The 72,089-nt window shown below is 40.0% G+C and overlaps 1 long non-coding RNA gene across 1 annotated transcript; it reads left to right on the top strand.

Annotated features, from left to right (window-relative positions):
• Positions 1 to 13,736: 13,736 nt before the first annotated feature.
• LOC142827605 (uncharacterized) lies at positions 13,737 to 58,659 on the top strand. The gene is made up of 4 exons (XR_012902294.1): positions 13,737 to 13,813; positions 21,160 to 21,221; positions 57,228 to 57,419; positions 57,543 to 58,659. It is a non-coding gene; the product is annotated as an uncharacterized LOC142827605 (long non-coding RNA).
• Positions 58,660 to 72,089: the final 13,430 nt, after the last annotated feature.

The raw sequence follows: 72,089 nt of genomic DNA on the forward strand, positions 1-72,089 counted from the left end.
CTCACATAATTTTAGAAGAGCAGACTATGGAAGAGCCAGTCACCTCCTATTTGCATTAACAGTGCTTGTTTATTTTAGCCAATGCAGTTTTAGTATATTTTTAAAATATATGCCAATCATATTACAACATTCCCCTGTACAAGTACAATTCTTTATTGTCCTGTCCTGAACTCACATATAAACACCTATTGAAAGCATTTATTTAAATGATAGTAATGATAACCGAGTCTAATGCACAGAAAGATTTTGTTATCATATTTTTGTGTGTATATTTATTAATAATGCATTGATATAAAAGGTAAGGACATTTCACCTCTGGAAATGTGTATCTGCAATGTGTTTTTCCTATTGCACAAACATTTTTAGGACACCACTCAGCAGAACTGATGGGATATTTATTTAAACAAATATCAGTATTACCCAACTAGCTGGAAAATCCATGAGTTTGGTTTTGATAGCAGAGCATTTCTCAACAATTTATGTGTGCATGCAAATTTTGGTGCTTTGGATATAGGCTAAAGTATTTGTTTTATATGTATTATTTTGTTTGAATACAAGAAAGCTGGTTTGATTTGTATGTTTTCCCCTTATAGAATTGTTCCAAGGCTCTGTCAGAGATCACGTAGAGTAATTTTTCCCATCAATCTTTGCTGTGCAGCCATGCACGAATGCAGTAGGAAAAAGGGGGCAGAAATCAAATCACTTAATTGCAGCATTTTTCATCTACATCTTTTGTTTTATGGTGGTAAAGGCCCCGAAGTAGCCTACCATGATTCATGGCTGTCACTGCTGCCGTTAGCAGTTCAATCTTTCATTCTAGGCATTTTGGTACTGAAAGTACCTACACAATTACTTTGATGAATATGACTTGTTTGTTTTTTCCCCATTTTGAGCAGAGAGTGGTTGTGCTTAATACAGACATTTAAATAAGATAGTATTCATGGCTACTGCATCTGCATTGCATTTCAAAAGTTCTGTATTTAGCTTAATAATAATGCCATTTTATCATAAGAATTTAAGTTCACTCAGCTTACTGGGTTTTTTACCCCCAATATTTATGTTTATATAATGGAAAGATCGTCATATAACCTCCACTTCATTAAGAAGGATTAACTCTCCTGAAGAGGTCTGAGGCAGTGGCAATTTCTTCTCAAGTTTTTATTATTTTTATGTTTAAAGTCTTTTTATGAGAATGGCATGACAAAACCAGCAAAGTGGTATGCTGTTAGCTGATGATAAACTAATAATGGTTTTAGACATATGTGCGTGCATCATAGAAAGCAACTAACAATATTTGCACATTAAGAGGAATGTCAGCAATGGCAGCAGGGGTTCTGAGACTAAATTAAAAAAATCAGCTGTGTACTGTCAGCATAAAATGTACCTTCTTTAAGGAAACGACAAAAAATACATGTGACTTAATTTCTTCATTAGCACACTCAGTTCTGAACTATTAATATATCTTGCAATGTACCACTTCACACTGTAACCACATCGAAATCCATTTAACACCCTACATTCTCATCCCAGCCATCTTTCAATGCAGAATGTATTACTGGTTTGGATGGCTTTTGCATGGCTTCAGAATACCCTGGTTTAAATTTGATATTGCTTTTTGTCACCCTGTTTTATACTCAAAGCTTTTGTCTTTATTTTGTTGGTGCTCATCCTCATTCACTTCATTTTTTATTTTGTTTGCTTTGCACTGCAAGCTCTAGATTTTTGTTCCATAAAAAGACATTCTTAGGAATGATTATACATGCAACTAGGAGGTAGGACAAGTCTATCATTATACAGTGATAAAAATATTCAGTGCAGTCAGTGGCATACGGTTGAAATAAAACTCAGTACACTAACAGTGAGGTTGAGTAACTATTGGAAGAATTTACTGAGGGAGATGATATATTTCCAATCACCGGCAATTTTAAAATAAAAATTGGATGCTTTTGTAAAAGTTGTACTCTAGGAATTATATTTGGAAAATGTGATGGCCTGTGTTTATACTGGAGGTCAGACTAGGGTTATGTCTACACTAGAGAGCGTACAGCTGCATAACTGCAACAATGTGGCTACGCAGCTGTAAAATCGCTAGTGTAGCGGCTCTAAGCTGACAGGAGAGACCTCTTCAATTGTCATAAGCAATATACTCCCCTCCCCCCCAAGTGGCAGCTCCGTCAGTGGAAGAAGCTGTCTTACTGACATAGTGCTGTGCACACTACTGTGTATATTTATGTAATTTGTTGCTGAGGGATGTGTTTTTTTCACACCCCTGAGTGACATAAGTTATACTGACATAAGTGGTAGTGTAGACTTAACCAAAATATTCATAACAGCCCCTGCTGGCCTTGGAATCTATGAGTCTGTGAATTTTAAACAGAGTAAGGTTAAATACACAGTCCTCCAACCCCTTAAAACCGCACTAAACCTAATGAACCACCATAACTAAATCCATAAAATTTAAACCTAAATCTAATAATTAAAACTTTTTCAACAAACAAGCAAAGGGGGATAAAGTACATTTACTATCTGATAACCCTTCAGCAAGGCTTGGGTAGTCAAACTGTACATTGCTGTTATTTAAAATACCTAACACCATAAGTCCACACCTCAAAATGTGGGAAACAGAAATGAATCACAAGTTCCTTCTTTTAAAATAAATTTGGACAAGGAGGGAAAGGGAAGAGAGGGGAGTTTTCTAATGCCCTGATACTGCAAACATTTATGGAGAGGCAAATGTTCACCATTGTGAGTCATTCTGAGAGTGAGACTAACCATATCAGGAAAATTAAGCTTGTGTGTAAATCTTTGCAGCAGGGAAGCCTGGAAGGATCAAATCCAAACATATGTGTGGTCCCATGGAAGAGACGATCAAATACAATGGAGAAATACTCTAGATCCATGCTTCTCCAAGTGGGATGCAAGCCTGCTTTGGGGAAGTTGCTAGCAGGCCCATGCAGCTTAGTTTACCTAAAGGGTCTGTAACCATGGAGCCTTTCAGTTTGCTGTGGTGATGGACCTAGGCCCACTTTGGGAAAACCACTAGCACGTTTGCACCATTTTGTTTATCTAAAGTTTAGATTAAAAAAAAAATGGTGCAGACCTGCTTGCAGTTTTCCCAAAGTGCCCACTTTGAGAAACACTGATCTAGATTGATATGCAAAATGGGGCCACTCATGAGTCCTAGTATCAGGCTCTTGAAGCAGACAACACATACAGCATTTAAAAAATTGTCGTGCACTAACCATTTCTTCAAAGAAATGGAAAAATTCTACCACCCTTTCAGACAAAGATTTATTCACCTGACTAGCTTTATGCATACAATTAGTTCAACTAAACTCATTGGAACCATTCACATGTGTAAAATTGTTCACATGCATATGACTCTATGAGACTAGGGCCTAAAATTTTGAAATTAATTTTTGAAATCTTAATGTTGCTAAACCCCTCTCTCCTGGCCTTAACTGTGACCATATGAAGATATCTGAGCATTTCTCAGAATTAAGGGGAACTGTAAGAGGAATACAATATAAAAATAATGATGTACAGGACAGCCAATCATACACACTGGATTTCAGTTTTGAAGCCATCACATGATTGAGATTTACCAATTTTAAGAGATTTAATTTTCCTGGAAACAGCACAAATTTGCCCTTTGTATTTCCCCCAGTACTAATTTACTTTGCATTGAAGTTAAGACCACCATTATTTCCAACAAACCAGCTGTTGGAATTTAAAACCACAAAACCCAAAACACAACTGGATTTAGGGCCCACCTCTAAAAAGAACTTAGAAAAGATATTGAGCTACGGTCCTTAAGACATCCTTAAACTGGATGGGACTAATCATATGCTTAATACTGGGCACCTAATTACTTTTCTAAATCAGGGCGATAGGTGGCTTTAACTTTGCCACAATGACATACTATCATAGGTAAACTAACATCATTAATGAATAGATATAATATACTTCAATATTGTGAAGATTCTTAGGTTAAAATGATACTATGCTGAAACAGACTGATTAATCAATTATAACATGAAAAGAATTGAGCTTAGCTTGCATTAGCTGTCTACTGCACAGACAATTGTTAGACTTTAAAAAAGTGTAGGTTGGATTTTTCAGTGTAAAAGGAGGAAAGTAATTCCATCTGTATTTTAGAATATACTTAAGAATACAAAAAAATTACTCATTACATTTTTTGTCGTAGTATAATATAAACCAACAAAAGAAACAACAAATTGAGACCCTGATCTGGCAAAGACTTGAAGATAAGCCTAACTTTACTTATATAAGTCCAGTGAGCTACTCTTATGGATAGAGTCAGGCAAGTGAATAAGTGGGTTAGGATCTTAGGGCCTAAAGAAACTGAGAGAATTCTAGTTGGATTTTTAAAGGTTTGAAATAGTTAGCTGCATAACTGCTTTTGAAAATCTCACTGGGCAGCTCTCTGTCTTTAGAAACATGACGACCTTTTAAAATCTGTCTCTTAGTGCTTGTGTGGGGGTGTTAAATGTTATAGCCAATCCTTAATGTCATGCATTCCAATCATTCTCATATACATGCATGAATGTGTGTTAGCATGTATATACACACAATTATAATTTTGATTATTTTAATGTTAATTTTCTGTTATAATTATCTTTTTATTAAGTGATTAGACCAATCAAAATTTCAGCTTTTCAGTTTTAGTTTTTTAAATGAGAACATATGCATAGTTGATGAAAGACATCACGAATGCTTATTTTACATGCGAAGCTTGAATAATGTTCCCAAATATTATTTCACAATGCATTTTCCTAGCTGTAGAAACAAGATTATGTCTTTTAAGCTATGTCTTAGTTCACCATGTCTTAGTTCACTACCTGTTGGTTTGGGTAGTCACCAGCCTGCACTGAATAGCCGCTCTAACTTCCTGTTTTCATCCTGCACACTATAAAACTGGTCTCTTTGTGCTTGAGATCTTCTGTGGTCATGAATGGACCAGGTTAATTTCAGCTATAAGTTAGGGCCACAATGTAGAATTATTTGAAATATTTAATTCAGCACTGTGTATTTGGTTATAACTCCAGAAAACTATACTATATGCTGAACCTGAGAGACTATATAGACAATTTGTAAGAGAACCACAGCCCATGAAATGTCATTAAAAGCTTATATCTAAAGTAAACTCGCACTCTACTGACATAGTACACCAAATCAATACATGTGGGCTGCTTTCTGAAGCTGATGGATAAAAATGTATTTAAGACAGAGGATGCTAATTTGGATTTTGATAAGAGGAATGCCTTAAAGGGGAAAGGTAGCAGGCTGCCTAGGGTGGTCCCTGTCAAGAATACTGCAACTCTTGATGGTTTCAGAGTGAGATAGTTTACTACAGTTTACAACCTGCTTAATGCTGGAAAGAAAGCTTGTAACTGTTTTGCCTTCTCATCAGTATGTGATATGAAATAATCACAGTGGTTACTTAACAGTGATGAAAAGCTTCAGTAGCAAGGGGAAAGAGACTGCTAATCTGATTGAATGTGGGCATTTCAGGTTTGGAAATATGCACTACCTACTAAAATGAGCTATCGACTAATTCTGAAAGAAATGTTATATGGGCTTAATGTTCATCTTCATCCACACTATAATGAGAAGGATTAGACTGGCTTCCATATGCGGAATATTTATTTCAGCAATACAGGAAAATGTATTTCCCTAATATTTTTTCTGTATGCACAAAACCTTAAATTTTACAGATGTGATTAATGTTTTAATTTGCTGTTCTAGTTGGATACAAGTTTACCATACAATATAAATTACTTACAAAGAAATTTGCTTATATGGAGTTTAATTCATATGCTGTTTAACCACCATGTGTGGCATAGCTCTGCTGTCTCTATGGGACTGAGCAGTTGTGCAATCGATTTGAAAAATAAAAAATAATCAGGTTACACAAAGTATGTCTTAACAACCTAAACCAAAGCTTTTATGAAGCAAACATGTGGTATAATTAGTGTTTATTTTACCGTGGATTAATAAACAGGAAATTAATTATCAGTTGTGAATTGAAAACCTGACAAATAATTTTGATTGGCCAGTCTTTAATTATTTATTTGTGTTGTCAATTGAGTACTTGTTCATAGATCATGTTTGCAGAGCAAAGGAAGGTTAATCAAACATATTACAGGGCAATATTTATATAAATCTGAGGCCAGATCCTTAGCTAGTAGGAGTGAGGAGTTGAAACTGAAATCAGGAGTTATGTCTCAGGCTGAGAATCAGGCTACTAATTGTAGTCATATATATTTTTAAAAAGCAATAGAATTCTAGCTCAGGATTGCCTTTATTGCCTTCTCAAAGAACAGCTAAATGCAGTAGTACGAAAAATGTATAAACTGATATGAATTCCTCAGTGCCCATAAATGTGTTTTTAGTGAACCATCTTCAGTGTGGACTCTAGCTTCTTACTTTTTTTGGTGCTCTTATAATAATATATAATATATGTAAAATATATAAAATCACCTCTTTACTTACTAGCTAATGTGCAGCAACTAACTTCTCTTAAATGTTACATATCCAGAAGCCGCTGGTGCTAAGGGTTGCAGTAATTTCCTGACTCTGAAACAAACAAGGAAATACAAAATATCACAATATTTAAGTCCAACTCCTGTTTTCATTTTAATGAATGGGAGCTTGATCACTGGCATCATTGAGACAGGACTGGACCTTATGTAATATACATTTCCACACTAAGAACAGCTTCTCCTTAATCCTACTTCACTGCTGGGGAGGTGATTAGAAGACTGGAAGTCCTGTCCAGCCCTATAGTTCTGTGATTCTGTTATCAGAGAAAGAGAGGTTGGCCTGACTGAAATGAAGGCCAAATCAGCCCCAGACAGAGGCAGAACTCTTAAACCAATAAACTCACTGGAGAACTCCACCACCCCATTAGATGTAAAGCACATTTCTACAAGTGTAATAATTGTGATAACATATGTCCCTATTCATGACTAGTCCTAATGCATAAAGTTACATGTCCTTACTATTAATATGAAAGTTTCAGAGGGGTAGCCTTGTTAGTCTGTATGGAAAAAACTTTAAAAAACAACAAATAGTTCTGCATCTTATTAGGGCACATCTACACAGCAGGGCAAAAGTCTAATTAAGATACGTAACTTCAGCTATGTCAATTGGGTAACTAAAGTCGAAATAGCTTAATTCAGCTTTTTGGTGCTGTCTACACAGCAGGAAGTCGAAGGAAGAACATTCTTCCTTCAACTTCCCTTACTCTTTGTTAAATGAGGGTTATAGGAGGTGGAGTAAGAAGTCCTCCAGCTCACAATTATTTTGGGATCTACATAAAATGCAAGGGATTTTTTTAAAACTAAAGGCAAACTGCAGAACTCCTTATTAAAAATTATTTCAGGGTGAGTTTGGCAGGAGACAGTTTTGACAGTGCCAGGTGAATGAGGCAGAATTAATACCAATTCTATTGGAACTTTTCATGAGGGAAGAAACTTATGACTGTCTCTTTTTTTATCAAAATTTGCCATATCAGACCATGTTTTCTCCAAAGTTCATGTTACAAAGTCACTTCCTGAAGTCTGATTTATCCAATTGCCAAAAAAAAAAAAAAAAAAAAAAGGTTGGGGGGACAAACTAATTACAGTTCTTCTCTCTGTTCTGTCTCTCCCACCCACTTCCCTCCTACTATTATAGATTACTGTTCACTGATGCTATTTTTGTCCTATAAAACAAAAATAAAGCAAATTGACAGTACTTGAACCTGGAGTCCTCTCTTTAATCAAAGATGTAAAGTGTGGTCAATGGTAATGCACACTTTCTCTACATTTTATCATCTGTTCACCTCAACCATGTCTGATAATTGCCTTTAATTTCAGTGAAGTTATCCAATAATCCGATGTAATACCTTTTTGGTATCAACTGGCTTTGCCCTGGTTTGAACTAAATTCAAAAGGCCACGTGTGCCATTATCTTTTAAACTTTGAAATACTGTACAGATACATGCCTAACTCATAAATAATCTCTGAAACTTCACTCAGCAAGCAACAATCTGATGTCTTTTGGGTCAAGTGCAAATGCTTTCTAGAAAAGAGAGAAGAGAAAATCAAGTGTTTCTTTTAAATGATTACTTTGTATCTTCACTGAGAATAGGGGAAAAAATCTCTGTTTAATTACTTATATTTTAAATAAACCATTTGTTTCCTTTCTTTGAGACTAAGTTGATTTGATCCAGAGAGCACACATACCCAGGGGATCACTCTGTTTTGATTTATGGGGCCTTTTATGCATCAGACAATCCTTCCAATCAGGAGGCACTGTTGTGCTTTTTATGATTTACAGTATAATGAAGCAAAGCAGCACAGTACATATGCATCACAAAGACTGGAAATAGACTACAGGCCTCAACTATTGCCTTTTCCCAATAAGTACTGAAAAAGTGCACCCTTTTCTTCTGAATAATTATGTTCCTGATGAAGCTACAATATCATCAAGTATTCTTTGTTTTTAAAGAAAGGAGCAACAGGAGAGGATATTACTTACTGCCATTCAGTGATAAATATTTTAGACTTCTGTTTATCATATATGTATGTTTTATTTAAAGTTTTACAGAAGTGAAAGATCTAACTGCCTCACAGAAGTTGTAGAGTTAGTCTGTCTTTATTGGGAAAATACTACCCAGGGTAACATTTAACCCTTTGCAGATAGTGGATTCTTATGCAGACCTTACAGAGTTACCTAACCAATTTTGAATGTATATAGATAAAAATGTGCCACGTGAGGTACCTCTGGTCAGTAACTGTTGCCAAATGCAAATTTGTAATGGTCATTGCTATAATACATTCTCTTATACATTCCTTTCATTAGAAGTCTAATGAATATATCCAGTGTTCAGAGGGTTAAAGTACTTTCATATATTACAGCGAAGGTCACAGTGAAAAGAGAGCTACAGTGAGTGATTGTAAATATTAATATAACTAAGGCCAGTCCTCAAGACATGTTAAAATTAATGCTGAAGTTATGACACAACTGAGCAAAACAAGAATTCAGACTAGGATGTAGCTGTAACATTTATGTGCTCTGTTATGGTGCAGTATTGCAGACATCTGAGAGCAGGACATGCTGCTATATAAAATATACACATCTTTACTCTGATACCAAGGGATTAATTGTTTTTTCTATAACTCCATAGATCAACATGATGTTACACAGAAGAAAGGAAGATTCCATGTCGAAAAAAGAATGTAATCAGTTGAAGGCCCTGGATCCTGCAATAAGCACCAAACACCAGGATCCCCTCTCCCAGCACAGAACCCCTTTTAAGTCAATGGGGCTTCGCACAGGGTGTGCATCATAGAGGCTGTTGCAGGATGAGGATTTCAGATGCACTTCTGTAAAAAGCATCCATGCACGGATTGTTTCATGCCTATATGGATCCCTTTGAAAGACTGTGGAGTAAGGTAGGGCTGGAACTATAGGAAGAAATAATATAAGGAGGAAAGGTTGGACAAAGGAGACTAAAATTATGCAGCTAGATAGGAACAGAGTATGGTCTTCTTGGTGGTTCCCTTTTTGTTTTTGGTAATATTCATGGGTTTGATTTAAATAGAACTGAGCCATCGAGAAGGTGGCAGTAATTAGGGACGGTTTCATGTCTACTTTTGAACTGTTGCTTCTGGGACTGAGTTAAACGAAACATAACTCATGACTTCTTTAATTTTTTTCTTGCCCATAACATCAAATGGATATGATCCTAAGTTTGTATGTTCAGATCCAGCTCCAATTTTCCCCTTGGCTACGTCTACACAGGCCCCTTTTCCGGAAGGGGCATGTAAATTTCATGAGTCGTAGTAGGGAAATGCGCGGGGGATTTAAATATCCCCCGCGGCATTTAAATAAAAATGTCCGCCGCTTTTTTCCGGCTTTTAAAAAAGCCGGAAAAGAGCGTCTACACTGGCCCCGATCTTCCGGAAAAAGTGCCCTTTTCCGGAGGATCTTATTCCTACTTATTCCTCAAAGTAGGAATAAGATCCTCCGGAAAAGGGCACTTTTTCCGGAGGATCGGGGCCAGTGTAGACGCTCTTTTCCGGCTTTTTTAAAAGCCGGAAAAAAGCGGCAGACATTTTTATTTAAATGCCGCGGGGGATATTTAAATCCCCCGCGCATTTCCCTACTACGACTCATGAAATTTACATGCCCCTTCCGGAAAAGGGGCCAGTGTAGACGAGCCCCTTATGTTTAGGGAGTTCATTTTCTTTTTCCAGAGTACTTAGCTGGGGCAGCCAAAGCCAGGGACAATTTTTTTGAACTTCTGGACTACCATGCCAACTTGGAAATACCCTCAGTACCAGAGCTCTTTAATTCTCCCTTGAATGCTACACTAGCCTCCTTTGAAAAGTCTCCATTTTCAGACCTCAGATCCCTGTTGGGTTAGAATGACTCAAAGAATCCCTCAGTGCCAACTGGTACACCATAACACACATCAGGCTTGCCACATTCATTGTCCCAACTCACTGTTGTCAGAATCTACATCTAAGAAGTGTCACATGTAAACTGGTAATACACTGGTCATTAATATTATTGTGCATTGTGTGTATAGGTGGTGCATAAAGGATTATGGATGTATATTGGCAATATGTTGTTAAAAGATGTTCAGCAAGAAGTGTATGAGCTCAGCCTGTCCTAGACAAAAGGAATGCCTTTCCCCCATTTTCTTTTGTGTCCATTGTAAACTGAGCTAGATAATATCTGAGAGGACAACAAAAAGTATATCTGTATATGAGATAAACAAAATCATCAAGCTAAGCCAGCAGGGGCAAAGACAGCTTAAAGCTCACAATGAAGGAAGGAGCTTGCCCTCCCAGGAAACCTTCCTGGTGCTTGAACAGAGACAATAGACTTTGGGAAATGTTGGCAGAAGGAAACATATATTTTGGCCATCACCTAGAGGACAAAGGAGGAGCAGCCCCTTTTGAGCTCATGAGATGTGGACTTTCTTGGTATGAAAACCAAGAGTAGCTGGAATTAACTGTAGGTGAGAAATCTGCTTAGGCAGAGATTCTAACTTGCTGAAGTGAGGTTTTAGTCACTACAAAGGGTGTTTTGTTTTGCTTTATTCATAACTGTCCCTGTCCCTTGTATTTACAATTATCACATAAATACTTGTTCTTTTTGTTTAGTTATTCTTGTTTTATTACATAACTACCTCAGGGTATGTCTACACTACAATGTTAATTCGAACTAACTTAGTTCGAATTAGTTAATTCGAACTAAGCTAATTCAAACTAACGGATCTAGACTAAAAAACTAGTTCGAATTAGCGTTTTGCTAATTTGAACTAGCATGTCCACATTAAGTAGACCCTGAACCGGGCTTAAGGATGGCCGGAAGCAGTGCCGGCAGGGCATCAGAGCAGGACTTAGAGCGTGGAGATGCTGTCTCAGGCTAGCCGAGGGCTGTGCTTAAAGGGTCCCGACCCCCACCCCAGACAGACAGTTCCCAGGGGTGTCCCACTTGCAAAGCAGTCCTGGCTTGTAATGCCCGGAGTACCCACACTGGGCACATCACACCACTCGGCCATCAGACTGGCTGCACTTGCCACAGGCTGCCATCTGGGGAGAGGGAGCAATTGGGGGGCTGCAGGAGAGCTTCCACCCCCAGAAGCCCGCAGAGCCAGCCCAGTCCTCCCCATCGGGGGCACGTACCCCATTCCTCCCTCACCTCCTTCCACTTACCCTTCCCTAGCCCCTCTTCTTGATGTACAAAATAAAGGACAATTGTGTTCAAAAATGGAATCTGTCTTTATTGAACAAAACTGGGGGAGACTGGGAAAAGGAGGTGGGAGAGGGGAAGAGAGAGGGTGGGAGAGGGGAGGGCAACTAAAATGATCAGGGGTTGGGAACAGGTCCCATATGAAGAGAGGCTAAAGAGACTGGGACTTTTCAGCTTAGAAAAGAGGAGACGGAGGGGGGACAGGATAGAGGTCTCTAAACGCAGAAGTTGGGTGGAGAGGGTGCATACAGAAAAGTTCTTCATTAGTTCCCATAAAGAAGGACTAGAGGACACCAAAGGAAAGGAATGGGTAGCAGGCTTCAAACTAGTAACAGAAAGTTTTTCTTCACAAAGCAAAGAGTCAACCTGTGGAACTCCTTGCTGCAGGAGGCTGTGAAGGCTAGAACTAAAACAAAGTTTAAAGGGAAGTGAGATCAAGTCATGGAGGTTGGGTCCATGGAGTGGTATTAGCCGGGGGTAGGAGTGGTGTCCCTGCCCAAGGTTTGTGGAAGGCTGGAGAGGGATGGCACGAGACAAATGGCTTGGTCACTGTCTTCGGTCCATCCCCTCCAGGGTCCCTAGGGTTGGCCGCTGTCGGCAGACAGGCTACTGGGCTAGATGGACCTTTGGTCTGACCCAGGACGGCCATTGTAAGCTCAGGGCTCAGGGTCGGGGGTCTCACTTTCCTGTGCCTAGTGCGGAGATCGTGGACAAGGTCCACGATGGCTGCACTAGCCCAGGCGGGTGCCCGCCTCTTGCGGTCCCGGGCAAGCTCCCGGGAGCCGCCAGCCTGGTCCTGGGAAGAGGGGGAGGGCTGGGGGGCATCGGGTGGGTGGCTCAATCCGTGCCAGGTGCAGGGTCTGCTGCCTGGGTGCTGGCAGGTTTGCACCTGGCATGGGCACTGTAGCCAGCCTGTGCCCCTTTAAGGGGTCCTGGTCCGGGGCCGGGAGGGAGGCAGTAGAGTTTCCCTGGTGTTGGCCAGAGTGGCCACCAGGGAAACCTGGGGAGGGCTAGCCTCCCACTAGTTCGAATTAAGGGGCTACACAGCCCTTAATTTGAACTAGTAAATTCGAACTAGGCTTAATCCTCGTGGAATGAGGATTACCTAGTTCGAACTAAGCGCTCCGTTAGTTCGAATTAAATTCGAACTAAGGGAGCGCTAGTGTAGCGCCTATGAAAGTTAGTTCGAACTAACGTCCATTAGCTCGAACTAACTTTGTAGTGTAGACATACCCTCAGTTCTGTGTATTTTATTGAATGGTGAAATTCTCAGTTGAAATAAAAGGCTGGTGCGTGCTCTTTCTTTGAAAGAGCAAACTTATTAATGTCAGTAAGTATCCGGTGAGATGGTTTCTGGGAGATTTAGAAAAGAAAGATTGTTGGAGTCATCCGCAAAGGAGCAATCAGGCTAGTGGAAGCCAAGGCTAGGCTATTGTGCAATGAACTTGATGCTGACATCATGAGCCAATGCTGTGCAGCACAGAAGCAAACAGGTGGAAACAGAATTCCTGAGTGGAATGGATGAAACCCCCAAAAGCATCTCAGTTAGATGAGTCTCCATTGAAAATATGCCACCACACCAGGAAATTGCATGACCAGGAAGACCAAAAGTGGGAATTTATTTTTCTTGTACTCATAGAAAGGGGAACATCTGTAAAGCCCCCAATATGATCATTTGCTTCACTTGTGCAGAATTCCAGTGACTCAAGAAAAGTCTGCCCAGTTCAACAAGTCTAACTAATAATTGGAGAAGAGGAAAACTATTCCTCTCAAATCTTCCTCCTCATCTCTACCTATGTTTATGAATAACCTGTGAAAACCACTGCCAAAAAGAAGGTAAGTAGCCAGGAGTTCTTTCCTCAGCTCTTTGAAGCTGAAGGAAATCAGGGAGGCTCATTAAGAGCAGGTGAATCTTGTCCCCTAATCAGAAGTTTATAAAAAAAAGTGCTCACTGAGTCAGAAGGGGGTGAGAAAAAAATATTTCATAGAGAAAGATTGCTAGAACAGACTGCCTACAGAAAATAGAGTTGAAAACTATGTGAGTGGTTTATGTTGAGGCTGGATAATTATATATTTATTTTGGTTTTGAGCCTGTCATTTTCCATATGCTATTTCTTGGCCACTCAATGGCTGCAAGTGACCACAGTAGTTTGAAAGACTATTGCAATTGAACTGCAGTGCAGTGATGAGATAAGTAAACCTGAAATTACTTTTGCACATATTTAATTTTAGACCTGTAGATAGTTCTGCTGAATTCCCACAAAGAAGTGTGGGTTAAGATTTTGCCTTTTGCCCTGGTGGTTTCTATGTAGTTTGGTCCAAAGCTAAGCTTCTGTTGTTTTGAGACTCAAATTGTTTTGTTGGTTTTGAATCCTAAAATATATTGGTTCTCTAATTTAGCTAATTTCTAATTTAGCTTAATCCAAATCCAATTCAGGTATATTATTATGAAATATTATTCTTGGTAAATAAAGAAAAAAGGAACTTTTCAAATTGGACTAATTGCACTATATGGATTTGTGGTGTTATACAAGGATAATATGGTAATGTGTCTCCTCTGTTTATATACATCAACTTTTGGGAATATCTTGTGACTATAACATGAACAGATTTAGGGACTGGGTGAAGGTTCAAAAGAAATCCTTGTCATTTATATATATATATATATATATATATATATATATATATATATATATATAAGAACTCCTTGGCACAGACATTTTATGGTGTTTCAGTTGGCTTCTACATCTGTTAGTATATGGAATTTTAATCTGGAAAAGTCCTTCTTTTTCAATTGGGTTTCCAGGCAATGTGGTAATTAAAAAAACATAAGGTCCTTTGCCTCCACCCTTTTATTTGGCTAGCTGCCTACTGTATCTCCATTGATTGAAGGCAGCTGCTGGAGCTCTGGGCTTTTTAAATTGCTGCTGGAACCCCAGGTGCCACTTTCTGGGTAGCGCTAAGGGCTGGCTGGGGACAGTGTGGTACGCTACAGGTGGTGGTAAGGGCTGGCTGGCACCAGCCCCATGCCTTCCATCTGAGGCCCTGCCCCTTCTGCGAGTGAAGCCAGTTCCCTCTTGCCCCTGGGCCCAGCAATTCTGTCAGCCCCCCCACCCCCATGTGCAGGCCTGGGCCAGAATAAGTAGGGGCTGTTACCCACTTCTGCCTGCAGTCTCTTGCCTGCTTGCCCCTGCGCACATGTTGTAGAAACAGGTTGGAGTATAGAGGCTTGTCTGGCTCCTCACTTAGAACTCTTGCCAGGGTATCATAGAATCATAGAATAATAGGACTGGAAGGGACCTCAAGAGGTCATCGAGTCCAGCCCCCCGCCCTCAAGGCAGGACCAAGCTCCACCTACACCATCCCTGACAGATGTCTATCTAACCTGTTCTTAAATATCTCCAGAGAGGGAGATTCCACCACCTCCCTTGGCAATTTATTCCAATATTTGACCACCCTGACAGTTAGGAATTTTTTCCTAATGTCCAATCTAAACCTCCCCTGCTGCACTTTAAGCCCATTACTCCTTGTCCTGTCCTCAGAAACCAAGAGGAACAAATTTTCTCCTTCCTCCTTGTGACACCCTTTTAGATATTTGAAAACCGCTATCATGTCTCCCCTTAATCTTCTTTTTTCCAAACTAAACAAGCCCAGTTCATGAAGCCTGGCTTCATAGGTCATGTTCTCTAGACCTTTAATCATTCTTGTTGCTCTTCTCTGTACCCTTTCCAATTTCTCCACATCTTTCTTGAAATGTGGCGCCCAGAACTGGACACAGTACTCCAGCTGAGGCCTAACTAGTGCAGAGTAGAGCGGCAGAATGACTTCACGAGTTTTGCTTACAACACACCTGTTGATACAACCTAGAATCATATTTGCTTTTTTTGCAACAGCATCACACTGTTGACTCATATTCAACTTGTGGTCCACTATGACCCCTAGATCCCGTATGTGGATGTCCATTTTTCTAGGGCCTCCCAATTGGCTGGAGCCCTTGGGCACAGGTCCTGTTGGCTCAATGACTAATTTGACACTGCTTGCCTGGCTGTGCATTATGGTTTACCCCAAGCTTTAACAGAACTATCAACTGAAATCAGTTGAGCATGCAGACATGCCTTGTATCCCAAGTCATTCTGGAGAAATAAATATTCCAGCATACACATTGTAGTCCAAATTACTCCCTAGGGCAACACTACTGATGTCAGCAGAAACACATTTCTTTACTGTGCTGTGAAATTCATTGCACATCCTTGTGCCCTCTCTTCAGTGGATATTGTACTTTATGAAAACTATAGTGAGGCCACATGCCCAGCCTTGCAGCATGATGTTTTCCAATAGCTGCAAGTTTGTCACTTTAACATACTAGGGAATCTAGGGTGCAGTTCTTGTGTCTCTGCTCTGGAGTCTCCTGAGTTTGGGAGAAAAGAGAATCCTGCTTATTATGAAATATAAAGGCTGTACTGCTAATAAAACAGGTAGAGAGCCATTATTTGGCATTGCATGTGTGAACTAGATTAACAGAATGTTTTCTTAACTTCAAAACTATTAGATTTGTGATGTAGATTATCCATAAAATAATTTTCATATGACTATTTGCACACTCTATTTGCATATGAATAGTAATTCAATAATGTGTTTAATAAGCTATCACTTTTGTTGTAGTTATCCGTATTCATGCTGTATATTACTGCTGAATAATATACCCTCTTAAGTATATAGCTAGCAGTAGCATTTTTTTTAGCCAGGTTTCATTTCAAAGACTTTTCTGACACACGAGACATAAAAGATAAACACAGTTCTGCTGACTAGAGTAAGAGATATGTTCTCCTGAATGCTTTCACTTTTTGAAAATAGCTGCCCTAGGATCCTGTCTTCCACTGAAATTGTTCCCTCATCTTAACTGTTTGCCAATCCTTTGACTTGTTTTTGACTTATGACAGGAAGCTTTAGTTGGGAGAGTTGGATACACTCTTCATTACTGTATCACTTAAAACTCCAGCATTTGGTAAGAGTTGAACTGATAAGGAAGGGCAGAAACCTTAGCTAACAAGGTCTCCCCCTCTCCCCATACACACACACATGCACGCTCACTTCACTCCGAAAGCATGATGTTTATAGAGTACCAGGTATCCTCTTTGAATGAGGTTGTTAAACATGACCTTTGTTTATGTGTAATGACATGCAGTTATCAGCACAATCAAAAACTTATTTAATCCTTTTCTAATTCTAAAGTGATTAGCAGGAGCTGAAAAATCACCTTATCTCACTAAAACACAGGTACAAACACAGAGTAAATATTTTGGTAAACAATTATTCTGCCCTTGCATATTCAGCAGTGTGCTAAATTATGCATAATCTTGCATAAGTAATAAGTGAAGGTAGCTTAAATTCAGGGTTTTTTTTTTTACCTGACCTATTTCTTTCAGTGCTGTTAGCTTCTTAAATCATGTATGAGCTTTCCGTAAGGCTTCAATGAGTAGTTCTAGTGGAGAGACTTCAGTAATAAATTTCAGGAGAAGACAAGTTTTTTGACAGGCATAATGCAACACATACAGAGTTTGGAACTCACACTCTGGGAATTTAGAGCAATCCTTGCAAAGCAGCTTTTCCCTGTTACATTAATAGAGAAAATGAAGTATGAAAGTCCTCAGGAATTACTGCTAGGTGTAATTTAAATAATTTACCAGAAGACAGTTCAGCACATGCATAGAACAGGGGCATACAGAGTTTGCCATAAGCAGTTTATAAATAAACTATATTCTGCTGAAGTAAGTCAGGCATAAATTATAACTATTCCTTTTGTGGCTATACTCTGTTCCTCATTGTAATAGTTATTAAAAAAAAATCTGGGTTATGACCTTCTACTAGAAATCATAGACATAGCCTGCCTTGTAGCTTGCTTATAAGCATGCTTATATTTAATAGTTTGGCTGCTATGAGATCAAAGTAAAATTACTATTGCTGGGGAAAAAAGAAAAAATGCATTACATTTTTATAAACAGAATCTAGGTATAATTTTTTAGCTCAGCGGAAAAAAAATCATGCAGTGCCAAAGACCGTGGACTAGCATCTGACCATTTTATGAAAGCCTTATGCACTTTAATATATTATTCTATTTCTAGTCTCAAAATAACTTGAGTCCCAACAGAAATATGAAATGCAGATTCTAGAAAGTATGCAGCAGATACAAAATTTCTTAAACATACTTGTACAGATGGGACAGCCTCTACGGCTTAGAACACTAGGGTTATTAAAGACTGGACCGCCTGTATTGAGAGGAAACATTTTCATATACCTGTTGTCAGTGCTTAGAAATAGGATTTCAAGGTAAAAGTTCAGATGATCTAGAGTGCTTCATTTACTCTTAAAGACAACATTGAAAAGAATGTGAAATATATTTGATTTTGTCAGATTTTAGTCCTGCATAAAATCACTGAAAATTATTTAATATTTATGTTGTCTTCCTTACATTATCATCTGTTGTGCACTTTGACACCCATAATCTGAGGCACACAACAGTGTTATCTATTCCCCGGCCTTTTATTCCCCAAATCATGGACTTCACCCTGCTGTTTCTGCACCATGAATAATATTCTTTTGGAGTATTACATATTATAAATGCCTTATCTCATCTTAGTCACAAAAGACCATTAGCAAACCAGGTGAATAAAGAACAAGATGGTGAACATTTGCTTCATCCTTCCTTAGGCCCCAATTCAGCAAGTTACTTTATCAGATGTGTTACCAGATTTGCCCATTACTTTGGCATATGCTCATTTATTAGGGTTACTTTTCTGAGGGAAGTAGGGTCGATAATTCTGTCAAAGTGCTTCTTGTGTTCTCAGATGGAGCTCTGCTCTACTTTTCCCTTCTTCCAGTTTCCTTCCAATGGAGCTATTCTGCAAGATGTAGGTTCACCAGGCTGGGTGACAATTGATGCAGTTGAAGTTGTGTAGCTTAATTCAACTTTTGACCTGCTGTGTAGATGTGCCCTTAATAAGCAGGAATTTAGAGTGCTACAGAGATCTTTAGTTACAAGGAGTGTTGCTGCAAAGAGAATGAGGAAGCCCAAAACTACACCCGCCCTCACCCAACGTCTGTGGGAAGAGAGAGGGAGAGAAAAAGAAACAACCAGCTTAACTATGAACATTGTTTATTTCCAGGTAGCATTTTCAGGGAGTAACTATACAAGGGGAGCCAAACAAACAGTTTTACTATACTAAATCTACCTTAAATCTAATTACAAAAGTAATTTAGGAAACTGTAACGTGTCACATAAGGCAGGATCAGGAGGAAATACCTAGGCTGTGTCCAGACTCAGGGTTTTTTTCGGGAAAAGTAGCCTTTTTCCGAAAAAACTTCCCCTGCGTCCAGACTCAAGCCGCGTTCTTTCGAAATTAAATCGAAAGAACGCGGCTTTTCTTTCGATGGCAGTAAACCTCATTTCACAAGGAAGAACGCCTTCTTTCGAAAGTTCCTCTTTCGAAAGAAGGCGTTCTTCAATGTAAATAGGGCTTCTTCGAAAGAGAGCATCCAGACTCACTGGATGCTTTCTTTTGAAAAAGCAAGCCGCTTTTTCGAAAGTTCAACGTGCAGTCTAGACGCTCTCTTTCAAAAGAGGCTCTTTCAAAAGTATCTTTCAAAAGAGGCTTGCAGTCCAGACATAGCCCTAGAGAAAAAATCTCTCACCACTCTGTGAAGCACTTCTGGGTTCCAGATGGTGCCGGACCATCAGGAGTACTGGACCGTTGGATGCCGGACCACTGAAGTTTTACTGTATTGCAATGTGGATATTGTAAGAATGCACTCAGTAAGACCCTGATCCTGCAACTCATTATGGGCAGCATTGCACCTGTCTGAAGCCCCCTGAGTTAATTTTGGGCTCTGTGGGAGCACGGTGAGCTGCAGGATCAGGATATAAGCTTGAAAGGGTAAAAGAAGACCTTTGACTGTCTGGAAGGATATTCAAACACTACCACTGTCGTTGATAGATTAGAATATTCTCCTATTGGTATAGATTTGATCTGAACATGACCACTGTGTTTGCAGGATTTTTGTGCGTACACCTGTCTAAAACAATGCCATCCATGCTTACAGCATGTGCCTTTAAAGGATATGCCTATTCCTTGTTAATTAGTGCTTAATGTTCATTGCCAGTCATTAGTGGGTAAATAGTTAAATTCATGGGGTTAGCAACTACTAAGGTAACTATGATCTTCAGGAAAATCATGCCTAGATAGTGCTTATTCTGCTTTGATCTCATTGTCCCCAGGAAACTAGAGCTCTGGGAGTCTCTTCATTTGGGAATTCATATCTTTGTTTCTTTTACTCAGTGGGCAGGAAGCATTTCCCATGCTTAGAAGTAATATTTACACATTAAAAGTCTGTTCATGTGATTTGTTTGTCCTGATTGACACTTTGAATTCGCTGTAAGCAGCCTTTCTAAAAAAAAAAAAAAAAAAAAAAATCTTCAGTCTGGTTTAAGCAGTGATAGTTTCTAGCAGCGTGGCTTTTTTTTCATTATTAAATTGAGCCTTTAGTAGATTAAGTAATGTTAACAAGAAGTTTCTCCTTAATATGCAATAAATGTATCTTGTTGGAATAATAAAAATGGTTTAGTTCAAACAATTTCATTAACATATTTACCATGATCGCAGAAAATAATGTGCAAAATCAAATCAAATCACTGTCATGATCCTGACCCTGCACTGCAAATTAAAAACACAATAGTGTCATGCATCTCCACAGCTCAACTTGGGTTCACTTAATAGAACTATGACAAAAGCAAATGTTTTGTCACTTTCAGGCTGTTGCCATGAAAATTTGAAGTGCATAATTAATGATGATTCACTCTTTAATGCATGTGTATAAAAACATATGAAGTTGCCACTGGTGCCAAGAAACACTATCTTTTTCCATGTAGAAATGGTAGTGCCATTTCAGTTCAAATAGTGAGTCAGAGGAAGGATAATGGAAGGTGTCAGCAGCACAATAAATAAGATTACAGTGGACAAGGAGAAGTGAAAAGTGTTAACTGCACAGAAATGTTCAATTAGAAAGGCAAAGCAAATTCTTTATGTATCATCTCTCTCTGACTTCTTTTAAATGTTCCTGAATAAATGCAATCTAATTGCTTGAATGCTAGTTGATAAAATAATATAAAGCTTTTTCAAAGGAATGAATGTATTATGTTGCTGAAGGTGGTTATTTTTAATATCCGTTTTTTAACCCACTAAGACCTTGAACATTTTCATTTTTAAATCAATGATGAATATTAGTGTTCCTCTTTCTGAAAGATCATAACTTCTACTAAGCAATGGCAAAAAATAAAGTGTATGCTGGATACTGTGAATTGCATTGCTTTGCTTGTTTTCTTCAATGCAGATGATGTGTAAGTGATACATCCTGCTGGATTGCAAAGGATCCAACCGGAGGTGAATGATTAGGTGAGTACTGTTTTTATCAGATCACTTCTGATGTACTTATAACATGAATTGGCATTAAATTTGTTCTACAACAAAGCAAGTTCATCCACATGATGTTTCTAATTTTGTCCTTCTTGATCTGAAAATTTGAGAATTGCCTGTTTCATCCTAGTGTAAGTTATTCTCCAGTTGTAAGAGAACAGTCTGTATCTCTGTATTAAATTTAATCTTTTCCCGGGTTTTTAACAATACACTTTGGAAATGCTTGTCATCGGATCATAATTTTTTTCCTCACTGTTCTGAACCATGGGGCGGCTCCTTGAAGGCAGTAATTTAAATATTGGGACCATTTCTGAATTAGGATTGGGAGACTTTGTTCTACCTTTTCATTTGAAACTCCTAGTCTACCTCTTATCTAATTCCCTTCTGTCATAGCAATCGGATAACCGGAACTCCTAGAAGATTTCAGTGTGACTTCATGAACAGACACCAAGGTGCTAGAGTGAAGTATTAGGCATATTTCCTTTTTAATACCTTATCCTTGTAGTAACTCCATAGGTGGAAATTTTCAGGATACTTCCGATTCTGGACCTTGCATGTGGTATTCTCTTCTCTTATTCCTTCCTAATTCAAGTCTGCATTTTAAATTGTTTCTAACATTTTGGAGTTCTGAAAATAATTTTCCATTACTGTCTGAACTGAGCTGGAGCTTTGATATGGCAAAATGCCAGGTCCTTTATTGGAGTTACTTAAGGGTGACATCTAATTCGAGTGCATGAGTCACTCTTTCTGAGAAATTGCAAAGTTTTTAAACATTGTTCAGTGTTGGAGAGACTCTGAGCTTCTTTAATACCTGAACTTTTGTCCTCAGACACACCTTCATGCTCTCAGCCAGCTTACTGTGAAAACCATGTACAGTTGATAAAATAGTTAACCAATAAACACTAACTGACATCAACAAAATCTTTGTGGAGTAGTAAGAAAGAAATGGTGTCAAACGGACTCCATCATCTCTTAAAAACTTCAGGACATAGCAGATGACTCTGTGCTGTCACCAGTCCGTCTGTATCCATAATTCTCACTCTTCTAAGCCCTGTTCATATAGTCTATCTTAATGGCTCCCCACCTAACTTGCCTTAAAGCATCTCTGACCAGACCGATCCTATTTAGACATAACTACCGAACTGACTCCACATCCCTCTGAATCCTAACTCTTAAATTTAGTCTGGTACAATCCCCAAGATGCTTTTCACTAAAGAGAATAATGAGGACATTAAGCTAAGGAATGAAGTCAGCCACTGAGTGAAGATGAGACCTAATATGACCTATGATGTTCCTTTTTTGCCATATCCAAGGACAAATGACTTCACTTGAAACTCAGTTGTGACCCATCTGAATGACCTAGCCACAGTAGGGTGTCTACAGATCCAGCCATAGAATCATAAAAGTGCAGCACTGGAAGGGACCTCAAGAGGTCTAGTCCAGTCCCTTATACTCTGCAGGACTTTGTAATAAGCAGAATATCTTTAAGAACAGGTCAGACAATCACTTCTCAAAAACTTCCAGTGAGATTTTACTATCTTCCCTAGGTAATTTGTTCCAGTGCTTAAATACCCTGTTAGAAAACCAACCTAGACCTCCCTTGTCTCAATTTAAGTCCATTGCTTATCTCCTCAGAGGTTGACGAGAATACTTTTTCTCACTCTTCCTTGTAACAAATGTGAATGTATTTGAAAACTGTTGTTATGCATTGGGTGCCGCCTCTTCAGTCTCAATGGAAAAACTGAGTTTAATCTTTCTCATAGCGCATGTTTTTTTAGAACTGTAATAATTTTTGTTGTTCTCCTCTGTACTTTTCTCCAATTCTTGAAATGTAGTATCCAGAACTGGACACAGTATTTCAGCTGAGGCCTAATTAGCATGGAGTAGAGTGGAAATATTACTTCTCAGGTTTGCTCACAACATGCCTGCTAATGCACCTCAGAATATCATTGCTTTGTTTGAAACAGTGTTACATTGCCAGTGCCATTATATTATGATCTCCTGTAATTCCTGGGTCTTTAGGAAGGAATACTTCAAAGTCAGTCATCTCCCATTTTGTATATGTGTAATTGATTCTTACTTCCTAAGTTTGTTGAATTTCATCCTACTATTTCCCTATTTCCCTAGTTTGTCCAGATCATTTTGAATTTTAATCCTATGCTGTAAAAGCACCTGAAACCTCTCCAAGCTTGGTTTTGTCTTCAGTGTTATAAGTGTACTCTCTGTCATCTAAAGTTATGGAGATGTTGAGTAAAATTGGACACAGGAGCAATCCCTGTGGAATCCCACTTGTTATGCCATTCCAGCATGACTAAAACACTTATGACCATTCTCTGGCCCCTTATGGATCTCCTTATCAGCTGCTCTGGCCTAAGCAGCGGCCCCTTTAAAAGTTCACTCAGGGTACATCTACCCTGAGGCGCTATTTCAGGATACTTCCAGTATCCCAAAATAGCTATTCTGCATCTTTTAAGCAAGCCTGTTACTTCAAAATATAAACAGGCTTGCTTCTCTGATGTCCCTGTAAATTTCATTCCACAAGGATTAAGGAATGTTCCAGAATTGCGATTTATTTCAAAATTTGGTGCTGTCTACACAGCGCCAAATCACAAAATACACTTTTTTGAAATTAACTCAAAATAAGCTACACAATGTGCGTAGCTCAAATTGCATAGCTTATTTCAAGCTAAGGGTGCAGTGTAGCTACACCCTCAGAGTTTAAATAGATTAGAAGAGGAGAAATAGAGAGCAACAGCAAATTACCCAGACTCCTAGCTCAGTCAGTATAAACTGAGGGATCGGAGGAGGAGGAGAGATCTGATTCTTTTCTTACTACACATGCCATGTTCTGCCTCCCCGCTCTCTTTTGGGCACTGACTTATGCCTACCAATCTGATGTGACCTAGGGAAGCATTGTATTTGATGTGTATTAAACAGATTGCAGGTACCAATTGATTGCATTGTTTCAAGGGAGCAAAACAACAGGAAGGAAGGAAAAGGATATCGATAAATAATCTGAGTTTTATAACCCCAACCAAGAAATGTAGCCTGTGACTAGTTTACTAACTAAGTTCAGCATTACAGCATCTAGCAGCTGGTCATTTATGTATTCCCCAGTTAACACCAGGAGGACTGTGAATTTATAGGGCAGAATTGGCCAGTAAATAATTAAACAAATCTTAATTTAGGAAGGTTGAGAATTTAAGATGTAGCTTTTTTTATGTGTAACTATATGTGTGTGTTTGTACATGAGATGTGCTTTTCATTTGTATATTCTGTATGGATGAAGAAAAATCTTAGCTTAATTTGCTGTCATACTTATTTTGCAATAGTAATATGCACTTTTAGCAGAATTACATTGAAGTGCTTAAATATGTTTAAATGAGTATATGCATATGAGAATATATGGTGCTTTTACATGCTGTTAAGTCTTCAACTATGGGCTTTTAGAAGCAGAGTCTTTATCTGTGTTTATATTTGTAGCACCTTGCTAAACAAGGGCCAGAGGAATATTTTTCAGGGTCATGCTTGCTGTATGACTTTTAGACTGATATTTTCAAAGATGCTCAAGGGAATAGCAGCATGGAAGTGATGCAGTTTCTTCAGAATTCTTCCTCCAGGGAAACAATTTAGAGACAACTTGGAATATGAGTTATTTCTCACATGTTTTTTTTTCTTTTCTCCCTTACCTCATCCCACCTGACTCGAAAATTGCAGGAGAAATATAGTAAGCTGACTTACTATATTTGTGTTAGAGAGGATTTATTCAGACTACTCATCTTATACTGAAGATTTGGAACATAGAACTGGAATAGCTCACCTGGGCCACTGAGTCCAGACTTCTACTGTTGCAGGAAGTATATCTCAAAACGCCTATTAACAGAAGCTCTCTAAGCCACTTTGAAGTTCCATGCTTTCTACTTTTTATACCCCTACTAATTAGCAATATGGGAGGGGTAGTGTGGCTGTGACCCTCTGACGCCTGTTCATGACCTCTCTGGTAGGTTGTATGTAGCATCAAAGTGTTTCAAACTAAGAGAAAAAGAGTGAAATCTCACTAGAAAAAGAGGCCCTTCTCTGGATCAAGCCAACACTCTAATGATATAGAGGATGTTGTGTCCTTTCAGATTTTCATAGAACCTAGTAATTAGCATTAAAAATCCGAATCCAATAAAGTTGACAAATTCAAAGCTAATAATATGAAATAGTGTTTTCAAATAATACATTATTAGACTATGGAATTCATTGCCACTGGAAGTTATTGAAGATAAGAACTTTTTTTAAAAAAAAAGGATTGTAATACTTAATGCTACCTAATTTTGGAGAGGATATAAAAACCTCATGCTTTGGGGTGAAGCCACCTTCTAAAATCAGGATGAGAACTGAAGTGGGGAGCAAATTATCCCACATCTATGACTGTGACATGCACTACTTCTAAAGAATTCTGGACTACTGACAACTGTTGCAGGACTGTGAACTAGAGCCACTCTGGTTTGATCCAGTGTGGTTATTCTGCCAATATTGCATTTATTGGAATTCTGGCCTTGATTGTTTATTGCGTATTGCTTATATGTCATGATCGATAGATCTGGGGAGAAGCAGGATCTTTTTGACCATTCACATACATATTCAAAAATTAATAATGTATTTAAAGACTGAGGAGCCTGGAGAGTGAAGCATAAGTGGTATGTATGTAAATGGTAAATGATATCTTAAAAGCATATGTGAGATTTTTAAAAGGATCCACAGAGAAAATAATGAACTATTATTTAAAAAGGTAAATTGCAGCAATAGCACTACTCTAATGTCATTCCCACATAGCCATCACAGCTGAATCAGTAATGTAATTTCTTTGAAATGGATGCTGCTGTAGTTGCACTTATCACTTGCAGAAAAAAATACTTCTAATACTTCTACCAAATGATAAAACTATAGTCATTTATTATTGTTTTACTAGAATTTTCCCTAGAATCTGAATAAGTTTTACCACTTGAAGCATACCATTTTTATTTCTATAACTAATATTGGTCTTCATAAAATATCTTTCTTGGGCTTCATTTTTGCTTTTGTGCAAGATTCAAATGTTGGTAGAAAATGGAAAAAAATCAAAGATATTGATTTATTAGAGTATTTTGCTTGTCTTATACATATATTGACATAACACTATTTCAGTCATTTTATATGATAGTGAATTCTTTCCCCTATTCTATGTTTTATTTTAGGAGATGATTAGTTAGCATAGGGCTTGGCTATTCTGCCCCCGCATTTCAGATGATAGCATGCACTAACAGGCTATTTTGCAGTTCCCCTTAACAAACACTGTGGATGCAAAGTAAAAGGTACTTTGTGTTAACACAGTCCTGTTTAAGGATGAACTCGATACCTTTTTAAGTGAGAGCCAGCAACGTCCGTACAGGGTACTGGGAGTTGCATACAATAAGCTGCAAATCACAATTCTGTTGTCTGAACTGAATGGCCATTAAACATAGCCTGAGGGAACTAGAACTTATTCCTAAATGTATATTAAAGTAAGGATGAAGTGTCAGAATAAAGAAGTATTGGACCAGAGTAATGAAGGGAGAAAAGAAATGGAAGCCTGCAAGGCCAGGTTTTTTTTCTATCTCACAGTATTACCATTAATAAAGATGTGTAATGCCAAATTCCACCTTCACTTAAGTCTGTGCTTAACCTCCTTGTCTTTAGATTGTGTCTTCAGTGAGGTATCTCTTTAGCACAGAGGAACATTGGGATGGGAAGAGTCATGTTTCTGATCCATTCTATGTAACATTTAGTCTTTAAATCAAGGTGTGGTGTCTTTCTGAACAATCTGCCATAGCCCAAACAGAAGTTATGGTCTTCATATGGAAAGCACTGGGCAAGGCTCTTTGGCCTGTTATGTAGGTCAGACTAACCATAATGGATCCAGCTGGCTTTAAAAATCTATGAATCTTTAAGAGGCAGGTAAACTGAGAGATGGTCTGTAAGGAGTATGACTAATGGTGATTGTAACCAGTATTCATAATGTACATGAGCCAAAGCAGCTGAATATAAGATACAGAGTTGGGTAGGAAACAGTTTTTTTTCCTACCCCTGGGGAGATATATATATGAGAGAGAGAGATCGAGAGAGAGAGATCTGATTTTTACATTTTATTATAATTAACTTTAATATCTAAAGAAAAAGTCATTTTGGCCCAAATCCAGAATTTTTTATTTTGAAAGATGTGAAAAAAAATTTATTTTGAAATATTTGAAAATTGGACCTTTCAATAATTTAAAAATATTTTCATTCTTTTTTCAAAATGGGAAAGTTGTTCAAACTGTCCTTTTCTGACATTGATTTTCTGGTTTGATGAATTAGCATTTTCCATGGGGAAAAAAATAGAAAATTATCTGACCAGCTCTAATAAAAAAGGTTTTAAGTGTGTGGATAACTCTGAGATATGACATGTAGTTAAGGTTATTTCTGAAAAGTGCACTATTTTAGTTTAAGTTTTTATGCCTCACAAATGACTGCAGTATCGAAGCACTTTCCAGTAGTGCATTAAGCAATGTGACTAATATTTGTCACATATTTGCGTTCTCATCCTCTCTCCAGAGCAAAAGGTATGTATGGTGAAATGTTTTGTTGGGGATGTCTTGTATAATATTCTCATGGTGCTATAGATTTTAGAGAAGGCAAGATCAAAGAAATTCTGAGAGCAGAAAGTGGTAAAGTTCATGAAGGCTTTCAGTTGCTGTGGGAGTTCATTCCACAGTCTTGGGCTGTTCCCAAAGAAGCTGTCTCCTGCACACATTTTTTTATAGTAGAATGATCCAGTGTGCTGCAGGAGCAATGCAGGCAACCATAGTCTTCATCCCAAAGATTATATCCCTGGGATACTTCTTTAAAGAATGTGTGAAATAGGAGGATATGTATCCGTCATCTCTTACCTCTTCGTTCTATATTACCAAATGCTTCCATGTTGGATTTTTTATGTAGGGATTTCAGAGGAAACACTCCTTGTTACTATGTTTCTATGTAAATATTAATTTAAATGTATTTGTCTTTGTTTTATCTTTATCAGCTATTCTCTTATTGTAGTTCACTATGCTTTTTTAAAGTATTCACACACAGATTGTGCATGCTGCATTTTTCAGCTATTTTTATAAACAGATACCAAAATGTATGAGATTTTTGTAGGCTTTTAAAAGAAAGGAAAAAATATAAGATAATTTAATCTCTTTAAAAAAAAACAAACCTGGATCAAATTCTGCTTTTGGATGTATGTGTGTGGGAGAGCCTCATTAAAAGCAGTAAAGCTCAGTAAACAGTCAAGGAAAGAATTAATGCCTTTATAAATAAAATGACTTCTGCCCATAGAATCGTCTGTCTGTCTGTTTTATTGCAAAAATTCTTCCCAAAACATTTCTGTTTTTTCCAAATCCATTTCTTCTTTTGGTACATGTTAATTATGTTGTAATTTTTTTTTCAGAAGAGAAGTATTAACCATCCAACACTTCTTATAGAAGAGCTAAATAGAGAAACCACAAATTAAACAAGATTAATGGGAAAACAAATAGAGATTTTGAAGGGACATTCAATTGTATATTATTGTGCTTGGAACATTTTCACATTAAAGATGAAAAAAATTCAATTTCTTGACTGAATTAAATAGCCACTTTAAGGAATGTAGAACATTCTACTTTAGAGATGATTCTATCTCTCTCTTAAATAGTTTTGTAACCTTCTATGTTTTAAAAGTGTGGTGAAAATACAGTTGCTTATTCCTTGATAAAAGGTACTTTGAGGAGAGGAAGGTGATCAGGAACAGCCAACATGGATTCATCAAGGGTAAGTCATGCTAGACCAACCTAATTGTCTTCTATGAAATAAATGGCTGTGTAGATATGAGGAAAGCAGTAGCCATGATATATCTTGACTTTAGCAAAGTTTTTTATACGGTCTCCTACAGTATTCTTGCCAGCAAGTTATAGTTGTAATTAGATGTATGGATAATAATAAAATGGACAGAAAGCTGGGCTCAATGGAGAGTTATCAATGACTGCAGGTCTAACTAGCAGCCGGTATCAAGCAAAGTGCTCCATGGGTTAATCCTGGGGCTAGTTTTGTTCAACATTTTCATTCATGCTCTGGATAATAGGATGGATAGCATAGCGAACAAGCTTATGGATGACACTAAACTGAGGGGAGCTGTAGATACACAGGAGGGTAAGAATCTAGATAAATTGGAAAATTGGGCCAAAACAAATCTGATGAGGTTCAGCAAGGACAAGTGCATAGTCCTGCACTTCAGACAGAAGAATCCCAGGCGCTGAGACAAGCTGGGGAAGCAGCAATTATGCAGAAAAGGACCTTGGGATCACAATGGATACCAAACTGGAGAGAGTGCAGCAGAGAGAAACAAAAATATATTAGTGGGTTGGGACACATTACTTATGAGGAGAGGCTGGGGGAACTGGGCTTATTTAGTCTGCAGAAGGGAAGAGTGTGTGGCATTGGATTTGTTAGCCTTCCTCTACCTGAAGGGGGTTCCAAAGAGTCAGATCTTGACTGGTCTCAATGCTGGCAGATGACAGAACAAGGTTCAGTGATTGAAAGCTGCAGAGGAGGAGGTCTAGGTTGGATTTTAGGAAAAACTATTTCACTGGGAGGGTAGTGAAGCACTGGATAGGTTGTCTAGGGACATGGTGGAATCTGCATCCTTACGGGTTTTTAAGGCCCATCTTGACAAAGCCTTGTCTAAAATTATTAGGTTTGGACTATCACCTCCTTGATGTCACATTCAACCCCAATCTTCTATGAATCTGATACTTTTTTCTTTTTTTTTTTTTCCCCACATCTTGATTGAGTGGAGACACTGGATGTATGGCTTATTACAACAACTTCATTAACTCCAGTTCCCCCTTTGTTTTCCTACCTTGAATAATCTCTCTCAATTTTTTAATGCTTACACTAAATGAACAGTTCTCAAACATTAGGAACCTGATTTGAAAATGTTGGGGCCCCACTAAAGTCTCTGCTCGGCCCTTGCTCTGCCCCCTTCTCTGAGGCCCCAACCTTCACTTACTCCATTCCCCTTCCCTCTCTTGCACTTTTTCTTCACCGGGTGCAGACTCTGGGAGGGAATTTGGGTGCAGAAGGGTGGATGTGCTGTGGACTTTGAGCTGGGGCAGGGAGTTGGGATACAAGAAGGGTGAAGAGCATAGGCTCTGGCAGGATGGTGCTTACTAAAAGCAACTGGCATATCCCTCTGGCAGTGGCTCCTTAAATTGGGAGTGCCCTGCTGTAGTCTCTGTGTTCCATTCCTACCAGCTGCAGTTCCTGGCCAATAGAAGCTGTAAAATTGGCACTTCAGGCAGGGGAAAACTGAGGAAATCCTACCTCCAGGAGCTGCATGGAAGCAGTATGGAGCCTAGGTAGGTAGGAAGGATATGTTAACTCTTCTGTGCTGCTGGACTTTTACTGTGCAGGAGGTGCTGGGAGAGAGGGTGAGAAGTTAATCAGGGCCCACGGATCTGCTGAGGTACCCGCAGGGACCGCTACGTGTCTGCAGATGCCAGTCTGAGAAACACTGCACTAAACCTGTATCATCTTGCATTCTGTTGCAATTCAGGAAGGTCCTTTCCCAGACCTGAAGAAGTGTGACTCAAAAGCTGTCCAACAGACAATATTAACTCACCCACTTTGTCTTTCTAAATTCCAACTGAGTAGTGATTATTTGCCTTCCCAATATCCCTACTTTTTTTCAATTGAAATTCAATTCATTTTTTTGTTCTGAATTGTAAACTGCATTGGTTTCCACTCAAATTGTAGCTGCATTCAGTGGCAAGAGGTGATTTCTATAACTACAGAATAGTAAAAACTGGAGAATGCTTTGGGATAATTGGTGTTCCTATATTAACATTCACCCAGTTAATTACTTTATTTTTATCTGTACAAGCACTATTTACACCAATGGCAATATAAAAATAACCAACAAAATGAAACTCTTTAATTTTTTTTTCTTTGCTAATTACATTTTGCTTAATGGGTGTGTCAGACATTTGAGTAGCACAATTAAGTTTTGAAAAAGAGACCCTGAGAAATATAGCTGTTTCAAAGTTGTTTATTTTTGACCATTACACACTTCTGTAACATCGGTACTGAACTGAGACAAAGGAAAAGTGCTTTTTTATTTACTTAACGTTAGTGTCACACAATATAACTTTATTGCTACATCACCTGAGTGGCATAAAAATGACATGATGCAAATTAAGATGGAAAATATGGAGTATGCAAATGGATTGGGTAGCTTTGAAAAGTAGGTAGACTATAATTTTAAAATGCTTTAGACCTGTCAGAAGCACTGTTAGTTCCCAGTTAAAAGCTGCTAGTTGTGGTGGTGGGAGTCAAATTGAAACTGGTAAGAAGAATTTAATGAGGAGGAGGAGAAGAAAGAGGTGATATATCCTCAAGAATATTTTTAAAAGGTTGTTTAAAGCGCAATAGTCCAATGACTATGAAATAAAAACTAAAGTTGATATTCAGTTTAAATTCCTCTTTTGTGGTCTAGGTATATTTCCTTCAGCAACGGTGATATAAGGCTGAAAAAGTCTGTTTAATCCTTATTGTCTTTTAGAGTAAGTGGGATTCTATTCATCTGATGGTAAAATGTGGATCTTAGTAACATAGATACCTATAAATTGTACTTCACTTGAGACCTCATTTAGTCCTACATTTACTTTTGTTGCACTCAAATTTGGTGCCCCCGACTTAGTTGCTGGAAATTATTTACATCAGAAATGAAAGAATCGTTAAATTGATATTGCAGATAGGGCTATTTGCACTAATGGAAGAAATCCCCCAGCATTTTAACTTTCCTGCTTGAATAATTTTTTGTGTCCCTGTTGTATTAATTTAGATGGAATAAATGGACTAAAGGTGTTAACCAAGTCACTGTCTAGCATTAAACAGTGTTAAATAAGGTCTAGGGTTTGGCATGCACAGATTTTAGTTTGCTTAGTACTATGGCAAAAACACCATTAAAAAGCCCTTAAACTTTTTTATTAAAGAGACAGAAAAGATAAAGTTAGTGCATCAGAAATGTAAAGTACTAAGTAAGGCTTTTATGTTAACATTTATGTTCCTTTTTCTTTAGTGTTTAACCTTTAGAAAAATTAAACAATCCCCCCACCTTCTAACAGTGTCTTAGATTCTTAAATGGTAAACTGTCCTTTTGGCTGAAAAAGTTTGATGCAATGAACTGGAGCGGTTGTTGTTTCTGCTGCTGCTAACATTCAATACTATCCTTTTAGGTAAAAAACCTATATAGCTAGCTGAAATGGTCCTGGACCTGATGTTAAAGTCCAAAGCCATTTCAGGTTCTGGTTGAAATTCAGCAGGATCTGATCAGTGTGGTAATTTCCTCTGGATTCCTTTTTTTTTTTTTTTTTTTTTTTTTTAAAGGGCTATTGTTTTGTCATATTTAACTCATGTGATTACAATTAATTGGTTTGAGTTAATTAAAATTAATTGCAATTAATCACAGTTTTGTTAACACTGCTAAGCAATGGAATACCAACTAAACTTTATTAAATATTTTGGATGTTTTTCTACATTTTTAATTACAGCTCTGTAAAAATGTAACATTTCCTGTTATAGCAGCTTCAGATGAGATGAAAAGTTTGCTTGAAGAACAACTTTACTATAGGTTTGACAAAACACAAAGATGCATCTACCCAGCATCCTTACCTAAAAATAAGCTGTGCAATTTGCACTACGCTAATTACATAGCTTATTTTGATCTTATTTTGAAATAGTTTATTTCAAAATTTGACTCTCTCTACACAGTGCCAAATTTGAAATAAGACACTATTCTGAAACATCTCTTATCCCTTGTGCAATGAGGTTTACAGGGGCATTGGAATAGTGAACCTGTTATATTTCAATATAATGGGCTTGCTCTGAAGACACGGAATAGAAATAGCTCTGCAGTGTAGATGTAGTCAAAAATGTGAGATTGCTTAAGATAGCTACAGGAATCTGAAATGCTATCCAAAATCTGGAGGAAAAGATGTGGAATATGCTTTCAGAAGTCTTAAAAGAGCAACACCCTGCTGCAGAAAACTATACAACCTTAACACAAAAAAGGACATCAACCTTCTTTCTGCTGGTGGAACCTGGCTCTAGTGATGAAAATGAACATGCATTGGACCACACTACTTTGGATCATGATCAAGCAGAATATGTTAGCAACATGGATTCATGTCCTCTGCAATATGGTTGAAGCATGAAGGGACACATGAATCTTTAGCGCATCTGACATGCACATATTTTACAGTTTTGGCTAGAGCAGTGCCATGCAAATGCCTGCTCTCACATTCTGTTGACACTGAAAACAAGAAGCAGGAAGCAGTATCTCCTGCAAATACAAATAAACTCTTCTGAGTGGACAAAGTAGGAGTGGATTTCCAGGCTTTGAAATTTTACATTGTTTTCTTTTTGAATATAGTTATTTGTTGTAAGTCATTCTACATATAGAAGTTCAACTTTTATGATGAAGAGATTGCACTACAGTAGCTGTAATGGGGGAATTGCAGCATAAAGGAGTTAGAGAAATTTCAGCAGTAAATTTGCTGAACAACTGCCTCATGGGAGAGGTAATTCAGCCAGTTAATCCAGCCTACAGAAGGAAATGGAGGTGCGAGACTCCTGAATTACAATCCCCATTGGATTGTCCAGTCATCTGAAGAAGTGGGGTGTGCCCACGAAAGCTCATGATACCATCTACATGTTTTATTAGTCCGTTTGCTTGCTGTTTTTCTTCTGTAACAGACTAACTCGGCTACCCCCTGAAAATTCCCAGGGGCACATCAAAGCATTTTTAAGCAAAATTTCAATTTTCAGCCAAAATGTTTTGGGTGCAAACAGAAACTTTTTCCATTTTGGGGTGTCCAGATGTGGTTTTTTTTAAACTATGAAAAGTCAAAGTTTCCAACTAGGTAAAAAAAAATCTGAAAAAAAACATTGACAGCTTTACTCCCACAGAAGTAAAGGGGAAGTTGTCTTTATGCTATTTAGAAGTCTGGCTGCCCAGCCTTATGCAGCAAGCTTAAACCTTTAAATCTCAGTACATAGAATGTCCTTTTTTTAAAGGACAGTTTAACGCGGGAGCCCCGTCCTGCTCCCCGTCGTCTCTGGTCTTCCCCCTTTTAAGTGGTCCCCCTCACCACTTGTGTTACCCCACTTCCCCCCTTCCCGTGCTGAGTGCCTCTCCTTCAGTGTTTTGTGCCTCGCCTCCTCCTCCGCTCTCTCCTCCTCCTCTGCTCTTCCCTGCTCCGTTCTCTCTCCGTCCCCCTCCTTCCTCCGCCTTGCTCCCCCCGTCCCCCTCCTTGCTCCGCCTCCTTTTCAAATCCCCTGCCAGCGTCCGGTCCTGGTGACGCCTGACGCCACGTCACCGGGCTCCTCCCCCGCCGTGCGTCGACGTCCGGACGTTGCTCCGCCCCCGCCGCGCCGCCCGTTATCCGGGCCGCGGCGGAGGAGCAGGCCCTGCAGTGCTGCCGTGCTCTCTGGGTGGTGCCAAGGAGAGCCAGAGCGACCGCGGGCTGAGTGCGGGGCGGGCCGCCGTGTGGGGTGCGGGGGCGGTGCATCCCGTCACAGACAGAGTATAGCTAGGTATGTTTATACCTACTTGTAGAATAATTGGCCAATAACTAAATAGTCATGATTAAAAATACTGGGCAAGTTTCTGGGCTGAAACATTTATTTGAAAATTTTCCACAGGAGGAGCATAACTCCGTTCTAGCTGCCTGTAATGGGATGTGCTTTCTAAGGTCATATTTAGGAAATCGGGGCTTGTCACTATGTGCTTTGTCAAGTACCTTCCTTGGCTCTAGCTTCTGCCAAATACAAAAAAGCAGAGAAAACTGAAGATAAGAATGGGCAGGAAACGGATACACTAATATGGCAAAAGCCACATTTTTTTTATCCTGTTTTCTAGCCAAGTCTTGACATATACCAAAATTCTTAGCAATGTCATGGACACATACAGATACAGCCTATGGCAGACATAATTTTGTATTCATTACATTATTATTTGTTAATCAATTGCAGTGATTTCCAATAATATTTTTACAACTGTGTTGGCAAGTAATTAGTATTACCACAATAGTCTCTCTCTGGTAATATAAGGTGTGCTGCAATAATGTTGGTAAAATGCAAAAGATTTAATCACTGAATAAATCACAGTTTAAAATGATTCAAATTAAGGTATATTATTAAGAAGCACTATAACTACATCATAAATGGTCAAAACTTACTGTTTTTTTTTCATCATCTGAAGATCCAGTTGAGATGCTCTGTCCCTTAAAGGTGATAGGAGTTTTGCCAGCAGGATTGCACTAAAAAAGATGTAGTTATCTTAATTTCCCTGTGGTAGAGCGTTGTGATTTGAAAGGCAAACATGCTGTACACACATGTGCCAAGGTCACTCATTCCTGGAAAAGAAGCATAGTGCTAAGTGCTTTTTAAGATACATTGAAATTCATATGACGACATTTCAAATGGTGTACTCTTAACGATACCACAGATAAATGTGACCCATGATGAAATACATTTGAGTGGAACTAGAGGATTGATTTCTGGTATTTAAGTGTATTTTGGCTGGATTTCCAACTTGCACAATTTGTGCACACAGTTATGCACATAGATAATATTCTCCATATGCAGTTAGGAAAACTTGACTGTGAACTGAAGATCTTAGTAAATATTTCCAAGTGTCTCTCATGTATTCTGCATTAATAGTAATAAAACTCAGAAAATAGATTTTAAATGTTTGAAAATCTGAATTTTGAAAAATAAATTGTTTTTATTTATCTGAAAAGCTAGGACACAAGTCATCTTCAAAAGACAGTAATTATTTCTTTCATACCACCACTGTGCAGACATATCAGGAACCAATAGATGTATAAATGAATCATTAATTTAGAGAATGTTGAGGGGGAAATAAAGAGAAAATTAAGCCAGATAGTTACATTTGGCATGATTTACATGGCTGTTTTGAATGTCCTAGAAGTTCAAAAGGGAATAATGAAGCAGAGAGTTAAAGAATGAGTTAATGAGGCCCAAATAAGGCTACTTATCCTCCGACACTTGCAGTTATTTTATGTAAAATATTTTACCCCCCTTCTATTTAAAATATTCGAGGTGCCTTATAAACATTTTTAAAACACAATTCAAATATATAAAAAATTAAAATACAAGACCCCAGAGGGGGACACAACCTGCTAAAAATGTCTTGAGATGAGGAACACACACACAGACTCAAACACCAATAAAAGCACGAATAAAAAGGATGGCTTTAGCCTGATGCATATTGTAAGCATCTTTTTCAGAGTTAGAGATGTAAAGCCATAACCTTTATATTTAGAGAGGTAAAAGGAGAGAGGTATTTACCTGTAGTAAATATTATATTTGCAATTAGGCATGCAACTGCTACTCTAGGGGCACACATGTGGGATTTAGTGTTGATTAATAAAAAAATTCAAGATCATGCTATGCAAGAAAGTCAGAATATAAACAATTCCAATTTTTTTTTAAACCTGTGTCTAAAGTTAGGATTATAAATAAAATTATCCTGATTGCTATGGGTCCAGATCCCATCAGTCAAAGAGAATTAGAGAAGACATGCTCTGATAATCAAGGCCACATTTATTTAAGTGTTTAAATATAGATTCTGTAGTCTAACTTTGGGAACCAAGGTTTAAAATTGCCCAATTGTTTAAAAGTGCTTAGTGAAAATGTGTGCCAGGATTTACTGCTGATGGTCTGTCCCTCAGTATTGTTTTACATAAATATATCATGCATTGTTTTTTCAGAATAGAATATGCCTTCAACTAGGCTCAGAGCATGTGCAAGTCCCACTCAAATCAATGGGAGCTGTGCATTTGGTAATTTTAGTAGAACAATGGAGAAAAACAAGAATGAAAACATTCCCCACGTTTTGCCTAAATTCTTGGAATCTACTCATTAATAGGCACTAGCTAACAAATTTACAGCTGAATCCGAAACATTAATTTTTTTTACCTGAAGAACTTTTTCACCGTTGCATTAAATATGGGGACACTGGCAAAAATCCTCCTAGAGACAGAGATCTCTTTATCTTTAAAAAGCCCTAGAACTTTTAAGGTGGTGTTCTCAGCCTTAGCATTACTAACAATGTAACACAAGAAACAACTCAATTAAAAAGGTTAAGACATTTGAAAATGTTGGGAGAGAAAAGGGAGGAAGGAAATCTGGACTGACTACTTTGGTATCATTCTGGTAGTTAATGTTCAATAAAACTTTCACACCCACAAATCATTCTACATATTTGATCATTTGAAGTCTTTGTATTTCTGGTTTTCTGAGCCCCTGAAGAGTCATTTTAAATCCTCTTCGCGTATGTAACATTTTCCTGTAGAATAGTGATAGAAATGTAACTGAGTTAGTCTGGTATAGTTGAAACAAAAAACAGGACTATGTATCACTTAATAAACCGTCTTGTTAGTCTTTTAGGTGATGAGCTTTCGTGGGCCAGCCCAACTTCCTCAGATCAAATAGTGGAAGAAAATTGGCACAACCATATATACCAAAGGATACAATCAAAAAAATGAACACATATGAGAAGGACAAATCAAATTTCAGAACAGAAGGGGGATGAGGGGTGGGGAGGTAAATGTCTGTGAGCTAATGATATTAGAGGTGATAATTGGGGAAGCTATCTTTGTAATGGGTAAGCTAATTAATGTCTTTGTTTAGGCCTAGGCGTAAAGTGTCAAATTTAAGCATGAATGACAGTTCAGAGGATTCTCTTTCAAGTCTGGTGTGAAAAGGTCTTTGAAGCAGGATGCAGGTAATCAAGTCGTTGAGACAATGCCCTTTCTGGTTAAAATGGCAAGAAACTGTTTTTCTTTGTAATCCTGTCTAATATCTGTTTTGTGGGCATTGATTCTTTGGTGAAGTGTCTGAGACGTTTATCCAATGTACATAGCAGATGGACACTTTCGGCACATTATAGCATAAATTATATTTCTGGATGAGCAGGAATATGTGTTCTTTATCTTATAACTCAATTGGTTAGGTCCAATAATGGTATCAGCAGAGTAAATATGTGGACAAAGCTGGCAATGGGGTTTGTTGCAAGGGAAGGTTCCAGGGTTGGTATTAGTGTGGTATGTTCTGTGGTTGTTGGTAAGAATTATCTTGAGGTTGGGTGGTTGTCTATAGGAGATTATGGGTCTGTCTCCCAGAGCCTCTCGGAGTTTAGTATCCTGTTCCACTATAGGTTGTAGTTTATTGATAATGTGTTGGACAGGTTTAAGTTGGGGGCTGTAGGTGATGACAAGTGGTGTTCTATTGTTGGTTTTCCTGAGTCTGTCTTGAAGTAGATGGTTTCTAGGTATTCGTCTGGCTCTTTCAATTTGTTTTTTTATTTCTCCGGGTGGGTAGTTGAGGTTTATATATGCTTGGTAGAGATCACCTCTAATATCATTTGCTCACAGACATTTACCTCCCCCCCTCATCCTCCTTCTGTTCTGAAATTTGATTTGCCCTTCTCATATGTGTTCATTTTTTGATTGTATCCTTTGGTATATATGGTTGTGCTGATTTTCTTCCACTATTTGATCTGAGGAAGTTGGGCTGGCCCACGAAAGCTCATCACCTAATAAACCATCTTGTTAGTCTTTTAAGTGATACATAGTCCTGTTTTTTGTAACATTTTCCTGTGACACTAGATAGCTAGAGAGTGAACTTGAAACCCTATAATAAAAATGTATATGTTATATTTTTCAGGGAGGGGAAGAGGATAAGAGGAGAAATTATAAACAATTTTATTTGTAATAGCTGTGAGCTCAGAAAAAATGGTTTAACCTGAGATTTAAATTTTTGTTTTCTTTTTTGTGAGAACACTATTGAAAAGTCTAAAAGGACTACTTGTAAAAACCCAGAAGCTATATTTCCATTTGAGATGCCCCCCATTTAATGCCTGAAGTCTAACAGTCAGGGTAATATTGTTTGGAAGGCCTTCAACTCAGAAACTTGCTTTCCTTGTTGATTACATTTACCCTGAAAAAGAGCTAGCTGTGCATTTGCTGCTGACATTGTTTTTCAAGTGAAAGAGAAGTTTCTAAAAAAAATTGCAATATTCTATTAACAAACTTTTATTTTACTGAAAATTTGATTTTTTTTTCCATCACAAAAATTGAAAAGGAAATTTGTTCATGTTTGTTTGATCCAAATTGTAGTATTCCATTTTTGAACAGATCTAAAATGTTCCACATTAATTCATTTCAATAAGGGTACGTCTACACTACAAAGTTAGTTCGAACTAACGGACGTTAGTTCGAACTAACTTTCATAGGCGCTACACTAGCGCTCCGTTAGTTCGAACTTAATTCGAACTAACGGAGTGCTTAGTTCGAACTAGGTAATCCTCATTCCACGAGGATTAAGCCTAGTTCGAATTTACTAGTTCGAATTAAGGGCTGTGTAAACCTTAATTTGAACTAGTGGGAGGCTAGCCCTCCCCAGGTTTCCCTGGTGGCCACTCTGGCCAACACCATGGAAACTCTACTGCCCCCCTCCCGGCCCCAGACCCCTTAAAGGGGCACGGGCTGGCTACGGTGCCCGTGTCAGGTGCAAGCCTGCCAGCACCCAGCCAGCAGACCCTGCACCTGGCACGGATCGAGCCACCCACCCGATGCCCCCCAGCCCTCCCCCTCTTCCCGGGACCAGGCTGGCAGCTCACGGGAGCTTGCCCGGGACCGCAAGAGGCGGGCACGCACCTGGGCTAGTGCGGACATCGTGGACCTCATCCATGACCTCCGCCCTAGGCACAGGAAAGTGGCTGGCTAGGGCAGGAGAGCTGCCAGCCTGGCCACCCAGGAGCAGGTGTGCATGAAAATCAAGGGGATCCACTGAGACCCCCGACCCTGAGCTTACAATGACCGTCCTGGGTCAGACCAAAGGTCCATCTAGCCCAGTAGCCTGTCTGCTGACAGTGCCCAACCCTAGGGACCCTGGAGGGGATGGACCGAAGATAGTGACCAAGCCATTTGTCTCATGCCATCCCTCTCCAGCCTTCCACAAATCTTGGGCAGGGACACCACTCCTACCTCCTGGCTAATACCACTCCATGGACCCAACTCCATGACTTGATCTCATGTCCCTTTAAACTCTGTTCCAGTTCTAGCCTTCACAGCCTCCTGCAGCAAGGAGTTCCACAGGTTGACTCTTTGCTTTGTGAAGAAAAACTTTCTGTTACTAGTTTGAAGCCTGCTACCCATTCCTTTCCTTTGGTGTCCTCTAGTCCTTCTTTATGGGAACTAATGAAGAACTTTTCTGTATGCACCCTCTCCACCCAACTTCTGCGTTTAGAGACCTCGATCCTGTCCCCCCTCCGTCTCCTCTTTTCTAAGCTGAAAAGTCCCAGTCTCTTTAGCCTCTCTTCATATGGGACCTGTTCCCAACCCCTGATCATTTTAGTTGCCCTCCCCTCTCCCACCCTCTCTCTTCCCCTCTCCCACCTCCTTTTCCCAGTCTCCCCCAGTTTTGTTCAATAAAGACAGATTCCATTTTTGAACACAATTGTCCTTTATTTTGTACATCAAGAAGAGGGGCTAGGGAAGGGTAAGTGGAAGGAGGTGAGGGAGGAATGGGGTACGAGCCCCCGATGGGGAGGACTGGGCTGGCTCTGCGGGCTTCTGGGTGTGGAACCTCTCCTGCAGCCCCCCCAATTGCCCCCTCTCCCCAGATGGCAGCCTGCGGCAAGTGCAGCCGGGCTGATGGCCGAGTGGTGTGATGTGCCCAGTGTGGGTACTCCGGGCACTCCAAGCCAGGACTGCTTTGCAAGCGGGGCACCCCTGAGAACTGTCTGTCTGGGATGGGGGTCGGGACCCTTTAAGCGCAGCCTTCGGCTAGCCTGAGACAGCATCTCCATGCTCTAAGTCCTCCTCTGATGCCCTGCTGGCACTGCTTCCGGCCATCCTTAAGCCCGGTTCAGGGTCCACTTAATGTGGACATGCTAGTTCGAATTAGCAAAACGCTAATTCGAACTAGTTTTTAGTTCTAGATGCGTTAGTTCGAATTAGCTTAGTTCAAATTAATTAATTCGAACTAAGTTAGTTCGAATTAGCGCTGTAGTGTAGACGTACCCTAAAATATTTAAATTGTATTTTTTCTGAAATAGCAAATTACCTTAGAGAAGTTGTTGGTTCTCCTATTAGCCAGAAGGATTACATCTTGCACAGTGCAATTCAGACTTGACTGAGTTGCAGGCTGCATCATAAGAGACCTATGACTCTCCATGCATTACGGAAGATTTAGTCCAAATAGGGATTCTGACCCATATGGGCCTGAAGTGCAAACCTTGTAAGTCAGTGCACCATTATGGAAAAATGCAATTAAACATTCTATTGCCTCAAAATGAAGCATTTTTGGACAAGTTCAATAAATCAAAATTAATTTATTCAATTCTGGGTATGTCAAAATGTTTCATTTCTATGAAAATGTTGAAATGAGATTTTGACACGGGTCTAATTTTTTTAGAACTTACATTTCAGAATTTTTTTCAAAATTTCAACTTTTTGCCATTAAAACATTCCCTGTTTTAGCTTTTCTACTGCAAAGAAATTATTAATTAAAATGAAGGAACTGGAACCTGTTTCCTACCTCCTCGGTGAGTTCCCTAAGAAATGGATCATAGCATCACTCCTTCTCTTTTGCACTGTCTCTTTCTGACCTAGGGGTAAAAAGTAATGTATCCACAGTGGAACTGTCACTGAGAAAAAGAAATGCTGGAATCCAGTGGTTAGGGTGCCTCCCTTGGAAGTGGGGGAAGCAGGGTCTAATTCCTCATTGGAACAGAAATTGAAGGAGGCAGAGCACATGACTAAAGAGGTAGGAATTAAAGCAGGATCTCCCTCTTCCATTCCTGGATGGTGTAGGGAATTGAACCTGGGTGTCTCACCTCCCAGTTAACTGCTCTATTGGACTAAAAGTTGTAAGGTAGGAATGATCTTGATCTACTGGGATTTAAAATGGTTCTGATCTGGTAGGCAGCCTCCCAGCACACTAGCAAACTATGTCCTGCACATGACCTAGCAGACAGACATCTATTTTATCCTGGTTTGTTAATTGCTCTGGGGCTTCGATGACAGTTCAAGATCAGGACTCCTAAAGGAAGGTAGAAACTTAGGCTCAAAGAGAACTTTTATCCTGAAAATGTCAAATTTGTGTAGGCACCTACAGGAGAGAATTTTGTCATTTATTCCAGAGCCAAAATGGGACTTGAGCACTTAAACCTCAGAATTCAGCCCTAAATCTCAGGTTTAAGCACCTAAATACTTGGTGACTCTGAACCTGAGAGTTTTGCATGTGGAAGGGCTGCAGAATATGGCCTAGTTTACTGATTAATTTGCACTTATTTCTCAACTTCAGAAAATAATCCTGTTTTGTTGTTCCCCATCCATTACTGCTAATATCAAAGAGTGCAGGCCAAAACTAAGGTATGCAACCAAATTCAGATGTAGATTTTAGGTAGAGGTACTTCCATCTTCTGGCCTCCTCTATCTATAGCTATAGCTATAGCTATTACATGAATTTAGATCTACATGAATCTAGATCTAGATTCTCCATTTTAAATTCTCCTTGGACTAACTGCTTGTGACTCAGTTTCATACGCTTGCCGATATGTAACTGATGCTTCATGTGATTGGAGGTAGCTCTCTGCACAGGGTTTTAGGTGTTAAAGCCATCTATAAAAGCCTCCCTTTTCTCCTAGCTAGGCAGTGAAAGTAGTAGAGTAGATGAAGAAATGTTACTGAATCTATTATAAGACACATGGAGTACTTTGGATGGGCAAATGGACAGAATGATGTACTAGAAAGTATTATTTAGGGTTTTTTTATTTGTTTAAACTATTTTTGGTACCTTTTCCCCCTGTTCAAACAGGACTACATTAATTCAAACTAGGAACGTTTTAGTTCATGCCCACAGTGTCTATACAGAGGTTACAAATGTACAGCATTTTGGTGTACATTGTTTTTCACAAGGCTATCATCCACACTGCAAGGCAGTATAAACATAGCCTGAGGGACTATAAATTGGTGTACATCACATTTAAAAGGCTACAAAAGCACAAATAAGCACTTAATAGGAGAGTGTAAGAATGTGACCGCTACCTTACACCCTTCTATATCTTTTACTTTGTGCCATGTAGTTTCCACTAAAGTAGACTCCCTTTTACACATGTATAAGTGGGTTATAGTAAATCTAGAAAATCTAAGAGTTGGACCATTTTTCATATAACACCTGAACTTTTGTCCTTAATTTAAAAAAGAAGAACACACAACTGTGCTTATTTTCATAAGTAGGGCTATATTTCGGGGGGGGGGGGGGGGAGAGAATATGCATATACTTCAATTTAACTGGACTAGAGAGATGTTCATATATAATTTAATGACGTGTGTATACTTCCAAAAAGCCAGTTGCAGCCAAGCAATTACATTTATCCACTATTTGTGAGCAGACAGAGGTTAACTGCAATGGTTAAATCTAACCCTTCTATATGAAAAAGCAGCTAGAGGCATGTTCTCATTCAACAAAAGTTCTACTCTGTTTACATGGGTAGTATTTTGGCTGTTTTTAAACTTCTTGCATAAGTGTCACCATTATAATCTTTTAATTAATATTGTGCTGGAGAGGGAAGTCATGAATGAATGCTACTGGTGGTTATTGCCATAGTGCCCAGAAGGATGCTACTGTTTTGCCAAAAATGTTCTGTTGCTAATGTGAGGCCTGTTGACAGACTACTGTTTATATATGTCAACATGATGCCAAGTCAATTGTTTCACTACAGGAATTCTGGCTTGGCCCCAGTGGTTGTCTGAAGCTTTGTAAGGGGGGGGACTCAAACCTTCTATAGTAGAAAATGAAAGAGAAAGGCTCTTTAGACTTTTATCTTACTCCTATTATAACTACACTCCAATGAAGATATGAAGTGAATTAATAATCCAACAATTCTGCAAAACAATTTTCTATATTCTATTCTCTGAGCAGAGAGGGGAATTTGAATTTAAGTGGATCTATTAACTGAAAGGCTTCAATCTATTTGTACTGGAAGTTTAATTATATAATACAGAACTGTGTATAAAATGCTGCAGCATGTTTACAAGTGAATTTTTGTGCTTGTGAAAGGCACCAGTTTTGTGGAATTGCTTTCTATTCAGCTACTCATGTGGCTCAGCACAGTGAGTTGATCACAGGTTTCCCAATGCTGACCTGCTCATGTGCCCCTCATGCAGTGAGAGGGTAAGTTCAGACTACATCCTTGTTTGATGCTACTGGAAGTGCCTTTGGAAATGTAGTTCAGACTACATGCTTATTTGATGCTACTGGAAATGATCTCATCAGAAAGTAAGAGGTAGTGGATATTGTTTGGCTTCTAGGAAAAGGTGTGTGGCCCCTTTAAGAGCTAAAAAGCCAAGAATTGACTTAAGAACATAAAAGCGACCATCCTGGGTCAGATAATAGGTCCATCTAGCCCAGTATCCTGTCTGTCAACAGTGACCAATACCAGATACCCCAGAGGAAGATATCACAACAGCTAATCCTCATGTGATCCCTCCCCATCACCCATCTCCAGAGAAATAGTCTAGGGATACCATTCCTACCCATCCTGGCTAATAGCAATTGAGGGACCTAACCTCCATGAATCTATCTAGCTCTTTTTGGAACCCTGTTAAAGTTCTAGCCTTCACTACATCCTCTGGCAAGGAGTTCCACAGGTTTACAGTGTGCCGAGTGAAGAAAAACTTCCTTTTGTTTGTTTTAAACCTGCTGCCTATTAATTTCATTTGGTGACCCCTAGTTTTTTTTATTGTGGAAATAAGTAAATAACTTTTCCTTGTTCATTTTTTCCATACCAGTCATGATTTTATAGACCTCTTATCATATTTCCCCTTAGTCTCCTCTTTTTTTAATATGGAAAGTCCAATTCTTTTAAATCTCCCTTCATATGGGACCCGTTCCAAACCCCTAATCATTTTTGTTGCCCTCATCTGAACCTTTTCCAATGCCAATGTATCTTTTTTGAGATGAGGCGACGACATCTGTACACAGTATTCAGTATGTGGGCATACCATGGTTTTACATCAAGGCAATAAGATATTTTCTGTCTTATTCTCTATCCCTTTTTTGATGACTTCTAATGTTCTATTTGCTTTTTTGACGACTGCTGCACACTGAGTGGATGTTTCAGAGACCTATCCACAATGACTCCAAGATGTATCTCTTGAGTAGTTGTAGCCAAATTAGTCCCCACCATATTGTATACTTGCAGAAATACACAGTATCGCCCAGGGAAAATATAATGAAAGGTGTGATGAATGAATTACGTCAATTACATTAACATAGCATATTTTATTGGAAATACTTTTCTCTGATATATTACTTTAAAAAATTAACATAACTAGTGATGTCCTTACAAAACTACAAATCCCATAGGGCTTCTTTTCTCAATCCCCACAAATCAGGAAGGCCCATCTTCCCTTAAAGACTCTATGCAAACCAATGCCTGCAGCCTCCTTGCTAGAAGTCCTGAGAAATGGAGGTGATGTCTCCTGGGCTCTGCAGCATCATCAAATCACTGCTCCCCAAGTAGCCACACTCTGAGTCCCTTCAATGCATGCTCCATGGGGCAGCCTGATTGGACTTCCTAGTGGCAGCTGGACCGGTTGCATTGATCAGACAAAGTGAAAGACCTTCAGACCAGGTGCAATGAGTGATGTCTAGATGATGAGAACGTGAAGCACCTGAATGTACCTGTTCTAATGAGAACAGGCTGTTCTGAGTGTACCGGGTCCTCCTCAGGCTCCACGGTGCTCAAAACCTTGTTCTCCTACCCACCTCCTCTTTGTATTGTGAGCTAAATCCTGCAAAGTGCATAATGCCCACGGCACTTGCTGATAACGCACACAGCACTGACAGAATAATGCACTCAGTCCAAAGGAGGACAAGTGGTGGGATGGGTGTGCAGGGAGAGAAGCAACTTAAATTTCCCGAAGGGGTTCAGTCGGAGCCTGGCTGCGTGAAGAAGTTGAGAGACTGATAGCTGCAGGCTTCTCCCAACCACAGTTAGACCCCAGAAGGCATCAGCCACATTTGGGTCTGTCCTGGAGACCTGCTGGTGCCCTAGTATAAGGGAGATTGTTGATTTTCTGCCCCACTGCAGCCTCTCCCCCATGGGCTTTCCCTTGATGGTGCTTCCGATACCCACAGCTTTATCCTCTAGGATCTCGTAGTTGCAATTTATGTGACACGCTTAACAGAAGAGTCCAGCAAATGCCTATGATCAGGTGCTACTAAAAGCTAATTATCAGTGGGCCCAATTAGGGCTCTGGGTGTACCGGGGGAAACCAATTTTGAAAAAGAACTAATCCAGTTATTGAAGTTAGGAAATCAGTAGTATCCGTTCAACTACTCCTTGCTGTTTCTAGCTCTTACCGTTTCAGAGATCTTTTGGGACAAACAGACAGACAAACTTTCAGAAATATTTGAGAGATAGTTGGGTGGGCTTTTTACAATGTGCATTACTTTGCATTTATCAACATTACATTTCATTTGCCATTTTGTTGCCCAATCACTTAGTTTGGTGAGATCTTTGTGAACCTCTTCACAGTCTGCTTTGGACTTAACTATCTTGAGCAGTTTGGGATCATCTGTAAATTTTGCCATCTCACTGTACACTCTTTTCTCTAGATCATATGAATAGGTCTCATTGGTCTCAGAACAGACCCTTGGGGGACCCCACTAGTTACCTCTCTCCACCCAAAAAATGTATTTATTCCTACCCTTTGTTTCCTGTCTTTTAATCTGTTATTAATCCCCAAAATGACCTTCCTCTTCTCCTATGACAACTTACTTAAGAGCCTTTGGTGAAGGACCTTGTCAAAGGCTTTCTGGAAATCTAAGTATACTATATCCACTGGATCCCCCTTATCCACATGTTTGTTGACCCCCTCAAAGAACTCTATCAGATTAGTAAGGCATGATTTCCCTTTACAGAAACCATGTTGACTTCCACCAACAAATGTTGTTCATCCATGTGTCTGACAATTTTGTTCTTTACTATAGTTTAAACTAATTTGCCTGGTACTGATGTTAGATTTACCGGTCTGTAATTGCCAGGATCACTTCTAGAGCCCTTTTTAAATATTGGCATCATGTTTGGTATCTTCTAATCATTAGGTACTGTCATGATCATGAGGGTTAGCCAGCAGCCTGGGGAGTAAGGGGTTAACTGTACCTAACTCAGGTAGAGTTGGCCAATAGGAATGTAGGTAGGAATTTCAAACTAGGACAAAGGAATTTTTGGGTTTCCCTTTTTTGGTCTCTGAGAGTTCCTCCAGCTACTGAAGGAGACAGACATGTCTCTCCAAGAAACAATCCTTCACTTTCTGTAAGTAGGGTAAAGTTTTATTGTTTTATGGTTTGGATATGGGATCTGCTGTCTGTGCACTTTTTAAAAAAATGTTTTGGCTTTTCTTTGTAACTAAGTTCTAGGCCCATGGAATTTCTCCATGAGTATATTATTTTCCTACTTTTCTAACTAATCATTATGCTTGAAACAGGAATAGTGTGGTGATAATAAAAGTTTTTTCTTTTCTTTTTATTAACCTGGTATTAGTTAATGGCTGTGTCCTGGTTTGTACTTTAGGAGTGAGATTTCCCAAGTAGTCTGTCCCCTGATTTTCTTTATTAATATTTGGGTGGTGGCAGCAGAGATTTTATTCCCAAAATCTAGGTTGTTAAGATTTTGGGGGGAAGTTTTATACCAAAGCCTGGTAGATAAGGTTTTGGGGTACTTTTTCTGGCCCCCACTTCTGCATTTATTGTGCCAGAGTGGGGAAGGAGCCATGACAGGTATGAAAGCCGATTTAAAGGATAGGTTACAAACCACAGTTAATAGTTCCACAATTTTCCATTTGAGTTCTTTCAGAACTCTTGGGTGAATGCCATCTGATCTGGGTGACTTGTTACTGTTTATCGATTTGTTCCAAAACCTCCTCTAATGACACCTCAATCTGTGACAATTCCTCTGATTTGTCACCTAAAAAGAATGGCTCGGGTTTGAGAATCTCCCCAATATCCTCAGCTGTGAAGACCGAATCAAAGAACTCATTTAGCTTCTCTGCTATGACTTTATCATGTTTGAGTGCTCCTTTAGCATCTTGATCGTCCAAAGGCCCCACTGGGTGTTTAGCCAGCTTCCTGCTTCTGATTAACTTAAAAAACATTTTAATATTACTTTTTGAGTTTTTGTCTAGCTGTTCTTCAAACTCCCCTTTGGCTTTTCTTATTATAGCTTTACACTTAATTTGAGAGAGTTTATGGTCCTTTCTATTTTCCTCCCTAGGATTTGACTTCCACTTTTTAAAAGATACCTTTTCATCTGTCACTGCTTTTTTTTTTAACCTGGTGGTTAAGCCATGGTGGCACTTTTTTGGTTCTCTTACTGTGGTTTTTTTTAAATGTGGGGTATACATTTAAGTTGGGCCTCTATTATGGTGTCTTTGAAAAGTTTCCATACAGCTTGCAGAGATTTTACTTTTGTCACTTTACCTTTTAATTTCTGTTTAACTAACTTCCTTAATTTTGTGTAGTTCCCCTTTCTGAAATGAAATGCCACAGTATTGGGCTGTTCAGGTGTTTTTCACACCAGAAGGATGTTAAATTTTATTATATTATGGTCACTATTTCTAAGCGGTCCAGTTATATTTACCGCTTAAACCAGATCCTGTGCTCCACTTAGAATTAAATCAAGGAGAGCTTCTCCCCTTATGGGTTCCAGAACCAGCTTCTCCAAGAAGCAGTCATTTAAGGTATCAAGAACTTTTATCTCTGCATCCTGTCCTGAGGTGACGTGTACCCAGTCAATATGGGGATAGTTCAAATCCCCCACTATTATCGAGTTTTTTAATTTGATAGTCTCACTAATCTCCCTTAGCATTTCATAGTCACTATCACTGTCCTGATCAGGTGGTTAATAATAAATCCCTACTGCTATATTCTTCTTATTGGAGCATGGAATTAGTATCCATACAGATTCTATGGATACTATGGATATAATAGGCATCATGGAAACTTGGTGGAATGAGGACAATCAATGTGACACAGATTCTATGGAAAATGTGTAGTGCTACTCCCCCACCAGCATGACCTATTCTGCCCTTCCGATATATTTTGTTCCCTGGTATGACTGTGACACATTGATTGTCCTCATTCCACCAAGTTTCCATGATGCCTATTATATCGATATCCTCCTTTAAAGTGAGGCACTCTAGTTCACCCATTTTACTATTTAGACTTCAAGCATTTGTGTATAAGCACTTTAATAGAATCATAGAACTGGAAGAGACCTCAGAAGGTCATCAAGTCCAGCCCCCTGCTCTAGGCAGGACCAATTCCAACTAAATCAACCCGGCCAGGGCTTTGTCAAGCCAAGACTTAAACACCTCTAGGGATGGAGACTCCACTTCTTCCCTAGGTAACCCATTCCAGTGCTTCACCACCCTCCTAGTGAAATAATTTTTCCTAATATCCAACCTGGACCTCTCCCACCACAACTTGAGACCATTGCTCCTTGTTCTGCCATCTGTCACTACTGAGAACAGGCTTTCTCCATCCTCTTTGGAACCTCCCTTCAGGAAGTTGAAGGCTGCTATCAAATCCCGCCTCACTCTTCTCTTCTGCAGACTAAACAGACCCAAGTCCCTCAGCCTCTCCTCATAAGTCATATGCTCCAGCCCCCTAATCGTTTTGGTTGCCCTCTGCTGGACCCTCTCCAATGCGTCCATATCCTTTTTGTAGTGGGGGGCCCAGAACTGGACACAATACTCCAGATGCGGCCTCACCAAAGCCAAATAAAGGGGAATGATGACATCTCTAGATCTGCTGGCAATGCTCCTCTTAATGCAACCTAATATGCCATTAGCCTTCTTGGCTACAAGGGCACACTGTTGACTCATATCTAGCTTCTCATTCACTGTAACCCCCAGGTCCTTTTCTGCAGAACTACTACTTAACGGTTGGTCCCCAGCTCGTAACTATGCTTGGGATTCTTCCGTCCCAAGTGCAGGACTCTACACTTGTCCTTGTTGAACCTCATCAGATTTCTTGTGGCCCAATCCTCCAATTTGTCTAAGTCATTCTGTACCCTATCTCTTCCCTTAAGCGTATCTACCTCTCCCCTCAGCTTAGTGTTAGCCGCAAACTTGCTGAGGGTGCAATCCATCCCCTCATCCAGATCATTAATAAAGATATTGAACAAAACCGGTCCTAGAACTGAACCTTGGGGCACTCCGCTAGAAACCGACTGCCATCCTGACATCGAGCCATTGATCACTACCCGCTGGGCCCGGCCTTCTAGCCATCTTTCTATCCATTTTACTGTCCATTTATCCAATCCACATTCCCTTAATTTGCTGGCAAGAATATTGTGGGAGACTGTATCAAAAGCCTTGCTAAAGTCAAGGTATATAACATCCACTGACTTCCCCATGTCCACCGAGCCAGTTACTTCATCATAGAAGCTAATTAGATTGGTCAGGCACAACTTGCCCTTTGTGAGTCCATGCTGACTATTCTTAATCACTTTCCTCTCATCCAAGTGCCTCAATATGGATTCCTTAAGGATCCCTTCCATGATTTTTTCCAGGAACCGAGGTAAGACTGACCGGCCTATAGTTCCCTGGATCATCCTTCTTCCCTTTTTTGAAGATGGGCACTACATTTGCCTTTTTCCAGTCATCCAGGATTTCTCCTGATCTTCACGACTTTTCAAAGATAATAGCCAAAGGCTCCACAATGACATTTGCCAACTCCCTCAGTACCCTTGGATGCACTAAGTCCGGACCCATGGATTTATGTACGTTTAGCTTTTCTAAATAGTTCCTAACCTGTTCTTTACCCACCACGGGCTGTCCATCTTCATCCCATCTTGCGTCACTTGGCGTAGAAGTCCAGGAGCCAACCTTGTCCGTGAATACAGAGGAAAAGAAAGCATTGAGTACTTCAGCTTTCCCCACATCATCTTTCACTAGGTTACCTCCTTCATCCATTAGGGGCTGCACACCCTGTCTGATCACCTTCTTCTTGTTAACATGCCTGTAGAAACCTTTCTTGTTATCCTTCACATCCTTAGCCAGTCGCAATTCCATTTGCACTTTCGCCTTCCTGATAATCCCCCGGCATTCTCGAGCTATACCTTTAAACTCCTCCCTGGTCATTGTCCAAGTTTTCACTCTTTGTAAGCTTCCTTTTTGTGCTTAAGTTCACCAAGGATTTCCCCTGTAAGCCAGTCTGGTCTCCTACCATGTTTGCCTCTCTTGCTATGCGATGGGATGGTTTCTTTCTGTGCCTTCAGTAAGGCTTCTTTAAAATACTGCCAGCTGTCCTGGACTCCTTTCCCCTTCATGGACATCCCAGGGGATTCTGCCCATCAGATCTCGGAGGGAGTCAAAATCTGCTTTTTTGAAGTCCAAGGTGTGTATTTTACTACTCTTTTCTTCCTTTGGTCAGGATCCTGAAATATACCATCTCATGATCACTGCTTCCCAGGTTGTCACCCACCTCCACTTCCCCTATTAGTTCCTCCCTGTTTGTGAGCAGAAGGTCAAGCTGCGCACGGTCCCTGGTCGGATCCTTCAGCACCTGTGTCAAGAAGTTATCCCCAACATTCTCCAGAAATGTCCTGGATTGCCTGTATACTGCTGTATAAGTTTCCCAGCAGATGTCAGGGTGATTAAAGTCCCCCATGAGAACCAGGGCCTGCGATCTGGAAGCTTCGCTCAGTTGTCCGAAGAAAGCCTCATCCAGCTCATCCATCTGATTCGGTGGCTTGTAGCAAACACCAACCACAACATCAATGCTGTTGTTTGCTCCTTTAAACTTAACCCATAACTCAACAGGTTTTTCTCTCTCTTTATACTGGAGTTCAGAGCAATCGTAGTGCTCTCTTACATATAGTGCAACTCCTCCTCCTTTTCTCCCCTGCCTGTTGTTCCTGAACAGTCTATACCCTTCCATGACAGCGCTCCAGTCATGCGAGTCATCCCACCAAGTCTCTGTTATCCCAATTAAATCATATTTCTTGGTCTGGGCCAGGGCCTCCAGTTCTTCCTGTTTGTTGCCCAGGCTTCTCGCATTAGTGTACAAACACTTCAGGTAACCAGTTGATCATCCTATCTTCTCCATTTGAAACATGGGTCCTCCTTTCTTGCCCCTTCCTCTCTGCATTTCTTCTCGGTATCCGACTTTCCCACTCCCCTCAGGGTTTTGGTCACCATCCCCCAACTAACCTAGTTTAAAGCCCTCCTCACTAGGTTTGCAAGCCTGCCCACGAAGATGCTCCCTCCTGTCTTCATTAGGTGGATCCCATCTCTTCCTAACAATCCTTGCGCCTGGAACAGAGTCCCATGGTCGAAGAAACCAAAGCCTTCTCTGCGACACCACCTGCGCAACCATGCATTTACGTCCTCAATTCGACAATCCCTGCCCAGTCCTTTCCCTTCAACAGGGAAGATGGAGGAGAATATCACTTGCGCTCCAAATTCTTGGATCCTTCTTCTTAGCACTACATAATCCGCAGTAACACGCTCAAGATCATTCTTGGCCGTATCATTAGTTCCCACGTGGAGAAGCAGAAAGGGGTAGCGATCCGAAGGTTTGATCAGCTTGGTAAGCCTCTCAATGACATCCTGAATGCGAGCTCCCAGTAATCAGCACACCTCTCGAGATTCCAGGTCCGGACGGCAGAGGGATGGCTCAGTCCCTCTTAGGAGGGAGTCCCCGACCACCACCACCCATCGTTTCCTTTTGGGCGTGGTGGCTGTGGAACCCTCATCCGTAGGACTACGCATCCCATGCCTTCCAGTAGATGGTGTTTCCTTCTGGTTTCTTCCTTGTGAGGTCTCTTCCAGAGCTTTCAGCACTGCAGAGCCTGTAGAGAGAGCTTGAAAGCGATTTCTTACCTCTATAGCATCGGGGGATTCCCGTGCTGGCCTTTTTCCCCTTCTTGAAGTTACATGCTGCCAGTTCTTTTCTTGGTCATGTACTGCCCTCTCTGGCTCTTCTGCCTGCCATGCTTGAAGGATTAAATGCTGCCTTCTATCGAGGAAGTCTTCATCCTCTCTGATCAAGCATAGGGTCGACACTTGGGCCTCCAGTCCTCTAATTTTTTCTTCCAAGCTTGCACTTGGTGCAGATGAAATCCGTTCTTTCTTCTGGGAGGAAGACAAACATGGCACACGCTGTGCAGGTAACAACAGCAGACCCATCACCAACCATCGCTGCTGTCCTGGAAAAGGGATTTAAAAAGAAAGGCAAGAGAACCTCCCGCCCTTCCTTCTCCCCTTCCAAACTCCCTCTCAAAACTCCCTGTTAGCACTCACCTGTTCGCAAGCTCCTTGGTTGCTTGCCCACTGCCTTATAAAGCCCCTCCCCCTACCAAGGCTCAGCCAATCAGCAGAGGCTTCTTGAATTCAAACTTTAATTAGAAGCCAACAGTTTCCACCTGCCAATCACAGCACAAACTCCATCAAGGGGAGAGGGAGGTGGGGAGGAAAAAAAAAGCCTCACTCTCAAACACAGGGGAAAATAAATAAATAATAAATAAACAAAAAACAAAAAAGAACACACACCAACCCTCACTCACAAACACAAGTTCAGCACACAGCAAGAAAGCCCCAAACACAACACCCACTTCCCCCAAGACTCCTGTATCTGCTTCTCCTCTACCTGGAGAACTCCCTCTAAAGCCTCATTCAAACAGGGAAGGGAAAGGGGGGGGGGGGGAACCAACACCACCACACACCAGACAAACACAAGCTCAGCACACAGTAAGAAAGCCCCAATAACAAAACACACTTCCCTCAAGAGTTCTGTATCTGCTTCTCCTTCACCTGGAGAACTCCCTCTCAAAACTCCCTGTTAGCTCTCACCTGTTCTCATAATTTGTCCCTATTTATTTATTTGCCATTTCTTGATGTTAGACTCCTTTTCATTTGATTGTCTCATATTATCTGACCCATACTTCCATCCTCTCCTCTCGACTAGAGCATAGAGCATCTCTATTAATAGAATCTCCCCTAATAGATGTCTATGTCCGACCGATGTGCTCCTCCGCACCAGCCGGTTTTCCTCCAGCCTTTAGTTTTAAAAGATTGTAGAACAGTTTTTAATGGTAAGTGCCAGCAGTCTGGTTCCATTTTGCTTTAGGTGGACTGTTGCTGCAATAGTTTCATACCAAGTCAGCATGGGGATACTAATGTATCTTCCCTCTCTACCCCAGGTACCAGAGGAGAGGGGGAGATGATTTACATCCATGCTGGATGTAAAATTTCCCTCTTACCTGGACCTGGTGGAGTAATACTTATCCACTCAGCCCTGAAAGCAGATGAATAGCAGGTTTAGTCATGATTGATGGAGGAACTCTACTAGTTGTTCCTTTCATGGGAGACTGAGAGAGAATTTCCCCCTCACCACCAGATTGGTCAAGTTAAGATGCTTTTCCCACAGCAGGTTGGGCCAGATATGAAATGGTGGTTGTGCTATGATGTCACAACTCATGACATGAGCATAAGGAAGATGCTCAGTCTAGGTACTGCAGAAAGAAGGAACACGGTGATGCGATATAATGGATTGATAATGGCATGAAAGGAGGCTTTCTTTAAAAAAGTGAAAATGTGGATTTAAAGCTGAAATGATGGAGTATGTGATGGGGTGAAATCACAGAAATCCTCAAGGGTTATCACTCTGGTGTGTTTATCATGCCACTGATACCCACCTTTCTGCTCTCTGGGTTTTCCTACCACCCTGGTCTTCCCCAGACAAGGCACTGAACCCTCAAACAGGACCCCCAAACAGGACTAGAACTCCCAATACTTCTGTTCGTCTCTCTAAAAGTTTTGCACAGGAAAAGTTCATAAGGTTAGTGTCCTTTATCAGGGATAGAGAGAGATGTATGGTAGTTGCTCTCCCCCCGCTCCCTCAACAATTATTTACACTGGGCTTGATAATAAACAAAATAATATTTTATTAAGTGCAAAAAGTAGGATTTATGTGACTGAAAGTGAAAACAGTCTAATCAAATTAAGTTACCAAATTAAAACGAACAGAAAACACATAGCTCATTCTAATCCACTAAAAAGCTTGTTGCATGAAAATTCTTGCCCTAAACAGCTGTTCTGATTTCAGGTAAAATGACTTCAAACCAAAGTGTTTTTTGTTGTTGTTGTTGTTTTTACTCTAACTTGGGTCTACAGCTTCTATGAAGTTCTCTGTCTCCTTTTAGCATGTGCCAGTCAGTTTCAAAGGCCAGCTGAAGACAAAAGCTTATTGCTTCCCATGATTAAATAGACTTCCCTCCAAGCAGGAATATTTTGTTTGACATCTCCCATCCCCATAGAAAAGTACCAGGTTCAAGATGGATTCGAGGACCAGGTGGTATGGCCACATGTTGTTTTAGGACCAATCACCATTTGGAATTACAGGACAAACAAGATTGTTCAAATCAATGACCTGTGAACACTAAGTTTCTGGGGCACCAGCTATGGTTCTCATTAGCACATTTAGAAGTGTAAACATATCCACGCTTCGTATTTCTAATTTCACATACAAGAATGATATATGCACAGAATAGGATATACACATTCAGCAGATTGTAGCATTAAAATGTGTAGGTTATATGAAATATTGTCGGAAGCATCTTCAAGTTATGCATATTCATATTCACAAGCCAATTCTCACGAGGCATGGGGTGTGAGAGGCTCACAAAGCTAATGCCCCATGATTCTTATTTGAGGAGGTAGTGTCTAGGTATCAGCAGTGAGTAAGATGGAGACCAGGATGGGAAAAAGGAGAGGGCTGACTACAGCCCCCACTCAGATAATATAGATTAGGCATATACTTTAAACTTGTATTGTTCACTCCCTGACACTTAGGAATAAATGTGGCCTAATTTAAACAATATCCAGTGTCTCCTGACCTTCCAGCATACTTGGACAAAGGTCCTGTACTAGACAAAAAAAAGCAGTGCTAATGAAGCTGCTAATTTGATTAAAACCTTAGCACATTTCTCATAATTCTTTGTTTGCTGTAGAGGAAGGTAGTCTGCTACTGGCCTTTAGAAAACACAAGATATTAACATAAATGGTTGGGTCCAGTAGGGCAACTCCTACATTTATATGAAGAGAAATCTTGTCTGTATACAAATGTATCCATCTTGGAACATTAGTGTATTTGGAATTTTCATAAACCTCACTGCTATTGCAAAAAATATCTTTAATTTTTTATCTAAGCCAGTTTTAGAAACTAGATGACTACCAGCTCACAATCAGAATCCATAAGGCACGGTCCTTTCCTCTATCCAGGAAAAATATCTATGGGTCTCACAGGAATGTATCAGAAAAAAATCATAAGAACAAGGAAAAATACCTCCAGGTTTCATTAGAACAGTATTTATGGTGTCTGTAAAAGGAGATAAAAGTTTACTCTGCCCAAGGCCCATATAGCGTGGTTTACTAAATGATCTGATAGACCCTCTAAAATATTCAACTGAAGAACCAAATTTTGAACATGTGATGCTCTAGTTTGTCAGTGGTAGTTGTATACATTTAAGAACTACATGGCTGAAAAAATTGATATTTTTATTCCAAGTTGAAAAGCACTATAAATGGTATGGTGTCATAATGAAATGAGAAACAGTTGTGAAGCTGGAATGAAAATGAGAGTAGTTTCTGACCATGCAAATCCTATCTAGAAATGGGAGAACCTCCAGGAGGTTTTAATACATACCTGTATATGTATCTGAACACAGGAGATTTCTGTCTATGCCCTGCAGCTCACTCATGGTTAGAAACAGGTCCTTTAATATTTCTCCCTGTATCTCTCCTTCCTCACATACAGGCTTAGTTACTCATTTCCTGTTATCTACATAAAGACTCAGTAGCTTGCTGGCCTTCAGAATATGCACAGGACAATGGAGAGACCTTTGCAACTTTGGGACTTCAGAAGAGAATATTAGATGCTTCTGCTGTCATTAGTAGGTGTCTGACATGCCTCTGTTTCAGGTTTTTTGGACCGGCTGACCTGCAGAAGGTAGGTTACAGAAGGGGCTGCTTTTTACCTTATTCACAAACCAAATGAAGAGAGTATTTAACTGGTGAAGAAAATTGGAGTGGTTCACTCCTGATGTTTTATTTTTCTGAATTATTTTTCCAGATAAACTCAGACCACAATAAGGGTTTTGAATTGACAAGCAATTGTGTAGAATCTCAATAACCAAGACTGAAAGAAGAAGACTAAAGGGAGGGGTAGAGGCACTCCAGTCACAAAAGGGTGCAAAAGGACAGTGGACATCTTTTAGTGATTAATGAAAATGCAATTTCCAACTTTCTCCTATTCATTTCTGGTTCATGCTTTCTTCTTTATTTTACTTTGAAAACAAACACAAATGATAGTCTTATTTTAGGGGTCTTTTGTTAAATGAATTTTGATCTAAAATTCTAGCTGTACTATTCGAAAAACGTCTATGTATTGAATAACATGGGAAGAACAAAATGTTGTAAACCCCATAGGAGGCCAAGGACCACTTTAAAAATCATGAAAAATCCAAACTCAAATGATGAAGAAGCATGAGCATTATAAATCATTGCTTTCTTGCCATAGAGCTGGCTAATCCGGAAATCTGCATCATTTTTATTTTCCCAGTCGTGTAATCTCACACAGCTCTCGAGCCTTTGGGAATCCAATTAGCTGATGAGGAGTTCAGTTCTGTTCCACCAGGTGGTACAGCGAAACGCTCATCCCCTGCTGGAACAGAGTATTTTACCAGAAGGTAGGTTACAGAAGGGGCTGCTTTTTACCTTATTCACAAACCAAATGAAGAGAGTATTTAACTGGTGAAGAAAATTGGAGTGGTTCACAGTTAACAAATGCCATCAGGATGCCTTTTATACTAGAGGAGTCAATGTGATTAGCTCACAGTTCTCACACACTGTAGGCCATAAGAGGTGCTTCCCAATGGCATATATTAATTTTATAAACTAGAGTCATAGTAAGTGACAGTAATTTTATTAATAGAAAAATATTCTCAGTATCCTAACTTAGACCAACTGCAGCAGTACACTTGAATTTTTTCTTGTTTTATAGTATTTACAATATACGCATGTAATTTGTTCTTGAACAGTGACTCAGACATGCATTTATCTTGTGGAATGTGCATTTCAAAATATTAATGTGCAGGCATTTGTGTTCTGGGATAAAATAATCTTTTTTTCTCTTTCCCTGAGAGGAGGATTTTTTTTTTTTATCAACCAGTAGTAATGGATTCTAACTCTCTGAATAATTTTTTGAATATTTACCATTTCTCATATATTTTGTTATTTATATTATGATAATGCACAAAATGTGCTTAGTGCTGTAGCCATATATGGAGATTCAGTCCCCAAATAGTTTATAGTTCATAGTTTTGCAGTGAGCTCTATTTAGGCTGACCTGTAAGCCTAGGTATAGAAGTTTACAGGATTGAGGTTTATAATAAATTTCTGTGGCTGACATATTGACTTCAAGATTTGGGCTAAATTTCACACTCAGATTTGAGACTTGCAGTTGATTTTTGGTGTTGAGTGAGGATCTAATTCAAAGACCATTTTCTTATAATCATATACTTCAATGCCATGATCATCCATAAATCCACTTATTTTCAGATTTATAGCTCTACATGGCAGATTGTAATTTACCTTTGATCTATACAGAAATTAACTGGAGTTTCATATACAACTGAAATCAAGTACATATCTCCTTTCTTATGTTTGGTAGAGTAGATTTTGCTAAAAGGCTATGTGTTGGAACACAAAAGTAGCAAAAGGCTGCAAATTTCCCTAAGCTCTGTATTTGCTCAATTGATTCAGACAGACACCATTAGAACTTTCTGATTGTCAGTAAAATTACTTATGGTTTCAAATTTCCCCCAGATGGTCAGCAAAATAAGAAGATACCTATGCAGACTTTTAAAAAGTCTTTTAAAGTTTGCCTCAACACAATTGCCTGGCTTTCTCTGACTTTAAATGGAAACATTTGACAGTTGGTCTTTTGCCTAGACACGGTATCTTGGCATCACTAGGAACCTGGAACTGCTCCCTATGATGAAATTGTGTCTTGGTGAATGGAACAATGTTGTGCAATTGTTATAACACTTGGATATTTACCTCTTGATCCCAAAGAGGCCTTTTTCCTTTCCTAACAAAAGATTTAAGAGCCACTCTTTCCACAGTTATTTTATCCTGTTTTTTCTGATGCACATGAATAATATAACACATCATCCATGGTAATGGCAAAAAAAAATCCCATAAAGATTGTCTCCACTAATCTTTTTCAAGTGGTAGGTTACTTTGATGGAGGGGAGAGCTGAGGGCTAGAATCCACACTAGCTTCTTAATTAAATTCTTCTATGAGACTCCACTGTTTGCCACGCATGCCTTTGCTTACAAGTTGAGGCAATGTCAGTAGAGAAACTATTTTGGCTGAATTTAAGTTTATTTGGGATGAAAATAAAAAATAACTTTATTTTTTTTTAAAAGAACCATGATACCAAATTCATGAAGATCACCAGAAAAGTTTACTTTGATTGGAGCTGGTTCTTCAATTTATTTTTAAACTGTTTTAAAAATATTTATGGCATGTCCATTGAAACACCTGTTGATCTATTTCGTTAGTGTGTATTAATTAGTCAAATTCAGACAAATTTCAATATAATCATTTAGAGGCAATAACAAATGGTATAATGCAAATCTTAGAAATGGATGAAAAATGTTATATTCAAAGGAAAGGCCATGGTGACACCAGGCTAACTATATTTTATGTGCATTATGGTAATAGGTTGATGGTTAATGGCTTCCTAGTTATTTTGAAATGAAGTAGAGGGATGTTTGCTTTTTGCAACAATGTTACACTATTCATTCATATTTAAATGGTGACCCACTAAAACTCCCAGATCCCTTCCTGCAGTACTCCTTCCTAGACAGTCATTTCTCATCTTGTATGTGTGCAACTTTTTGTTCCTTCCTAAATGGAGTACTTTGCATTTGTCCTTATTGAATTTCATCCTATTTATCATTTCTCCAGTTTGTCCAGATCATTTGGGATTTTAATCCTATTCTTGAAAGCACTTGCAACCCTCTTCTCCCAGCTTGGAATCATCCACAAGCTTTGTAAGATATTTTAAAATAATATTTTGGGTTTCCATTTGAGCACCACAAATGATTTCCAGAGCAGATTTTCTCAGTGTTCAAAGCAGAGCAAAGCTATTTTTTCTTCTATCTTCTAAATCTGTTAACTGAGTCTGATGTCTAGGATCCAAGTTTAAGTCCTTCTGCTTCATATATCATCACCAACTATTTCCAACAAGAAGGATTCAGGCATCAGAACTTATCTGCCAGCTGTGTAAATGATGCAGAAAATAGAGTTGGTATATACAGCTCTTTTTAAAATGGACTGTTTTCTAAGTGTCTTTAGAGAAGGTATGTTTTTGTTTAAATTCAGCAAAAGATTATCAGGAAGGCACTAACCAAAGTACTATTTTTCTAGAACCACTTTCCCAGTCTCATACTTAAGTGGCTTACAATGTTTCCAAGTTTATAGGCTGAAAAGGGCAGCTATATTCTCTGATATTAATTATTCACTCTTCAAAATTCTTAAAAAAATGTCTATATGGCCTTTGGGAAGATACTCAGATTAAACTTTATCATTTTTCCTAAAGATGCACTTTCAGAACTTAATACAAAAACTCACTGCGGTTATGTTATCTTTTTTTCTCTGATAAATTGTTTGTACCATGGTTACACATGACTTTTTCTCATTTATTCTAAATCAAGCATATATTTCATTCATTTTCCCCCTTGGTACTTCCACACTTTTAGTTTATTTAATAAACACTATTTGAATCGGGTATTTAAAAGTTTGATAGCATTTAAATGTCATAGTGAACTCCAGAATAGGTTGACGTTAAATGGACTGCATAGAAAGGCTTAGTTATTTTATAGGTTACACATCATCTACTTTATGCAGAGTATTTGTGGATTTTCTTTGTAAAAATCATAGAACAATTATGCTACACTTAATTATTGTGCTGAGAAAAAGGGAAAAAAATAAAATGGACATCTATTAAATGGGAAATAACTGCTAAGCAATAGCAAGGACACCATTTTGAGCACAAAGGGGGGCAGCAGCCGTGCATTCTGGGACACAGCTAGCTTTTCATCCTGTTCCTCAGATGCTAAGAGAGTGAGGGGAAAGTGCTTGCATTCCATACATGCCTCTCTCACCTGACTGGTGAAGGAAAATCACCAGCCAGGTGTGAGAGGAATGCACAGAATGCAAGCACCTGACCTTCACTCCCTTAGCATCTGGGGAACTGAATGAAAAGCTAGCTGCATCCCAGAGTGCACGGATGCCACCCCTTCTCTTCTCTCCACCCTCCCCTCCCCCGTGTGCTTGAAATGGAACCCTTGAGCAATAGTACTGCTGAAAAGGATCTGGGGGTTACAGGGGATCACAAATTGAGTCAACAATGTGATGCAGCTATGAAAAAGGCTAATACAGTTGTAGCAAAATGCAGGACAATGTAGCACTTTAAAGACTAACAGGATGGTTTATTAGATGATGAGCTTTCGTGGGCCAGACCCATTTCCGCAGATCAAATAGTGGAAGAAAGTAGTCACAACCATATATACCAAAGGATACAATTAAAAAAAATGAACAAATATGAAAAGGACAAATCACATTGCAGAACAGGAGGGGATGCGGGGGGGGGGGGGGGGGGAAGGAAGGAAGGTAAGTGTCTGTGAATTGATGATATTAGAGGTAGGGAGAGTTTGTGTTATGTGTGATCAGGACTGTTGTATGTAAGACATGGGAGGTAATTGTCCTGTTCTATTGAGCATTGGTGAGGCCATGGCTAGGTACTGTATCTGTTTCTGGGTGCAATACTTGAAGAAAGAAGTGAAAAAAATGGACATAGTCCAAAGGAGAGCAGCAAAAAAATACAAAAGTGTACATAACAGGAACCATGAGGAAAAGCTGAAAGAAATTTGTCAGGTTAGCCCTAAGAGAAGAACACAGAGATGGACCTGATAACTTGTTTGTACCATAGATACACATGACTTTTTCTCATTTATTCTAAATCAAGCATATATTTCATTAATTTTCCCCCTTGGTACTTCCACACTTTTAGTTTATTTAATAAACACTATTTGAATCGGGTATTTAAAAGTTTGATAGCATTTAAATGTCATAGTGAACTCCAGAATAACTACCTACAAAAATGTTCAGTGCAGTTATAAAGAGATCTGTGATTTATTGTTCTACATATCCACTTTGAGTAGGGCAAGGAATCATCACCTTAATCTGCAGCAAAAGAGATTAAGGTTAGAAATTAAGAAAAACTATCTAAATATAAAAGTGTCAAAGGGAGTGCCATGCTAGTCTGTAACTTTAGAAACGAGTAGTCCTGTGGAACCTTAGCCCTGGTCTACCCTAGGGAGTTATTTTGAAATAATTTCAGGAGTTATTTCAAAATAATTTCCTAGTGTAAACATTCCCTTAGACTAACAAAAGCTCAAGATACTATATATATTTTTGTTAGTCTGTGAGATGCCATCTGAAGTTGTGGAATGATCATCACTGGAGATTTTAAAGAACAAATTAGCCAAATGCAAATAACAGATGGACTATGTTTACTTGGCCCGGCCTCAAAATAGGAGGCTGGACTTGATGGCGCTTGATCTCTTCTAGCCCCATATTTCTGTGTTTCCTTGCCAGGCAAACTAAATCATATTTGGAGGAGGAGATCTACAGAGTATGGAAACAGATATTTTGGGGACGCTCTATAGGCTGGTATCCTGAGAGGTGGTGACAGTGATCTTCATTTCTTCTGAAGCTGATGACCTGTCATTTTGGGTCTCTTTAGGTTTCTGTGTTAGCAATCGATACCAGGGCAGTGCCAATAGAAAGTGAAAGGCTCACAGAGCATTTTCAAAAATAAGAGGGAGGAAGTGAAACCTAGCCCATAAACTAATAATGGCAGAGTAGCCAATACGTCATCTATTTTATAAAATATTCATAACTATAAAGAAGATAAATATAAAATATTCATAACGGGGCACATATACAATTTAGTACAGCTGGGCCTTGCTGATGTCCTCCTTCCTAGTCACAAATTACTCATGATCCCAAAAATAACGAGGAGTCCTGAAACACTGTAAAGACTAATAGATTTATTTGGGCATAAGCTTTCATGGACTAAAAACCCATTTTATCTGTTTCATCTGACAAAGTGGGTTCTTGCTCATGAAAGCTCATGCCCAAATAAATCTGTTAGTATTCAAGGTGCCATAGGACTCCTAATTGTTTTTGTGAATACAGACTAGCATGGCTACCTCTCTGATACTCATGATCTCAAAGTGAGTCCTCGGCATGACTGAATAGTACAATAGTATAATGGATGCTGCATGTATTTATTTTTAAGGGGTCCAGTGAAAAGTTAATGGAACAATAAAACAATGAGAAATCCTTTGTTGCTTCCATCCCCACCTCCTAAAGCAAAGGGGACATTATAAGGGTCCAGTAGGAATGTACACAATAGTTGAGAATGTCATCTCCAGAAACCTTTTGGTGGCTACAGGTGCCACTGGCTTCTGCTGCACTCTATAGTCTCCATTCTATAGAAAGGACTATGCTAGTGGGTGCCGGGTTAATGTAGTCAGCTGCTTGCCCTCTTTGGGGCACAGCAGGAAGTTGGCAGCAAAGAGAAGAGAGGAGAAACTGACACAGCCTAGCATCTTCTTCAGCCACTATTACTTGATTACCTCTTGAGGACTCTTCTAGTTCTAGTATTGTATGATTCTATTAGGAGTCTGTAGGAGAGAAATTGAAATTCAGGGGGGAAAAAAGTAGGAAAGGAAAGAACCAAAGATTCCCTAGGAAGTTGGGAAAATATTTCCATATGTGACACATGAGGTGGTATTTTGAATTGGGATATGATACTTACCAGCCTTAAGAAAAACAGATGTCAGGAGATACATTGAGAGGATAGGGAAAAAGTGAGTATTAGAGATTAAATGAAACAGTGCATACACCTTACTATCTTTCTTTTAGTGCCCCATTTTTCCTTGATGAATAATATTTAACAAGAATTAATACTGAAATCAATAAAGAAAACTTGTAGCATCAAGTGCTAATCAATGTGATTAACGATAACAGAAGTAGACATCACTTGCTATCTTGCAGAAAGAAAAATGAATGTGAAAGATGAAAATGTATCACTTGGGTTTTCCAACAATAGGAACTTTAGAAGTCTCCACAAGCAGCACAACTCAATTCATCATACTATTCCATATTAGCTTCCAGGCTGTGATATCTTCTGATTCCAATTACTGCTTCTGATGGGTGCAGCATCACTGAATGCTCAGGTTTTCTCTCAACCCAGGAAGGGTGAGAGATTCCAAAGTGCCATTTTAAAATGGATGGAAGTCACTTTTGAAGATCTTATCTTTTAACATTTTCCATCTTTAATGTTGAATACCGTGTAAAACTTCTGTCTACTGTATTTTCCACTTCACTGTAGCCCTGACACATCTTGTTTAATTGATATATTGGCTTTAAGGCCAGAATCGATCATCTGTATTATCTAGTTTGATCTCTTTCACATTGATGGACGCAGAAGCTCACACCACCCATTCCTGTAATAGAATCATAATACGTGATTAGTTACTGAAGTCCTCTAATTGTGGTTTAAAGACTTCGCGTTACTGAGAACCTACCATTTACACTACGTTAAATCTGTAAATGACCTATGCCCCATGCTGCAGAGAAAGGCAAGCCCCTGATCCTGCAGAATCTATGCCGGTCTGACCTGGGGGAAAATTCTTTCCTGACCCCAAATATGGCCACCAGCCAGACATAGAAAATGAAGTTCTCTCTCGTAACTCAAGCCCTTCCCATCAAGAACCCCATCACAGATGGTTGAATGTATTTGCTGTTCACAGTTCCAGTGTCATTCTAGGCAGTCTCATCATATCATTCCCTCCCTAACTTCTCAAACTCAGTCTTGAAGCCAGTTAGGTGTTTTGCCCCCCCATACCTCCTCCACACACATACACTGCTCCCCTTGGAAAGCTGTTTCAGAAATCCACTCTAGTAGTTAGAAACAGTCATCTAATTTCAAGCCTAAACTTGTCGATGGCCAGTTTATATATATTTGTTCTTATGTACATATTGGTACTTAACTCTTCTCCCTTCCTACTGTTTGTCCTTCTTCTGTATTTATATAGAGCAGTAATGTCTCCCCTCAGCCTTCCTTTGGTTAGGCTAAAGAAGCCACACTCCTTGAACCCCTTCTCATATGCTTAATTTTTCTTTGTTAAACCAATTAATTTTACAGATCGTTGTTAGTTTCCTGCAGCAGGTTGGAGAAGGCCGTGAGCCCAGAAAGAGTCATAAATAAGTGCTCCAGAAAGCTAGGGTATGTCTACACTACAAAGTTAATTCGAACTAACAGACGTTAGTTCGAATTAACTTTCATAGGTGCTACACTAGCGCTCCGCTAGTTCGAACTTAATTCGAACTAGCGGAGCGCTTAATTCGAACTAGGTAAACCTCATTTTACGAGGACTAACGCATAGTTCGAATTAACTAGTTCAAATTAAGGGCTGTGTGGCCACTTAATTCGAACTAGTGGGAGGCTAGCCCTCCCCAGCTTGCCCTGGTGGCCACTCTGGCCAACACCAGGCAAACTCTACTGCCCCCTCCTGGCCCTAGAGCCCTTAAAGGGCCACGGGCTGGCTACACTGTTTGTGCCAGTTGCAAGGCTGCCAGCACCCAGCCAGCAGACCCTGCAACTGCCACAAAATTAGCCAGCCACCCGATGCCACCCAGCCCTCCACTGCTCCCCAGGACCAGCCTGGTGGTTCCCAGGAGCCTGCCCGGGGATGCAAGAGGTGGGCGCCCGCTTGGTCAAGTGCGGAGATCGTGGACCTCATCCAGGTTTGGGGGGAAGCCTCCAATGTCCACGATCTCCGCACTAGCCACAGGAACGCGGCTGTCTACAGCCGCATGGCTGCCAGCCTGGTCGCCAGAGGCCACCAGCGCAGCCGGGAGCAGGTCCGGTGCAAAATTAAGGACCTGTGGCAGTCCTACTCCCGGGCCTGCCAGACAGGGGATGACCCGGAGTCTTGCCCCCACTTTCAGGCTCTGGACCGCATCCTCGGGGCTCACGCCATCCATGCCCCCCGGGTGGTGATTGACCCTGGAGCAAAGGGACCACTCCTGGACACGGAGGAGGAGGAGCTGGAGGACGCTGAGAGCCAGGAGCCTGCTGGCAGCCTGCCCAGGACCCAGGACCCCCGAGGCACCCCACTGAGCACGTCTCCTGTGTCGTCCGAGGCTGGGGAGGCCTCCACCTGTGAGTACCATCATGCTCCCCTTATGTGTACGGGGGGGGTGGGGGAGAGAGGGAGCCCAGGGACCGTGCGCCTGGGCCTTGCCCACCACGGAGCAGCAGCTGGGTGTCATGCAGGGGCCCTGGTCCTGCAGAGGGGGGCTGGGTTTAACCCACCTGGGCCCAGGGAGAATTGACCGCTGCTCTTGTTTCACCACAGCTGCAGCACCTGGGACTGCAGGGCGCACCAGCCCGCAACAGCCACCCGTGCCCAGGCCAGCAGGAGAGCCAGGAACCAGGAGTACTACTAGCGGCGGCACCTCTGGTTCCTGGAGTGGCTGCTCCGCAATCAGGAGCACTGGTTCCGGGAGGACCTTAGGCTGCGCCAGCGGAGTTTGGAGATGCTGGAGGAGCAGAGCCGTGCCCTCAGAGGCCACCTCCAGACCCTGGTTGACAGGTTCCTGCCTCCTCCTGCTCCAGCTCCTGCAGCTGCCCTAGCTCTCGCTCCTCCTCCCACCCCTGCTGCCCCTGCTCCTCCTGCTCCCTCTCTCACTCCTGCTCCCCCTCCCGCTTCCTCCACCGCCCCGTCCCTCCTGCCCCACCCTCCACAGTCATTCCCCCCCAAGGCCCCTGCACCCGCAGTGCTGTGAGATGGGAGAGACAGCCCGACACCCAACCCTGAGCTTTCCCTTCCCTCCCTCTCTCCCCCCCTTCCAGCTCCCCCCTCCCAGGTTTCTCCCTCCCCTCTCCCACCCTCACTCCTCCCTCCCCCCACCCCAGTTATGTACAATAAAAAGAGATTTTGTTTGCCAAAACAGGTGTCTTTATTTTACATTACTTGGGGGGGGGGGGGGTTAGGCAGGGGAAACGGGAAGGGGGGGAGGGTGGAAGAAGGCCCCAGTGGGGCATGCAGGGAGAGTTCAGTCCTCCTCCTCCACCTGGAAGCTCTCCTGCAGGGCTTCCCGGATCCGGACGGCCCCCCGCTGGGCTTCCTCGATGGTGGCGGTGCGGGGCTGAGTGTATTGGCCAGCCATGCGGTCAGCCTCAGCCATCCAGGCTGGCAGGAAAGCCTCCCCCTTTCGCTCACACAAATTGTGTAGCACAGAACATGCTGCAACCACGGGAGGGATGTTGTGCTCTGCGGGGTTGAGACGGGTGAGGAGGCATCGAAACTGGGTCGCCTCTTGTGACCCCGGGCAAGCTCCTGGGAGTCACCAGCCTGGTCCTTGGAAGAGGCGGAGGGTTGGGTGGCAGCAGGTGGCTGGCTCATGCAGTGCTGGGTGCAGGGTCTGTTTGCTGGGTGCTGGTAGGCTTGCAACTGGCATGAGCACTGTAGCCAGACTCTGGGGCCGGGGGGGGGGGGGGCAGAAAAGCTTCCCTGGTTTGGCCCAGAGTGCCCACCAGGGCAACCTGGGAAGGGCTAGCCTCCAACTAGTTTGAATTAAGTGGCTACACAGCCCTTAATTCAAACTACTTAATTCGAACTTGGTGTTAGTCCTTGTAGAATGAGGTTTACCTAGTTCGAATTAAGCGCTCCGCTAGTTTGAATTAAATTCAAACTAGCGGTTTGCATGTATAGCCACTATTAAAGTTAATTAGAACTAATGGCCATTAGTTCGAATTAACTTTGTAGTGTAGACATACCCTCCCTTTCATTTCTGCTTAAGAAAAAAATAATTTTTTTTATTCATGTATTTGTGATAAATTCAGTAATTTTTCCAAATCCACCTTGAGCCATTGGATTTGTATGTATAGTCTACTCCTTTAGCTTTGAAGTTTCCCATTATCACAAATATGTCACATTTTGGCTTGAGCTCTGCCATTTACTATACAACTTTTTTTTCCAACCGAAAAGTTTTGTTGCATTTGGCAGAACAGACAAAACAAGCGAGAGGAGAAATATAACAAGATTTCTGCTTCTACAATTCAGTGGAGTATCAGCATAATGTCTGGTACAAATTCTGTCTAGCCCTTATGAAAAAGTTTAGAGAACTTAATAACTACTCAGTATAATTTAAAGGATTCTGTAGCAAGGACAGAAATCTCTATTAAAAAGATTTTAAAAAAAATCCATAGAAACCATGTTCTTCTCCTGAAGGGTACTTTAAAGATCAAGTGGTAGAATTTTATTAGGTATGTCAAGTGTGTTGGATTAATACAGCCAAACAGTTGAATAATGTGTGTGACACATACCTTATAACATCATAAAGGACTAATTGGAATAAATGTTAGATAATCTTGCCTTAGCCATTGAACCTTTTTTTGCAGGCCACTTCTGCCACAGGAGTGGGTGTGTGGACTCCTTGTGCTGATGTTTGCTTTAACATTTTTCTCTCATATTTGGGCTTTAAGACTGAAAAGCTGGAGAAGTATCAAAAGCTACCTACTTGAAAGTTTAAACATCCATGCATATACTTCTGAAGACTTTGTACTGATGTGAAGAATTTGTAAGAAATGTTAAGAATATAACTAGGTTATGAACATGAAGAATTTGTTTTTTAAACATCTGGAGCACAAACTACTACTATATTCTGAGACATTAACTAACTGTAATGGTAGATCTCAGAATATTTTTTCAGTCAGTTATCCCATAGGATCAAACCATAAGAAACACTTTCACACGGATCAGTTCCTTGATTTCCTAATGTTAAGTTGTTTGGAGGCATCTGTAGGAGGGAAACGATCTTATCTGTTACTATATGTGAACTGTTGAATGCAACTAGAAATCAGAAAGGAATATCCATTTGTATATGGTACCCCATAGCAGCATGAAATGTTGGACAAGCATTGGATACTTCATGCTTTTCATTTAATGAACTGTTTCTTTATTACTCTGCAAAGCTTGTATAATACGCATTTAAGGTTTAAAAAGTGCCCTGAATCCCACTTCATGGGAAGGGGACCTCATTTAGATTAACATGTGACTTCAACAGCAGGTGGTAGAATGAATCAACTGTTTCAATTACTGCTTTTGCACATGACTTTCATGTGTTGCTAAGATTATCAGAGGAACCTGATTACAGCCCCTTAGATGCTATTGTTTGTACAATGATTAAGCTGTGTGGGTTTTGTTGTTGTTGTTGTTAGGGTATTTTTAGATTAGAAACCTAAAGAGCTTTTTGGCATGAGGCAAAAGCACAGTGTGTAGAGATCAGACAGATAGTGAGTATCATTGCCCTGTAGCTTATCTCCACATATACAGCTCCCTGGTGGATCCCTATGATAAACATTACTGGAACAATTAGCTGCTGCTGACATAGAATCCAGACACAATGGCAGTGGCCAGCACTACAGAGCCAAAAATTATTGAGCCAAGAACCATAAAAAAGCAACACGAAGCTACTCTCCCCATGCAATTGCTGTCATAAAACCCTCCCAGTGTTATGTTTGCATAGCTGGCTTCACCGATATGGCACCAAAACACAAAAGAAGCAGCAGCAGCACTTGTCTTTGTTTAGTTGAAATTACAAGTCATTGAATTAGTATGTCATCTTTATTGGGTTGTCATGCAGCAGAGGTGAGAAGGCTCTCTGTAATGGATGGAAGGGTTTGATGGTCTAAAAGACAGGCTCACAGATGGCTGTTGATATAAAACAGTTTGCCCTTTAAAAAAAAAAAAGATTAGGCAGGGAGGCTGAATTGGTCTCCTCTGATTTGCGTAGGTGTAACGAACAGTATTTATGTAAGATTCATCTTTGAGTCTGGAGCTAGCAGGTGACCTAAGAGTTTGTCTAAATTATAACTTAGAAGTGCATGCTAAGCCATTTCAAAAATGTAAATGTTAGCGAGGCAACATGGCTTAAAAGATGAAGCAGTAAAGGTCTTGCTCTGAAAGCTGTTGTTACTACCCTGACATGGACAAAGTTATCCTTGTGATGTTCTGCAGCACCAGCAGAATTCTTGTATGGAGAATCAATGGAGTTGAAAAGCAAATATCAGGAAAATCAAGAGGAAATCGTTACGTTTTCAGAAGCCAACAAGTACTCTCCTCCATGCTCTATTTAAACTGGGGAAATAAACTGCTGACCAAAATTTGCTTCTAGTGCAAGATACTATACCTTGAGTAAAACATCTGTTTTAAGTTAAATTAAATTAAATACAACAAGACCACTGCTCTGTGGGAGAAGTTTCAGACATTTTCCTCCCATTTCTGGTTCTGCTGCATTTTAAAAAGTATTTTGTGTTGCAACTTTTACCAAATTAAGTTCTAGTTTGGTGCAAGTCTACATTTAGTTGTTCAAAAGCGGCGAGGAGTACTGTGGCATCTTATAGACTAACTGAAGTGTTGGAGCATAAGCTTTCGTGGGCAAAGACCCACTTCGTCAGATGCAACAGTTGTTCAAAGTTCACTTGTGTGACGTGCTGATCTCCTTTAATAATCATTGAGTAGATGGCACTTAGCACCTTGCCAAGGCTGTTCAGCAGTTCCCAGTATCAGACTTCCCAGTTGTCCTCTTCAGATCCAAAGCAAAACCTTCCTTTGAATTAAGGGCCAAACAAGGAACATTTCAAGAACATGATGACTCAGAGGCTTGTTTATGTTTTCTGAAGCTTTGGATAGTTCTATGGGACTGTTCTGCGGTCAGCATTATTTCACTGCAGTTTGTGGAAACAGTAAAATAACTTGTTTGCTTGTTTTGTTTTTCCTCTCCTTTATGCTGGAAATCTGACCAGATCAAAGAGAATGCCCAGTTGGATTCCTTTGGTTCATTTTGTTTTGTTCCCCCGTTTCCCCCCTCCCCTTCCCTATGTTGTCCCTAGCCTTGAGAGTCATTGGATTTTTTTCTAAATAATATCACAACCATCTTATTTTTATTTACATAAATTAAAAATATTGCAGTATTAGAAAAAGGAAGAGATGGTATCAAGAACTAGGGACCCTGTCATCCTCCTTGGAGCTATTGTGTTCCTACCATATAGGGAACTGGTAGCTCTAACTCCCACATGCTAAGTTTCTCCCTTATTTGTGAAGTGGCATTGTTATTTTCCTGCCCCCAAACATGCTGACAAGGATCTAACCCCCACTGAATTGGCATAGTGATAGAGCACCCCAATCTTGATAGCATTCCCTAGCTGCTTTCCAAGTGCCCTTGTGTTTCCCAGGAATGCTAATTCTATTTACTCTATTTTCCCTATTCTCCTTTAGGGAATTCTTCTTGCCAGACTGGGACTAGGGAGAACACTAGGCTGTAATAACCCCCATGTAGCTGCTATGATGGGAGAGAGTGAATGTGTTTACGAAGAGGGAAAAACCTGCATATCGATGTCCGTAAGTAGTGCTCAGGATCTAGTCCTAGAAGTGAATATGGCTGAACAATTTGGTAAGTGACTCT

This window comes from Pelodiscus sinensis, chromosome 3, assembly GCF_049634645.1.
Source record: "Pelodiscus sinensis isolate JC-2024 chromosome 3, ASM4963464v1, whole genome shotgun sequence".
NCBI lineage: Eukaryota > Metazoa > Chordata > Testudines > Trionychidae > Pelodiscus > Pelodiscus sinensis.